At 43.2% G+C, this 72,089-nt stretch overlaps 1 protein-coding gene across 1 annotated transcript; it reads right to left on the bottom strand.

The window, feature by feature from the left end:
- Nucleotides 1-33,625: 33,625 nt before the first annotated feature.
- LOC130360790 (protein spinster homolog 1-like) lies at nucleotides 33,626-37,335 on the bottom strand. The gene is made up of 2 exons (XM_056563357.1): nucleotides 37,202-37,335; nucleotides 33,626-35,173 (listed from the first exon to the last, which is right to left on the bottom strand). The coding sequence occupies exon 2, from the start codon at nucleotides 35,146-35,148 to the stop codon at nucleotides 33,637-33,639; it is 1,512 nt and encodes a 503-aa protein (XP_056419332.1). The 5' UTR covers nucleotides 35,149-35,173; nucleotides 37,202-37,335; the 3' UTR covers nucleotides 33,626-33,636.
- Nucleotides 37,336-72,089: the final 34,754 nt, after the last annotated feature.

Here is a 72,089-nt window from a genome sequence, read left to right as displayed (position 1 = left end):
TGCACACCTCACTTTCTAAATCATAGTGTTCATCAATAAGAGAGTTATGAGAGCCCACCATTTCTGCCATTTTCTCCTCTATATGACCAACTCTATTTTCTAATGCTATCACTGAGGACTGTAGTGGCTTCAGGGCCATTGAGAAGTTACTCTGTATGGAGGAGTTTAGCAACTGCAGCATTTGCTTAAGAGTGTTTTCAGTCACTGTAGCTTCAGAGGTGGATAGCGAAGCGAAAATATCGGGGTGGTCCTGAATTATACCAGCTTCTGCTGGCTTGGATAGAGCCTCTCCAGATAAGGACATGCGAGGCCTTTGTTTTGCTGGACTGCCCGCTGTGGAGGAGGCCGGTGACACCGGAGCCGAAGTAAAGACAGGCTGTTCCCCTTCTATATCCAGGGCCCCTTCCGCCACCCCATCCGGACCCTCTGGTAAGGTTGCTGCATACCTCAGTCCCGGTGAAGGCAGTGAGCTGCTCCGGGCTCGAGGTTCCTCATGTTCCGCCTCCCGTGGTGACTGTGATGTCCGTTGCTGCGCCTGGTGCGAAGCGAAGCCCTGCTGTGTAGTGGCGGCAGCGCCATCTTGGAACGCCGCGGTCTGGGGGGAGCTGTAGAAGTCTGTTAACTTCTTCGTTCTGCCGTGGTTTCTGCCCCTTCTTCTGGATGCCATCTCGTGCCCGAGAGTTTCCCCCCGCTTATGGGTGGAAGTTCAGAGGGTTAGCTGGTCTCTGTGCGCCGTCTGTCGCTTATAGAATATCGCTGGCTCTGGAGCTGTGCAGCTATGCGTCCATACCAGTCGGCTGCCAAGCCACGCCCCCCATACTAATCAATTCAGGGGCAAATGTTAATATACAAATCATACACAAATCAAAAACTCTTATCTACGATATATAATGTGATAAATAATAACTAAACAATTCATAATACTCAATACCTATTGTATATCCCATAATAAATAATCCATAATTCAATAGTAATAAATAATAAAATAAAATAAAATAATCGTATACATATACTTATAAATACATATATCACCAAAACATAATAAATCCATATTATAGTGACCATATCGTCACAAACTATCCGTAAATCAAACTGTGACAACACCCAATAAAATCCAGTATATATCAATAAGTTAATAACATAAATACCCTATAAATGGATCAACAATGCCCCCTCATAAATTACCTAATCCATCCATCCCTATCAATAATTGATTTTATAATATGTACACAAAATCCATATTCTATTAATTAACCTAGTATCCAATACCGTCTATCCCCAGACAAAAACAACAACTATGGAGTGCTCAATATCAATACATATATATATATATATAAGGTGCTTGGAAAAAGTCCATAATCCTATACCCATCACATCAATTAGGGTGCCCTTAAGAGGACCAAGTCCATATCAATAAATTACTAAAGGGATAACCAACCCTCCCCCCCCCACCCCCTTTCCCCCCCTCCCCGCGCCCCCCCCCACCCCACACCAAGTTATCTTAGAATATAGAGAGTAAAATGGAAAATTCTAAAAACTTGATTTAAAGCGTACCTGTCAGCAACAATTTTTTTTATATAATGTAGATAATACCATTATATGTATATTTGTAATATAAATTTGTTAAAAAAGGTGTATAGTTTTGTCCCTGCAGCCACTGCCTGTGTGTCTCTGTGGGTCGGCCAACTACAGAAAGGTGTGGGTGGACAAGCAAAGCTCTGAGCACTGAGAGCAAGCAGAGCTCTGTACACTGAGAACAAGCAGGGCTCTGTACACTGAGGACAAGCAGGGCTCTGAGCACTGAGAACAAGCAGAGCTCTGTACACTGAGAACAAGCAGGGCTCTGTACACTGAGGACAAGCAAGGCTCTGTGCACTGAGAACAAACAGGGCTCTGTAAACTGAGGACAAGCAGGGCTCTGTACACTGAGGACAAGCAGGGCTCTGTGCACTGAGAACAAGCAGGGCTCTGTACACTGAGGACAAGCAGGGCTCTGTGCACTGAGGACAAGCAGGGCTCTGTACACTGAGGACAAGCTGGGCTCTGTACACTGAGGGCAAGCAGGGCTCTGTACACTGAGGACAAGCTGGGCTCTGTACACTGAGGGCAAGCAGGGCTCTGTACACTGAGGACAAGCTGGGCTCTGTACACTGAGGACAAGCAGGGCTCTGTACACTGAGGACAAGCTGGGCTCTGTACACTGAGGGCAAGCAGGGCTCTGTACACTGAGGACAAGCTGGGCTCTGTACACTGAGGGCAAGCAGGGCTCTGTACACTGAGGACAAGCTGGGCTCTGTACACTGAGGACAAGCAGGGATCTGTACACTGAGGACAAGCAGGGCTCTGTACACTGAGGACAAGCAGGGCTCTGTGCAGTGAGGACAAGCAGGGTGATTGACAAGCCAGGAGCCTGCACAGAGTCATGCTTGTCCTGCCCTCACTTTCTGTGTTTGGTCTCCTCAGCAATAGCTGCAGGAACAGCATTTTTTTCACCCAAAAATATACACATTTTTTAACCATTGTATATCACAAATATACATATAATGGTATTATTTACACTATATAAAAAGTTTTTGCCAATGAAAGGACACATTCCTTTTATTCCTCTTGTGTTTATGGGTTTACATATATAACTGTTTGGCAAGGAGTGTGACAAATGAAAACAAAATTTACTACAAAGCGCACAGTGTGCTCCTACTTTTTGGGCTGCTTTTTAGTTCCAGTCTGACTCTGATGAAAGATAACAGATCTAGTGCAGGAAGACAGAAAGAGGGAGCACAGTTAACTTAATGCGGCTGGTGTCATCTCAAGTTCCAGAAATCTGAGACTTGACTGTAAAGCATCTTTAGTCACCAAAAAATAAAATAAAAATACAACACAGGATGGAAACTAGTTGCCATGCAAAAACTCAAATTCAACACCAAAAATTTTATAAATATGTGTACATTAAAATAGAAAAGTACCATGCACATAAATAGAAAATGCACCATGAAAAATACTAAACTACTCATGGTGTAACAATCGCATAGAAAAAAAAAAATACACAAGTATAGTAAACAATCATATAATAAAAGAACACTAAAAAATGGATAATAGGAACCTGTAAGCAGCAGCATTACAGACAATAAAACATAGACGGGAAGATAGAATGGCAAGGCGGGAAGGGAAGTAGGCGGGATGACCCTTAATCACATGCAGGATGCAGCCTATCAGAAGCCAGTGACCCTTGTGATGTCACAGCCCTATATAATTGGCAGCCATATTGTGGCCAGTCACTTCATTACAATACACTGCAGAAGGATCATAGGACGCAGAGCCTGTGTGTGTAATACAGCAGAGAAAGGCGCATTCCAGCAGCGTTTAACATCCTCCTAGTCACATCCCATCATTAACCTCCCAGCAGCGTTTAACATCCTCCTAGTCACACCCCATCATTAACCTCCCAGTCACTTTCTTCGGCATAGTATTACAGAGAGGGGCGGAGAGCTGTGTGTTGTCTCATACATTTCAACAAGCTGCATCAACTTCATAAACCTTAGCAGAGGAGGCAGGAATAATATTTCAGCGCAATTCAGTGTCTTTGTTCCCCTAAAAATCATCTGCTGGTTATACTAGTCTGTAGACGGTATAATACACAGCAGCCCATTCCTAATAGTCTTTGACAGAGTGCAATTTTTTGTTTAGTACACAGCTTTTTTTGGCTGCAGCCCCGTTGTGTACTGCTGGCGTTTTACAAAAATAAGTTTTTTTAAATCCCTTAAGGACCAAGCCCATTTTCACCTTAAGGACCAGAGCGTTTTTTGCACATCTGACCATTGCCACTTTAAGCATTAATAACTCTGGGATGCTTTTACTTTTCATTCTTATTCCGAGATAGTTTTTTTGTGACATATTCTACTTTATGTTAGTTGTAAATTTTCGTCGATACTTGCATTATTTCTTGGTGAAAAATTCAAAAATTTGATGCAAAAAAATTTAATTTAGCATTTTTCTAACTTTGAAGCTCTCTGCTTGTAAGGAAAATAGACATTCCAAAGAAATTATATATTGATTCACATACACAATATGTCTTCTTTATGTTTGCATCATAAAGTTGAAATGTTTTTACTTTTGTAAGACATCAGAGGGCTTCAAAGTTCAGCAGCAATTTTCAAATTTTTCACAAAATTTTCAAAATTGGAATTTTTTGCAGGGACGAGTTCAGGTTTGAAGAGGATTTGAAGGGCCTTCATATTAGAAATACCCAACAAATGACCCCATTATAAAAACTGCACCCCTCAAAGTATTCAAAATGACATTCAGTAAGTGTGTTAACCCTTTAGGTGTTTCACATAATAGCAGCAAAGTGAAGCAGAAAATTCTAAATCTTCATTTTTCACAATCGCATGTTCTTGTAGACCCAGTTTTTGAAATTTTACAAGGCATAATAGGAGAAAAAGCCCCCCAAATTGTGTAACCGTATTTTTCTCGAGTAAGGAAATACCTCATATGTTAATGTAAAGTGCTCTTTGGGTGCACTAGAGGCTCAGAAGCTAAGGAGCGACAATGGCATTTTGGAGAGTGAATTTTGCTGAAATTATTTTTGGGGGGCATGTCACATTTAGGAAGCCCCTATTTAGGAAGCCCCAAAACAGCAGAAAACCACCCACATGGCATACTATTTTGGAAACTACACCCCTCAAGGCACGTAAAAAAGGGTCCAGTGAGCCTTAACACCCCACAGGTGTTTGACGACTTTTTGTTAAAGTCGAATGTGTAAATGAAAAAAAAAGATTTTTTTAATCAAGTGCAGTTTTTTTCCTAAATTTACCATTTTTACAAAGGATAATGGGAGAAAATGCCCCCCAAAATTTGTAACCTCATCTCTTCTGAGTATGGAAATACCCCATGTTAGGATGTAAAATGCTTTGTGGGTGAACTACAATACTCAGAAGGGAAGGAGTCACATTTGGCTTTTGGAAAGCAAATTTTGCTGAAATGATTTTTGGGGGGCATGTCGCATTTAGGAAGCCCTTATTGTGCCAGAACAGCAAAAAAAATAAAAAATAAACACAGGTGTTTGACGACTTTATGCTAAAGTCAGATGTTTAAATGAAAAACAAAATGTTAACTAAAATGCTGTTTTTTCCAGAAATTTTACCTTTTTACAAGGGGTAATTGGAGAAAATGCCCCCTTAAATTTGGAACCCCATTCCTTCTGAGTATGGAAATACCCCATGTGTGGACGTCAAGTGCTCTGCTTGCGAACTACAATGCTCAGAAGAGGAGGAGCGCCACTGAGCTTTTGGAGAGAGAATTTGTTTGGAATAGAAGTCAAGGGCCATGTGCATTTACAAAGCACCCATGGTGCCAGAACAGTGGACCCCCCTCACATGTGACCCCATTTTGGAAACTACACCCCTCACGGAATGTATAAAGGGGTACAGTGAGCATTTACACCCCACTGGCATTTGACAGATCTTTGGAACAGTGGGCTGTGCAAATAAAAAATTCTGGCCTTCAATTCTGGACAAATTTTCTATCCAAAAGTCCAATGGCGCTCCTTCTCTTCTGAGCATTGTAGTTCGCCCGCAGAGCACTTTACATCTACATATGGGGTATGTTCTTACAAAGAAGAAATTGGGTTGCAAATTTTGAGGGGGCTTTTTTCATATTCTCCCTTGCGAAAATGAAAAATTTTGGGTAACACCAGCATTTTAGTGAAAAAATTTTTTCTTTCATTTTCCCATCCAAATTTTCAGAAAATTTGTCAAACACCTGTGGGGTGTTAAGGCTCACTATACCCCTTGTTACCTTCCGTGAGGGGTGAAGTTTCCAAAATGGGGTCACACGTGGGTATCTATTTTTTTGCGTTTATGTCAGAACCGCTGTAAAATCAGACCCCCCCTGTGCAAATCATCAATTTAGGCCTCAAATGTACATAGTGCGCTCTCACTCCTGAGCCCTGTTGTGCGTCCGCAGAGCATTTTACGCCCACATATAGGGTATTTCCATACTCAGGAGAAATTTCCTTACAAATTTTGGGGGTATTTTTTTCCTTTTAGCGCTTGTGAAAATAAAAAGTATGAGGCAACACCAGCATGTTAGTGTAAATTTTTTTTACACTAACAGGCTGGTGTAGACCCCAACTTTTCCTTTTCATAAGGGGTAAAAGGAGAAAAAGCCCCCCAAAATTTGTAACGCTATTTCTCCCGAGTACGGAAATACGCTACATGTGGCACTAAACTGTTGCCTTGAAATACGACAGGGCTCCGAAGTAAGAGACCGCCATGCGCATTTGAGGACAAAATTATTGATTGCATGGTGGTGGACATAAGGGTATTCTACTCCAGTGATTCACAAACAGGGTGCCTCTAGCTGTTGCTAAACTCCCAGCATATCTGGACAGTCAGTGGCTGTCCGGAAATGCTGGGAGTTGTTGTTTTCAACAGCTGGAGGCTCAGTTTTGGAAACACTGCCATACAATACGTTTTCCATTTTTATTGGGAGGGGGGGGGGGACAGTGTAAGGGGGTGTATATGTAGTGTTTTACCCTTTATTTTGTGTTAGTGTAGTGTAGTGTTTTTAGGGTACATTCACATTGGCAGAGGTTTACGGTGAGTTTCCCGCTAGAAGTTTGCACTGCAACGGAAAATTTGCCGCAGCTCAAACTTGAAGCAAGAAACTCACTGTAAACCTGCCCATGTGAATATACCCTGTACATTCACATGGAGGGGGGACAAACCTCCAGCTGTTGCAAAACTACAACTCCCAGCTTGTACTGACAGACCATGCATGCTGGGAGTTGTACTTTTGCAACAGCTGGAGGCACACTGGTTGGGAAACCTTTGGTTAGGTTCTGTTACCTAACTTAGTATTTTCCAACCAGTGTGCCTCCAGCTGTTGCAAAACTACAACTCCCAGCATGTACTGATCACCGAAGGGCATGCTGGGAGATGTAGTTATGCAACAGCTGGAGGTACGCAACTACAACTCCCAGCATGCCCACACAGCTGTTTGCTGTTTGGACATGCTGAGATTTGCAGTTTTGCAACATCTGGAGGGCTACAGTTTGGAGACCACTCCACAGTGATCTCCAAACGGTGGCCCTCCAGATGTTGCAAAACTACAAATCCCAGCATGCCCAGACAGCAAACTGCTGTGTGGGCATGCTGGGAGTTATAGTTTTGCAAGATCTAGAGGGCCACAGTTTAGAGACCCCTGCACAGTGATCTCCAAACTGTAGCCCTCCAGCTGTTGCAAAACTACAAATCCCAGCATGCCCAAACAGCAAACACCTGTCTGGGCATGCTGGGAGCTCTAGTTTTGCAACATCTGGAGGGCTACAGTTTAGAGACCACTGTATAGTGGTCTCAAACTGTAGCCCTCCAGATGTTGCTAGGCAACTACTCACCGGCTTCCGTAGGATCCATGGAGCCTACCGTACATCATCGCCGCTGCCGAGGATCGCCGCCGAGGATCGCCGCCGAGGGTAACTGACCTCCGGTGCCGGTCACCGACGGTTCCTCTGCCTGGACAACAGTGGGTGGGCAGAGCGGGGGAACGTAACGTTAACCCCCCCCCCCACCCCTGTTCTGCTATTGGTCGATCGCTTCTGATCGACCAATAGCAGGGATAGGAAGGGTGGCAACGCTGATCCCCCTTATGTTCTCGGTCACCGCGTCACCAGAGACCTGTATGACCCGGAATCGCCACAAATCGCCGATGTGAATTCACCGTCGATTTGCGGCAATCGCCGATATGGGGGGGGGGGGTCTCATGACCCCCTTTGGCATATGCACGGGATGCCTGCTGATAGATATCAGCAGTCATCGCGGTTCGGTCCCTGCCCAATGGGGACCGAAATTCCCACGGGTACGCCTTTGGTCCTTAAGTAGCAGGGAGCAAAGGCGTACCTGTACGACCTTGATGCTTAAGGGGTTAAGGGTACTGTAGCGCATTTTTCTGCCCTCATAAGTGCATACCACAGACGTACAACTGAGTAGTGTACTATTTTGTACACGTTAATCTGTCAAGGGCCTTCAAACTGTGAAAGGACAGCCAAAAGTAATCACCGGCTGGGGTTTTACAAAAAAACAGAGTTTATGGGTGTATTGTAGTGCATTTTTCTGTCCTCATAAGTGCATACCGCATACGTACATCTAAGTAGTGTACTATTTTGTGCCTGTTAACCTGTCAAGGGCCTACATACTGTGAAAGGAAAGACAAAAGTAATCACCGTCTGGTGTTGTACTCAGATAATTTTTTAAGTGTACTGTTGAGCATTTTTCTGCCCTCATCAGTGCATACCGCATACGTACATTTAAGTAGTGTACTATTTTGCACCTGTTAATCTGTCAAGGGCCTACATACTGTGAAAGGACAGCCAAAGTGCACACCTGCTGCTGTTCTAGACAAATACTGTTTTAAGCCTAGTGAAGCGTATTGTACTCCCCTCATATACGCACTAAGTATGTCAGGCAGAGAAGTGCTAGGACGTGCACAGAGGCGTAGCAGAGGCCTAAATTCTTCAGGCATAGGTTGCAGCAGACTAGGGGCGAGTGGCAGCAGGAGTCGCAGCGAGAGGTCTGAGCTCTCGTTATCAGCTAGCGGTCGTGTCTCGACCAGCAACCCATCTGTCGTCGTCGATTGGTTAACACGGTCATCCACTCCCTCACAAGTGACATCTGACACCCCCAGTCAACAGTCAGTGGGTTCCTCAGACACAACCCTCAGCTGGCATGGCCCGGGAGCAGTCCCTGTCCTTCCATTTCCTCTGTCCTATGCTGTTCCTTCCCCTACAGAAGTATCTTATGCTGTGGGTTCAGCTCCACTATTCACTGAGGACGATCCAATAGAGGACAGTCAGCAGTTACTTCCCAGCCAAGAAGTGAAGGAGACATGCGCCACTTCCTCCGTTAGGCGGGCAAGTAGTGATGAGGAGAGTGACATGGGAGGCAGTGTTGCCAGGGTTCAGGGTCCTGAAGCAGACACTGTTGAGGAACCTGAGGAGGACATCAGTGACGTGCAAACACTTGTTTATGATGATGAAGCCGATCGCAATTGGGAGCCAGGTGCAGAAGGGGCTTCATCATCATCAGGAGAAGAGAATTGCAGGTTGCCCGTGAGGCAGCAGCTGAGCCAGCAAGGCGGTAGCATGGTTGGCAGTCAGCGTGGTGGCAGAAGTTGAAATTCTGGAGCCAAACATGCCCGGAGGAGCTTCCCGGGAGGTAGTGGAACAGGGGTTCCTGGAAATGGCGGCAGTAACAGTCAATTAGTGTGGACTGTTGGTGGGAAGATCAGCTACTCAGTGGTATGGCAGTTTTTCATCAAGCATCCGGAGGAGGTTCACATAGCCACATGCAAGATATGTCTTGCAGAAGGTGAAGCATGGCCAGGGTCCCAATGTTAGCACCACGGTCCTGCGTCAACATATGCTTCGCCACCATAATGCGGCCTTGGAGAACCGTGGCTCCAATGTAGTGGTCCAGCCTGCTGCATCATCCAGTGGCACGCCGCTCCCTCTTTCAACCAGCCAAGGCTCCACCACCTCAGCCGAAGGGAGCTGTGTGTCATAGCCTCCTTCTGTTGCTTCAGATGCTCCTGCTCCTCCTACTTTTAGTCAACCATTCCGTGGCGAAGCCATGTCCAAGAGACAACAGTATGCGCCCACTCATCCAAGGGCGCAGAAGTTGAATGTGCTCCTGTCCAAGTTGCTGGTGCTGCAGTCCCTCCCTTTTCAAGTGATGGACTCTGCACCTTTCAGAGAACTGATGGCATGTGCTGAGCTGAGGAGAGAGCGCAAAGACGTGATTTCTTTGCGAAAAAGGCAGTACCAGCCCTGCACAATTTTGTGGAAGAGAAGGTGGGCCACTTCTTAAGCCTGTCGATGTGTACCAAAGTGCACGGCAGCGCTGACGTCTGGAACTGTAACTACGGTCAGGGACAATACATGTCCTTTACGGTTCACTGGGTGAATGTGGTTCCTGCACAGCCACAACCCCAACTTGGACAGCTCACGCCGCTTCCTTCTCCACGCTCTGAGCCCGTTGGTCCTGTGACAGTGTGTGACTCTGCCTCCTCATCCTCCACCGTGTCCACAGCCTCCACTGCCCAGACAAGTCTCAGTGGCCCTTCAGGATACCATGTGTGCAGGGCACGGCGGGTCACGCTGTTCTTCATATGGTTTACCTTGGTGAAAAGAGTCACACAGGCCTCACTTCATGAAAACTGGAAATGGGAACCATGGTGACTGACAACAGGAAGAACATATGGCATGAGCTGCGACTGGGAGGACTGAGCCATGCGCCCTGCCTGGCACACATGTTCAATCTGGTTGTGAAGCAGTTCCTAAAGTGTTCCCCCCATTTGCAAGACATCCTAACAATGGGAAGGAAACTTTGCATGCACTTCAGCCACTCGTACACCACAAAACACATCCTACTTGAGCTGCAGCGTCAGAACAGTATCCCACAACATAGTCTGATTTGTGACGTTACTACACGTTGGAATTCCACCCTCCATATGTTGGATTGACTGTGCGAACAGAGAAAAGCCATTACCGATTTCTTGATGATCCAAGTGGATAGAGGTACTCCCCTGTGTTACTTTAATGTGAGCCAGTAGAAGCTCATACGTGACACCTGCCGTATGCTCAGGCCCTTTAAGGAAGCCACATTATTAGTAAATCGCAAGGATTACGGGATGAACGACGTAATTCCACTGCTTCATTTTTTACCACACGTGTTGGAAACGATGGCTGGTCAGGGCACTGGAGACGTAGCGCCTACATCTCACGGCCACATGAGCCCTGTGGGGGCTGAAATGGAGGTGGAGGAAGGGGAGGGGCACAGTGGAGCACAGTTTAGGTTTCTCCAAATGAGTGTTTTTTCTAGTAATCTGACAGAAGAGGAGCAGGAGCAGCCAGAGGAGCTAGAGGGTTATGAGGAAGGCGAGACAGAGGACCCAGACACACCGTGGCAGTATGTAGTGGAGATGGAGGCAGAGAGTCCCTCCGAGTCACTTGCACAAATGGCACGACGCATGCTCACCTGCTTGCGTAGTGACAGCCAGCCGAATTGTCACAATTCGGCAGCGGGATGACATCTGGATCTCCACCTTATTGGACCCTCGCTACCGCCACAAAAAAGGGGCCTTTTTTACACCCACTGAGAGGGAGGACGAAATGACCTACTACAGAGGCATCCTATGTAATCAGATGGCCGATGCGATCGGTGCCATCATCCATACTCTCGCAGGTCTGAATCAGGGGGCACCCTGCACTCACCTTCCACTGCCATGACTGCTGGGGAAGTGTGGGGTGGCAGGAGCAATACCAGCTCCATCAGCAGCAGCCTGAGTCTACAGTCCCTGATGAGTAGCATTCTTCACCCGCATAGTGAAGCAACTCATCAGTAGCAGGTAGACCTGGAGCAGGATCTGAACCAGCAGGTGGTGGCATACCTTGACCTGCCCATGCTAACACATCATGAAGATCCGCTGGACTTCTGGCCAGCCAAACTTGATTTGTGGCCGCAACTAGCAGAGTTTTCCCTGGAAAAGCTGTCCTGCCCGGCCAGTAGTGTGCCATCAGAGCGGGTGCTTAGTGTCGCGCGGGCCATAGTCACCCCAAGAACTCGTCTGTCCACGAAAAATTTGGAGAGACTGACCTCTGTGAAGATGAATCAGGCATGGATAAGCCAGGATTTCCTGTAGATTGACCATGGTGCCACACCAACACTTCACAAATATGGATAGTGCCAAACAGATTTAAGGCGCTGCTCCCCATTTACAAACATTCCTCTGCATCAGACCTTCTTTCACCCACTTTCACCACTTTCGAGTATTGGTATTGCCACCCACCGAACCACTTTGTCACCGGGTCACTTTCAGGACTCCTGATGCTGCTGCTGCTACCTCCAGGCTGTCTCATTCAGCCACTATAAGGCCTCTTCTTATGCTTAAGCCAACTCCAGGCTGTTTCATTCAGCCACTAAATGGTCTCCTCATCCTTCAGCCACCTCCAGGCTGTGCCATTCATTCAATATATGGTTTACTGATGCTTTAGCCAGCTCCAGTCTGTGTCATTCAGCAACTATATGGTTTAGTGATGCTGCTTGGCCTAGGACATTACCTATATATGTTTATGGTAGCACTAGCTATCATACATCTTCAATGGAAATTTCAAAATTCATCTTTTATTCTTAGAGATTGTGAGGCCCTGTTGTCTCTTCATCTGACGCCAACTCCAGGCTGTGCCATTCAGACACTATATGGTCTCCTCCTACTGATGCCACCTCCAGGCTCTGTTATTGTGCTGCCATGTGACTCCTAGTTAGATTAGGTCCTTTGTACCCACACGCCGGGGCCCGGGACACTAAAACTTGGGAGTTAACAGTTCAATTTCAAAACCCTCAATTTCAATTTAAAAATCTTAAATTTCTATGTAAAATTATTTAATTTCAATGGTCTCCTCATGCTTCTGCCAACTCCAGGCTGTTCCATTCAGACACTATATGGTGTCCTTATGCGTCAGCCACTTCCAAGTTGTGCCATTCAGGCAATATATGGTTTACTGATGCTGCTGGGCCTGGGTCTGGGAATAAAAAAAAATTTATGGTAGCATTAGCTACCCAAAATATTTGGTTTTAATTAGGAAACATGTGGGTATCCTTGAGTTACTTTCCCAGCATTATTGCCATGTTGATGCCAGACCAGTAATAAAAGGAATATTGCCAAAGACTAGCAGAAACAGGGAACTGTGGATACTGACCACCGGCTGCTGGAATTGACTTACTATCCCAGGTGGTAGATTGACCATTTTGAAGTTCCTCAGTTCCAGTAGGCTTTAAGTCGTTCATTCTTTGTTGTGGTTCTTCAGTTGCAGAATGTTCCTCCGATGAGCTAATGTCACTGGAACACACAATACTCATATTGTCATCTAATGAAGGATCCTTTTCTTCAGAGAACATATGTATGATTTTATTATTTTGAATGTCAGGTGGTATTCTGACAATTTCAGTTTATAAAGGAATTATGGAATCTGGGACACAGGTTAAAATAAGCGTACTGTAGCACATTTGTCTGCCCTCATCAGTGTATACCACATTCCTACATCAAAGTAGTGTACTATTTTGTACCTGTTAATCTGTCAAGGGTCTATATACTGTGAAAGGATGGCAAATGGTACACACTTGCTGCTGTTCTAGACAAATGCTGTTTTAAGTGAAGTGAAGCGTATTGTACTACCCTCAGATACGCAATAAGTGTGTCCGGCAGAGTAGTGAAATCTCAATTTCAAAATCCTTAATTTCCATTTCAAAATCTTAAATTTAAATGTAAAAATCATAAATTTCAATGATCTCCTCGTGCTTCAGCCAACTACAGGCTTTGTCACTCAAGCAATATATGGGTTACTGACCCTGCTTGGCCTGGGTCTGGGAATAAAAATTTGGGTATGATAGCACTAGCAACCCAAAATCTTCGGTTTAAATTTCAAAATTCATCTTTTAATCTTAAGGATTGTGAAGTCCTAGTGTCTACTCATGCTGCTGCCAACTCATGGCTGTGCCATTCAGACACTATATGGTCTCCTCATGCCTCAGCCAACTACAGGCTCTGTCACTCAGGCTATATATTGTTTACTGATGCTGCTGGGCCTGGGTTTGCGAATAAAATTTTGGTATGATAGCACTAGCTACCCAAAATCTTCGATTTAATTTTCAGAATTCATCATTTAATCTTAGGGATTGTGAAGTCCTAGTGTCTACTCATGCTGCTGCCCACTCCTGGCTGTGCCATTCAGACACTATATGGTCTCTCATGCCTCAGCCAACTACAGGCTGTGTCACTCAGGCTATATATGGTTTATTGATGCTGGTGGACCTGGGTTTGCGAATAAAAATGGTGGCATGGTAGCACTAGCTACCCAAAATCTTTGGTTTAAATTTTAGAATTCATCTTTTATTCTTAGGGATTGTGAAGTCCTAGTGTCTACTCATGCTGCTGCCAACTCCTGGCTGTGCCATTCAGATACTATATGGTCTCCTCATGCCTCAGCCAACTACAGGCTGTGTCACTCAGGCTATATATGGTTTATTGATGCTGCTGGGCCTGTTTCTGGGAATAAAACTTTTGCTATGGTAGCACTAGCTACCCAAAATCTTCGATTTAATTTTCAGAATTCATCATTTAATCTTAGGGATTGTGAAGTCCTAGTGTCTACTCATGCTGCTGCCCACTCCTGGCTGTGCCATTCAGACACTATATGGTCTCTCATGCCTCAGCCAACTACAGGCTGTGTCACTCAGGCTATATATGGTTTATTGATGCTGGTGGACCTGGGTTTGCGAATAAAAATGGTGGCATGGTAGCACTAGCTACCCAAAATCTTTGGTTTAAATTTTAGAATTCATCTTTTATTCTTAGGGATTGTGAAGTCCTAGTGTCTACTCATGCTGCTGCCAACTCCTGGCTGTGCCATTCAGATACTATATGGTCTCCTCATGCCTCAGCCAACTACAGGCTGTGTCACTCAGGCTATATATGGTTTATTGATGCTGCTGGGCCTGTTTCTGGGAATAAAACTTTTGCTATGGTAGCACTAGCTACCCAAAATCTTCGGTTTCAATTTTGGAATTCATCTTTTAAGCTTAGGGATTGTGAAGTCCTAGTGTCTACTCATGCTGCTGCCAAGTCCTGGCTGTGCCATTCAGATACTATATGGTCTCCTCATGCCTCAGCCAACTACAGGCTGTGTTACTCAGGCTATATATGGTTTATTGATGCTGGTGGACCTGGGTTTGCAAATAAAAATGGTGGCACGGTAGCACTAGCTACCCAAAATCTTTGGTTTAAATTTTAGAATTCATCTTTTATTCTTAGGGATTGTGAAGTCCTAGTGTCTACTCATGTTGCTGCCCACTCCTGGCTGTGCCTTTCAGACACTATATGGTTTCCTCATACTTCAGCCAACTACAGGCTGTGTCATTCAGCCAATATATGGTTTACTGATGCTGCTGGGCCTTGGTATGGGCCTAACATCTTTTTATGGTAGCACTAGCTACCATAAATCTTCAATTAAAATTTCAAAATTCATCTTTAAATCCAGGATGTCTCATTCTGCCACTATATGGTCTCCTTATGCTGCCAACACCTCCACGCTGTGTCATTCAGCCACTATATGGTCTCCTCATGCTTCAGCCTCATCCAAGCTGAGTCATTCAGCCACTATATGGTCTCCTCATGCGGCCAACTACTCCATGGGGTGTCATTTAGCCCCTATATGGTCTCCTCATGCGGCCAACACCTCAACGCTGTGTCATTCAGCCACTATATGTTCTCCTCATATTGATGCCACCTCCAGGCTCTGTCATTGTGCCGCTCTGTGGCAGTGATTCTAAAAGTGAAGCCTGTAATCTGCATGTCATACTGAATAACAGCATTATTTCACTACCCCAGCACACTCCATATGCCTGTTAGAACACAACAAAGTGTTCTACACTCCTATTGAGGCTCTCTGTAAGCCAGAAATAGCCATTTTTAATATAGATTCACCACAAATAAATTCGGATCAAACCAAATTTTTAAAAAAAATTTGGCGAATCAAACTAATCGAATTTTTCAAAAGTTTGCTCATCTCTATACATAAATACAGTTGGGAAAAAATTATTTAGTGCAAGTTCTCCCACTTATAAACATGAGAGAGGCCTGTAATTTTCATTATCGGTTTCCCTCAACTATGAGAGACATAATGAGAAAAAAAATCCATACAATTACCTTGTCTGATTTTTAAAGAATTTATTTGCAAATTATGGTAGAAAATAAGTATTTTGTCAATAACAAAAGTTCATCTCAATACTGTATACCCTTTGATGGCAATGACACAGGTCAAACATTTTCTGTTAGTCTTCACAAGGTTTTCACACACTGTTGCTGGTAATATGGCCTATTCCTCCATGCAGATCTCCTCTAGAGCAGTGATGTTTTTGTGCTGACGCTGGGCAACACATACTTTCAGTGGCTAGGCCTTGAATTACTTCTTACAAAGCCACTCCTTCATTGCCTGGGCGCTGTATTTGGGATCATTTTCTTGCTGAAAGACACAGCCACATTTCATCTTCAATGCCCTTGCTGATGGAAGGAGGTTTTCACTCAAAATCTCACAATACATGGCCCCCTTTATTCTTTACTTTACACAGATCAGTCATCCTGGTCCCTTGGCAGAAAAACATCCCCAAAACATGATGTTTCCACCCCCATGATTCACAGTAGGTATGGTGTTCTTTGGATGGAACTCAGCATTCTTTCTCCTCCAAACACGACAAGTTGAGTTTTTACCAAAATGTTCTATTTTGGTTTAATCTGACCATATGACATTCTCCCAATCCTCTTCTGGATCATTCAAATGCTCTCTAGCAAACTTCAGACGGGCCCGGACATGTACTGGCTTAAGCAGGGGTGCCACTGCATGATTTGAGTCTCTGACGGTGTAGTGTGTTACTGATGGTAGCTTTTGTTACTTTGGTCCCAGCTCTCTGCAGGTCATTCACTAGGTCCCCCTTGTCTGGTTCTGGGATTTTTGCTCACTGTTCTTGTGATCATTGTGACACCATGGGGTGAAATCTTGTGTGGAGTCCCAGATCGAGGGAGATTATCAGTGGTCTTGTATGTCTTCCATTTTCTAATAATTGCTCCCACAGTTGATTTCTTCACACCAAGCTGCTTGCCTATTGCAGATTCAGTCTTCCTAGCCTGGTTTAGGTCTGAAATTTTGTTTCTGGTGTCCTTCGACAGCTCTTTGATCTTGGCCATAGTGGAGTTTGGAGTATCATTGTTTGAGGTTGTGGACAGGTATCTTTTATACTGATAACAAGTTCAAACAGAGGAGACTCTTAAAGAAGAATTGCCAGCATGTGCGGCCGGAGCGCAGATCATAACAACTACTACTATACATTTCAATTTTTCTGTATATCATTGACATATTAAATAGAAGTCAACATATTTCATAGTGATCGAGTTAAAGAATGTTCTTTCTCCATGTTGTTAAGTGTTAACTGCAGTTTATTTGTCACATACAGTATGATTCATTTTTCGGTGGACTAAGCATTTAAGGCATGGCAAAGGGCCAGCTAAAAATCTCTCAGGACTGACCATCTTCCTCAAAAGCTTCTATTAAAAAAAGATAGAGCAATAGCATCTGTTCACTTATTTGCCTTGGAACCAAATTAGTTAAATGTCAATTAAGCTTTGACGTACAATAGAAATTGGCAGACTGACCAGTGAGAAGCTATCCACAGGTACGCAGAGAAGTTTACACTGAACTCATTAGATCTCGGCTTTTTATTCCCAGGAACTGGTGAAAACATCCACAATTCATTTACTCATTACTATAAATTGGCAAATATGATAGGCAGTTTAGAGGTTAAAAATAGATTTTTTTTCCATAAGCAAGTTAAGGTAATGATGAGAGTCAGTATAAGGCTAAGTTTCCACTAGTTTGTTTGTTTTTTGGTGTTTTCCACTTTGTGTTTTTCAGTTTTTTTTTTTTTTTTTTTTTTTTTTTTATCCTTTTGGCGTTTTTCACTCTTTGTTGGCGTTTTTCAGCTCCTTTGCAGTTTTGCAAAGTCGCAGCATGTTGAGCCTAAGGTGTTTTTTTTTCCCTGAAAGCGTGGCGTTTTTCTCCCATAGAAGTCTATGGGAGTAAAAATAACGCCAAGAAAAACGCCATGTGGGTTTCAACTTTGGCTTTTTGCAGGCTGTTTTTATTCTTTTTTGGGCTTTAGTAGTATTACTACTACTCCCAGAATGAAACACACTGTTCCATGATGGGAGTAGTAGTACCTGTACTAATTGGAAAAACAAAACAACGTAGTCTCAAGGTGATAACAGGTGCTCAACCCCAAGTGCAATTGTGCACTCATACAATGGGGTAGAGGACCCGCACCTATGGACAAAAGTGGGGTTTCAATCCTGTGGTAAATATATACAATGATATTAGCTAATCCTCAAAACTGATGTAAAAATGAGACATTAGCCAGTATATCCTTATATGAAGGACATACCTTAGCCCGTACACCACGCCAAGGTTTCTCATGTGATGCGGGACCTAACCACTAACCTTTTTTGCCTGGCCAGATGCATAGAACCAGGAACCAGATATACAGCAGCCTAAGGTCCAACTTGCAGACTGCTCCCCAGTCGCCTCCAGTGTGAACTCAGCACACATACAATGGGAGGGGGGAGACAGGTTACAAGCCCCACCCTTGCTGGTTTATATATAGCAGGCCTCACAGGTGAAACCCCCAACGCTGTACTAATTGACAGATCACCCCGGGTTCCGTTGCGATCCTCCTGTATAATTTATAGATGTGGCCGACTGCTCTGCTATGGTCCCCTGCACTGCTGTATATATACACCTATTCATATTTCCCGAAGAGAGCTGTGATTGGCCGGATGGTTCCAGCCAATCACAACTCTCTGTGGGAAATATGAATAGGTGTATATATACGTCAGTACAGGGGACCATAGAAGAGTGCCCGCAGAAGAGCAGCCGCATCTATACATTATACAGAAGGAGCACAGCATCTCCGCATCTCTCTGCATCTCTGCAATAGATAGGACAATCGCATCGGGTATCAGGAGTGACATCCGTTGTGATCTTTCCTTAACTGCAGGTACTACAGCTCCGAGCATGGAGCACACTCTGCTCCATGCTGGGAACTGTAGTACCTGCATTAATAGACAGATCACAACAGGTATCAGCAGTTACCCTTGCTGCAATCTGTCTATTAATGCAGGTAATACAGCTCCCAGCATGGAGCAGAGTGTGCTCCATGTTGGGAGTAGTAGTCCCTGCAATTAAGGACAGTTCACAGCGGATGTCACTCCGGACACCTGATGCGATTGTCCTATCTATTGCAGAGAAGCGGAGCGGCTTTCTCCTGCGCTTGCATCTCTGCTCTATACTCCGGCCGCCTACTCACTAATTCATATTTCCCACTGAGAGCGGGATATTGGCTGCAACCATCCGGCCAATCCCCACTCTGGGCGGAAAATATAAATGAGTGATGTTCTATTCACATCACTGGCCGGAGTATAGTGCAGAGATGCGAGCGTTGTATAGAGCCGCTCCACATCTCTGCTATATAATGGACGATCGCATCGAGTGTCAGGAGTGACACCGGGATGATATGTCTATTAGTACAGGTACTACTACTCCCATCATGGAACAGTGTGGGAGTAGTAGTACTACCTAAAAAATTTATCACACATACACTTTATAAAAAATTAATAACAATTTTGTTATAAAAAATAAAATTTTTGGTAAAAACATTTTTTCCCATCCCCACTGCATCCCTTTTTTTTTTTTCTTTCTTTGGTACCCAACAAATTTTGAAAAAAAACTCCAAAGGGGCCAAAAATGCAACTTCCATTCAAATGCAAAAAACACACAAAAAAACGCCAGAAAAAAAGTAGGAAATTGCACTGGCATTCTTTCAGGCGCTTTTTCTGGCGGTTTTTTTTCAGTGAAAAAAACACTGCAAGAAAATCTAGTGTAAACCTAGCCTAAGGCTATGTTCACATCAGAGTTCTATAGCTCCATAACGGATCTCCGTTACAACTGTTGATAACGGGGCTGGGATGGATGGAGGTTGTGACAGAGGACATCCATGGAACCTGACACTATACATATAATTCCATGTGTTGCCCAATTATTTGTACTTTTATGATGTATGTTTCATGTCAATGCTTAACCCCTTAGGGACTCAGCCGATTTTCACCTTAAGGACTCAGCCTTTTTTTGCAAATCTGACCACTGTCACTTTATGCAGTCAAAGTCAAACACGAGCCAGAATCCTGATGGCGTTTCGCCAGCGTGTGTTTGACTTTTAATCGCAGGAGTCTTGGTCAGCAAAATCATGTACCATTAGTTAGTACCTCAGTGGCCATACAATTAGAACTAAACTAAAACCCCCTCCCCCTAAAAAAAGTATAGAATGTAACTTTTATTGTTATGCTTCTAAAATGGATAATGAGGAAGGAAGGTGGGATCTATGATCCGAAAAAATGCGGTGCTGAGAAGCGCTCCTTTTCAGTGTAGAAATGTAGAATGATCATCCACAAAGTCGAGTATCTCATGAAGCAGAGAGATATTTATTCATACAAGTAATTCCAAGGGATAACGCGTTTCAAGGGGCAGAGACCCCCTCTTCGTCAGATCCAAGGGGGTCTCCGTCTCGCCCCTCGAAACGCGTTATCCCTTGGAATTACTTGTATGAATAAATATCTCTCTGCTTCATGAGATACTCGACTTTGTGGATGCTCATTCTACATTTCTACACTGAAAAGGAGCGCTTCTCAGCACCGCATTTTTTCGGATCATAGATCCCACCTTCCTTCCTCATTATCCATTTCAGAAACATAACAATAAAAGTTACATTCTATATTTTTTTTAGGGGGGGGTTCTAGTATAGGGTACCCCTTTGGGGATTTTTCCCTAAATTTCATGTTATAATTAGTTATTGCCCTGTAACCCCCTGGGGTTTGTTGTTATACGCAGATCACTTTACACTCACATATGGGGTATTTCCATAGCAAATTTTGGGGGTCTTTTTTCCTTTTTCCTCTTGTTACAATGAAAAGTATGAGGCAACACCAGCATGTTAGTGTAAAAAAAAAAAAAAATTTACACTAACATGCGGGTGTAGACCCTAACTTTACCTTTTCATAAGGGGTAAAAGGAGAAAAAGACCCTCAAAATATTTAGCACAATTTTTCCTGAGTACGGAAATATCCCATTTCTGGCCCTAAACTGTTGCCTTGCAATATGACAGGGCTACGGAGTGAGAGAGCGCCATGGGCATTTGAGGCCTAAATTAGGGATTTGCATAGGGACGGACCCGCTTTCCTCCTCCACCAAAAATACTGTACAGCAGTGTTCCCCAAACAGGGGGCCCCCAGCTGTTGCTAAACTCCCTGCATGCCTGGACAGTGAATGGCTGTCCGGCAATACTGGGAGTTATTTTGCAACAGCTGGAGGCTCCGTTTTGGAAACAGTGTCGTAAGAGACGTTTTTCATTTTTATTTAGGGGGCAGTGTTAGGATGTGTTTATGTAGTGTTTTTTTAACCCTTTATTTTGTGTAGCTGCCACAGCTCAAACTTAGCCCGGGTTACTCACTGTGAAGCCCCGCCCATGTGAGTGTACCCTGTACATTCACTTGGGGGGGGGGGGGGGGGGGGGGGGCAAACCTTCAGCTGTTGCAAAACTACAACAAAATAACTATACAGTGGTTTCCAAACTGTAGCCCTCCAGATGTTGCAAAACTACAAGGCAGCAGTGAAGATCACTGACTAGATCTTCACTGCTGCCTCTGTCTCCACCGCCACCTGCAATCTGCTGCCGGTTTACCCGATCAGCCTGGAAAAGCCGTGATTTGCCGATCAGCAGGCAATGTCTTGGGATGGCTGCTGATAGTTATCAGCAGTCATCCCGTTCCAATCACTGCAGCCGGGGATGCGGTGATCTGGGAAAGCTAAATGTAAGTACCGCTTAAAGTACCACGATAATGAATCAGATAAATAAACATGTTCTTTTTTTCTATTTGGTTTCCATTTTCTGATTTTAAATTTGTTTGTTTTATTTAAAGAACATTATGCAAATAGCCATCTTGCCAGAGCTTTTTTAACAGCATTTTGAGATAAGCCATAGACAGAATAGTCTGGAGCAGATCCTCTTCATGGGAATGACAGAGGTTTCTAGGCATGCTCTGTGATCTGTGCAGAAGTCATTCCATGGGGAGGGGTATGTAAGCTTTGAGCATCCTGAAGCTCCTGCCTTATGTATATACTGGTGTTACCTTTCACTGGACTCCTGTCTGTGATCAGAAGGAGGACAGCTTCAGTTTAGGATTACACCTAGTGGCCAGACTGAAAACTAAAAGATTTTAGGATTATTTTTAAATATTGATTGTAAAATGTTAAAAGTGAAAATACATAATCAAACAAGTGTAATTTGCAAAACATAAAAACCTGATTCAACAATAGGTCATTTTCTGATGACATATTTCTTTTAGGTACTCAATTACTAAGATCTGAAGTTTTCTTTTCTATGGGACCCTAAAGATGCTAATTTTGTCTGTGTGAACATGCCTTAACAGGTAACATCTAATAAAAAAAAATATTCAGCATACAGCGCTCCCATAGACTCCTCTGTACTCGGCAGAAATACAACAGGAATAAGCTGATTGGCCAAAGAAGATACACGTCAGGGGTGGACATATCGCCTGTGCAGCCGGTTCAGCTGCACAGGGGCCCAGCGTGAGAGGGGGCCCGCTGCCCTCTCCAGGTCCGGCCCCAGAGGCGAGCATTAGGCCACATACCACCGCATACTCCCCGACCACAGCAAGTTTGACAGCACCCGGATAGACGCTGCGTTCAACCACCCCTGCAGCCAGTGTCGTCTCTGGGGGGGGGAGGGGGGCCAGAGGGGGCCACGGCCCCCCCTACATCATGATCGCCCCCCCCCCCCTTGTGCCCCCCCTAGCAGCAGTAGGTCACTAGCAGCTCTCATGGCCACCAGTAAGGAGCCCGAGCCCCCGCTGCACCCGACGCCCCCCGGAGCCATCTACTCCGGCATCCTTTTTTTAAATAAATCTTCAGCCTGCAGCCCTGTCACCACGCAGGGGCCGCGCTATGCAGACTGGGAAGAGCAGACAGGAAGCTCCTCCCCCTCTCTCACTCCCCTGTATGCTGGACCTTGTGAAGCAGGCCCGCTGTGTGTATACAGGCCCGGACACCACCAGTATGGAAGACTTACCTGCCCAGTGCCCACTGCTCATGCTGCCCTTTTAAAGTAAGTAACTTGCTTGGGGGAGAGGGGGAAAGTTGCAGGAGACAGTGGGAGGTAGTTCAGTGTTTCCCAACCAGGGGGCCTCCAGCTGTTGCTAAACTACAACTCCCAGCATTCCTTTGGCTTTATGAGCATACTGGGAGTTGTAGTTTTGCAACAGCTGGAGGCCCCCAGGTTAGGAAACACTGATCTATCTATCTATCTATCTATTATATATCTCCTATCTATCTATCTATCTATCTCATATCTATCCATCCATCCATCTATCTATATCCATCTATTTATGCATTTATCTATCTTTCTCATATCTATCTATCTATCTTCATATCTATCTATCTATCTATCTATCTCATATCTATCTCTCTATCTATCTATCTATCTCATATCTATCTATCTCATATCTATCTCTCTATCTATCTATCTATCTATCTATCTTTCTCATATCTATCTATCTATCTATCCTCATATCTATCTCATATCTATCTATCTCATATCTATCTCATATCTATCTATCTCTCTATCTCATATCTATCTATCTATCTATCTATCTAGAAGGAGAGGAAAGCAGCACTCCGAAAGATAAGGTGCGTGGGTGCCTCCTGTTGTAAACCTTGGTAAGAGGTCCAAATAAGTGTATATCCAAAAAAGAAGCAGGGGCACTCCCGTTGATTCAGTGCAAAGTGATGTCTTTTATTCACTCCACCGTGAGCTACGTTTCGACAGCCTCTCGCTGTCTTTGTCAAGCAACAAATGGTTATTCACAGTGGGTTTTTATAGTCACGCAGGACCGCCCATCAATAAAGCATGATTGACATGTAAACAAAACGAAATCGTGGTGGTGCACAGTGATCAAGCAAAAGAAACATGTTATACAACAATGTATATACAGGCGTGAGCAATAATCCATCCGGTTATTGCAGTAAAATCATTGTTATATGAAGTACAGTGCATTAAAAGTCTCTCTTTCGCAAAAGTGGGCGGAGGATCCGGTCACTCACCCAGCAGATGGCTTCCTGTGCGAGCGGCGGGCATCACGCGCCTTTCCCCGACTTGCGAGACGAACTCGTGGGAGAGCCGGAAGTGACGAGTAACAACAAACCAGCATGGACGGTCACGTGCGAAGTCTCTGAGGCAACCACTGGCGTCACTCCCTGGGGAGATCGGACGCCATCTTTAAGAAGGGAAAAGGTTTTGACAATGATGTGGCAATCTCCTGGTAGGTATTTCTTGCTCGGGGACCGCACAGGGAGTCCCGGGTACCGGAGTACCCCTGTGTAGTCCTGGGTGGGGTTGTCCCTGGTCAGCCGCCATAGGTAGCCAGCCTGGGTCGTCCTAGAGCTATCCGTCACTGGAGAAGTGCCAGAATTGGAGCGAAGACGTGAGGTAGAGAGTGGTTAGGGAGACTGTTGTGATGTCCAGTGGAATGCTGATGTTGCGGATTATTGCTCACGCCTGTATATACATTGTTGTATTACATGTTTCTTTTGCTTGATCACTGTGCACCACCACGATTTTGTTTTGTTTACATGTCAATCATGCTTTATTGATGGGCGGTCCTGCGTGACTATAAAAACCCACTGTGAATAACCATTTGTTGCTTGACAAAGACAGCGAGAGGCTGACGAAACGTAGCTCACGGTGGAGTGAATAAAAGACATCACTTTGCACTGAATCAACGGGAGTGCCCCTGTATCTATCTATCTATCTTTCTCATATCTATCTATCCTCATATCTATCTCATATCTATCTATCTATCTATCTATCTATCTATCTCATATCTATCTCATATCTATCTATCTATCTCATATCTATCTCATATCTATCTATCTATCTATCTATCTCATATCTATCTCATATCTATCTATCTATCTATCTCATATCTATCTCATATCTATCTATCTATCTCATATCTATCTATCTATCTATCTATCTAACTCAGATAGATGAGAGATAGATAAATAGATATGAGAGATAGATAGGTAGATGGATGATATATAGATAGATAGATACATAAATATATATATATATATATATATATATATATATATATATATATATATGAGATAGATAGAAAGATAGATAAATAGATGATATATAGATAGAGAGATGATATATAGAAAGATACATAAATAGATGGATAGATAGATGATAGACAGATCGATAGATAGATGATAGATACATAGATATGATATAGATAGATAGATGATAGATAGATATGATATAGACAGATAGATAGATAGATAGATAGATTAGATAGATAGATAGATAGATAGATAGGAGATAGATGGATATGATATAGATAAATTTATATGATATAGATAGATAGATCAGTGTATCCCAACCAGGGGGCCTCCAGCTGTTGCAAAACTACAACTCCCAGCATTCCTTTGGCTTTATGAGCATACTGGCAGTTGTAGTTTTGCAACAGCTGGAGGCCCCCCTAGTTGGGAAACACTGCTCTATATCAATCATCTATCTATTATCTATCTATCTATCAAAAAAAAAAAATCAAGAGACCAGCAGCACACAGAAAAATTAGTGCAAAAAAGGTGGAGATTTATTGCATTATCCCAGTGTACAAAAGAAGCGACGTTTCAGCGACCTCTCGTTGCCGTTCTCAAGGAGCTTGTACACTGGGATAATGCAATAAATCTCCACCTTTTTTGCACTAATTTTTCTGTGTGCTGCTGGTCTCTTGCTTTTTTCTAGTACAAGTGAACCTCTCACCAAGGTCCACACCCAGCGTGCACCATTGCATTGGTTTTCTTCATTTTGTTGTGCTGCTCTTCTGGAGTTTTTTTTTTTTTAATCTATCTATCCATCTATCTATCTATCTATCTACTACAAAAACCAGATTGGAGCAGCACGTCCTATTGTACCATAGTGCTGGTGCAAGCGGCGTAAAAAGCTTTGGTCAAAGCAAGTCAAACATCTAGTGACCCTATATCTTAAATGCACCTTTTGTAATTTATTTTCACTTATTGATGTATCACTAATTTGATTGATGTGTTTGTTCATTTACATATAAATACTCTGTATGGTCACTATTTTGTTGCTTGAAAAAAGCTGCACTGGCAGCTGAAACGTCGCTTGCTTGTATTACCATGGAATAAACCACTGTTTTTTTTGCACTTGAACTATTTTTGTGTGCTGCGGCATTCTTCCTATCTATCTATCTATCTAATCTATCTATCTAATAAATTGTCCAGCACCATTGATCCAAACTATTGTAAAAACCTGGCTTGCAGGTGCAAGCTGCTGGGCTAAATATACAGCAACAGGAAAATACAGCAGCACACTGCTAGCACAAAGATATAGATGAAACATGAGTATATAGATAAAACATAAGTATATAGATAGAACATGAAAAGCTATACAGCTGTAATGCAATAAATGAAGATATGAAACTATGAAAATATGAGGTACTTAGCTTTGTAAGGTAACCTCATTCTGGGACGGACCTTACCGTGGTGGGACGGTCCACGCTATTTGGCGCCAAATTTGCAAGCTAAGTACCTCATATTTTCATAGTTTTATATCTTCATTTATTGCATTACAGCTGTATAGCTTTTCATGTTCTATCTATATACTCATGTTTTATCTATATACTCATGTTTCATCTATATCTTTGAGCTAGCAGTGTGCTGCTGTATTTTCCTGTTGCTATCTATATATCTATCTCATATCTATCTATCTCATATCTATCTATCTCATATCTATCTATCTATATCATATCATATCTATCTATCTATCTATCTATCTATCTATCCAGCTATCTATATCCATCTATTTATGTATCTATCTATCTTTCTATTTATCTATCTATCTCATATCTATCTCAGATAGATGAGAAATAGATCAAAGATAGATAGATATGAGAGATAGATAGATAGATAGATACAAAGCAAGGAAGTTGTCCCACAGCACTCCAAAATGGTGGATAACAAAGTGTTTATTGCCTCATGGTAGGATACAACGTTTCGACCGTCACCACGGTCTTTTTCAAGCATGCAATGTGACACACACATCCCATTTTTATATGGGTTACATGTAAATTACAATCAGTGAACAATAAAGCAGAATAAGTGAAATACATAACAGCGTTGATGCAAAAAATATATGAAAAAACATATCACAGTGAGTACTGTATCTAACGCAAAGATAATAAAGTGACAACATTGCTGTACATTATATACATAAGTGTCCCATGTCGTGTACAATGTTAAAGACATAATTACAGTGCAGGTGTATGGTTAAAAGCAATGAAGGGGAAATCCTAATGATCAAACACTCACCCATCTGGAGTCGGTGGCGGCCATTACCTGCCGCCGTGTGTGCACACGGCTGTACAGGATTCCGCAGGCTAGACCGGAGCACACCCAATCACAGGGAGGCGTATGGCGCTGCTATGCAACGCCGCTGTGTGGCACGGTCCGCGCACACTCACTGTGCTTCCGGATACCGTGTGCGCCATGTTGCTTGAGGGCAGATAGTGCCCGAAATCGGCGCATGCGCGTCTGGAGGAGATGAGGATGTGACGGCCATGTAGGTGTCGGGCATTAGATCCGATGCATCTGTGAATGTTAATGCTGGACGGGGAGCTGTATATGTGTAGGGATCTGATGATTGGGTGAAAGGTGTGTCATAATATGAGTAGATACAGAATGTAAAAAATGTTGAACATGTGTATTAATAAAAAAAATAGATAGATAGATAGATGATATATAGATATATAGATAGTTAAAGTATGACGGCAGCACACCAAAGTAGTGAATCAATAAAGTGTTATTTTATTCCAGGGATATAGAGACAACGTTTCAGCGGTCTCTCACCGCCATTTTCAAGTGAATACAAGTGATACACAGGGGTTTAAATACACACTCCCCTCAATCAGTGACATCATCAGACATTAACATAATTGGTGACATCATATATGTAAACAAAATAAAAATAATATATAGTGGTAAATCTATTCATAATCAATGTACATCATGTGTGTTCCTGTGAATATTATATTCAAACCGCATGATCAGCAGAGCCGATCGCATGTGTATTATAAATGGTGTAAAATAATAGTGTACATAGTGTCAGTGCACAGGTGCAAAGTATAAAAACAATAAAACACATGGTATCAGCAAAACATCTAACCTCGTGGTGAAGTACGCCATCCTCCGCACCTCCGGAAGCCCGGCTAACACTGCCGGCGTTAGCTTCCGGGTATGGAGAGATCATAGCCAATCACAGTGTGGCGTCATCGTTGCTTAGTGACCAATGTATCAACATAGAATCTGCATATCGCGCCGCACAGCAATGCGAGCCGTGACTTAATGCGCATGTCAATTGATGTTATGGAGTCACAGGGCGCCATATTAGACCAGGGCTGCCCTCAATCAAGTCACATAGGATAACCATTAATTAATGAATGATAATAATGTTCAAATATTGTAGACAATATATATAGGACATCTCAGGTATAACCCCACATTTATTCCAATGTCTCACACATATCAAAATACAGTCACGGAGTCCTGACACAGCAATCCCCTGTTTTGGGTGTTATCTAGGTAAGGTGAGTGGGATTATATCATAAGTCCCGTTCACTCATATGGTTCATCGGTCCATTTGTGATACTAGAAGTACCCCATGGATCCCCGAACTGACACCCCAGACACCCCATTTTTACGGGGAAAGTGTCATAAGGCTCCTAAAACATGCATTAACATTCATCGGGGTATGAAACCAGAGCATATGTCCAATATCTTTCATAATTTTTAATTAAATAGATGATACAAATTGATCAAAATATACATGACTCCACAAAGTGTTACCATTCAAACACCCTTAAAAAAAAAATTTTTAAGAATTTTTAGAAAAAATACATAAATGTAAGGAGAAAAATTTGCGGATCCAGGATGGACTTGAGGTTTGTTTTGCATTTCTTTCGACACCATGTAAATGACTTGCAAATCTATAAGATAAATAAAACACAAAATTAGTAATGAGCATATATATCACTTGTACATATAGTCGCCTGGACATTGCCGTATCCTGTGGCTATATCCGTGATTACACCTTTTTGGGAGAATGCGCACAATTTATATCATTTATGGGGAATATACCCCGTGACTATATTTATAACTACACCTTGTAGGAAAATGTATACAATTTATATCATTTTTGGAGGTACAATGAATTCTACATTCAAGCCATTTGGCTTCAATGAGCCTAACTCAAAAATCCATTTCAATTCTCTTTTTTGTAACAGGTTGATCCTATCACCTCCTCTTTTGAGGGGAGGGATGTGATCCACAACCATACATTTGAGGTCGCGTTCCGAGTGTCCAGCTTCAAAGAAGTGTTTCGACACTGGGAGGTCGACTCTGTTTTTCCTAATAGTGTAACGGTGCTGGTTTAGTCTCGTCTTGAAGTCACATTTGGTTTCACCTATATAAATTAGATTGCAAGGGCACCACAAAATGTATATCACGTGATCACTGTCACATGTGAGATAATGTTTTATAGGGGATGCTATACCTGTTTTCGGATGTACAAACTCGCTGCCCTTGTGTATGTATTTGCAGTTTACACATCTTCTACAGGGAAAGCAACCCCTAGATTTCACTGAAAAATATTTTTGTGTACTTATACCATGTTTAGCTATGTCTGCCTTCACCAAATGGTCTTTAAGGTTTCTGGCTCTACGATATGACATCAGCGGGAATTCTTGCAATTCAGGAATGTTGGGAAAGTTATCCTTGATGAGGTACCACTATTTCCTTATTTTCTGAGCTATTGCCCCTGACGTCTCATTATAAATTGTAATAAATGGTAAACGTCCCGTCTGGTCCTTTTTGTGGATTGGTTCCCTAATCCCTTGTTTCTCTTCATATAATCTGCGTTTTTGCCTGTTGACAATTTCGATCGGGTAACCCCTAGCAATGAATTGTTTTGTCATTTTATCTATAGCCTTATTACATTTGTCATCTGTGTCAACAATTCTGTCAGCCCGCAAAAATTGGCTACATGGTAAAGACTTCACCATTGCCCTGGGATGGCAAGAATTGAATTTTAATAGAGTATTACAGTCTGTCGGCTTACAATAAAGATCAGTCGACAGACCGCCATTCTCTATTGTTACTTCTGTATCAAGAAACTGTATTCTGTGGCTAGAGTAGGATAAAGTAAATTGAAGATCACTATCAATCTTATTAAGATAAGTTTGAAAATCAAGTAGTTCTCTCTCTGAGCCAACCCAAATCAGAAAAATATCATCTATGTAGCGCCACCACCCCCAGGAGATTCCTGGAGTGGTGGGCTACATAGACATGGCTTTCCTCAAAATCTGCCATTACTATGTTAGCATACGTGGGCGCCATGTTACTACCCATGGCGGTCCCACGCAGCTGTACATAGTATTTCTCGTTAAAGAGAAAATAATTGTTTTGTAAAACAAACATAAGTAGTTCAAGTATAAAAGTGATCTGCTGTAAATCAAAGTTGGCTGAAAGAAGGCATCTTCTCACTGCTTCTACTCCTCTCTGATGTTGAATAGATGTATAAAGGCTCACTATATGAAAACTCGCAATTATGGCATCATTAGGTATTGTCATAGATATATATATAGATATGGGATAGATAGAAAGATAGATTAATAGATGATAGATAGATGATAGATATGATATAGATAGATAGATAGATAGGAGATAGATGGATAGATAGATGATTGATAGATAGATAGATAGATAGATAGATAGATAGATAGATAGAGCAGTGTTTCCCAACCAGGGGGCCTCCAGCTGTTGCAAAACTACAACTCCCAGTATGCTCATAAAGCCAAAGACATGCTGGGAGTTGTCGTTTTGGAATAGCTAGAGGCCCCCTGGTTGGGATACACTGATCTATCTATCTATCTATCTCATATCTATCTATCTCATATCTATTATCTATCTATCTATATATCATCTATCTATCTATCTACAAAACTAAAGATCCAGCGGCACTCCCAGATAAGGTGCAAAAACAAAGTGTTTTATTCCCCCATGTATGTGTGACGTTTCGATAGCATCCCGCCATCTTCATCATACGTACAGTTGTACATTCTGTAGTCTCTGTGACATCACTGTGCTTCATAATAAACTGTGACATCACTGTGCTTCATAATAAACTGTGACATCACTGTGCTTCATAATAAACTGTGACATCACTTTGCTTCATAATAAACTGTGACATCACTGTGCTTCATAATAAACTGTGACATCACTGTGCTTCATAATAAACTGTGACATCACTGCGCTTCATAATAAACTGTGACATCACTGCGCTTCATAATAAACTGTGACATCACTGCGCTTCATAATAAACTGACATCACTGTGCTTCATAATAAACTGTGACATCACTGTGCTTCATAATAAACTGTGACATCACTGTGCTTCATCCTGTAATTTGATGTCACAATGACATCACTGTATAGTTACCCTCTACTGTGACAACACTGCGTTTATTAACCCTGTAGTGGCAAAACTGTTTATTGTTCCTGTACAGAGACATTACTGTTTATATTAACTCTGAACTATGATGTCATTGTGCATATTTACCCTGTATTGTCACTCGCAGTGCAAGGTAAATATGTACAGTGGCATTAGGGTATACAGGTTTAATATATACAGTGATGTCAGAGTGCAGTGTAAGTATCAACAGTGATGTTGCAGTATAGAGAAAACACACAGTGATGTTATAGTTCAGAGATAATATATACAGTGATGTCACAGTACAGGGATAATACACACAGTGATGTCACAGTACAGGGATAATACACACAGTGATGTCACAGTACAGGGATAATATCGACAGTGATGTCACAGTACAGGGATAATATACACAGTGATGTCACAGTACAGGGATAATACACAGTGATGTCACAGTACAGGGATAATACACACAGTGATGTCACAGTACAGAGATAATACACACAGTGATGTCACAGTACAGAGATAATACACACAGTGATGTCACAGTACAGAGATAATACACACAGTGATGTCACAGTACAGGGATAATACACAGTGATGTCACAGAACAGAGATAATACACACATCGATGTCACAGTACAGGAATAATACACAGTGATGTCACAGTACAGAGATAATACACACAGTGATGTCACAGTACAGGGAGGGATAATATACACAGTGATGTCATAGTACAGGGATAATACACAGTGATGTCACAGTACAGGGATAATACACAGTGACGTCACAGTACAGGGATAATACACAGTGATGTCGCAGTACAGAGATAATACACACAGTGATGTCACAGTACAGGAATAATACACAGTGATGTCACAGTACAGGGATAATACACAGTGATGTCACAGTATAACCATCTCACAGCCGGAACACCATGTAATTTCAGCAGAAAATAAAGCAGGGCCTCATGTTCAAGTTTCGCCTAAGGCCTCACAAAGTCTAGAGCCGCCTCTGGTCAGCCCTACCATGGGACCCGGTGGGACCATAAGTCCCAGGTGGCAATTTTCAGGGGCGGCATTTTGCTGTCCCCTTTTTTTTTGTGCCTAGTAGGTTCATGGTAGGGTAGGCGCCGCCGCTGCTCACTGTTCTAAAGCAGCTGCGGGGTATAATAGCGCAGCGGGCACTTTAGACAGTGAGTCTGCCTCCGGCCAACCGGGGTCTGACGAGGGACGTCGCACAAGTGACGTACTTCTGCAGACCCGCTCAGGAGGACGTCAGTTACGTCACTCGTCAGGCCGCTGCCGGAGAGGAGAAGCACTGTGCAGGGCAGGTAAGTGTGTCTCTGTGTGTGTCTGTGTCTGTCTGTGTGTTTGGGGGGGCTATGGCTACCTAATGTGAGGAATCTATGCTACCTAATGTGTGGAAACTATGTTACCTAATGTGGGGAATCTGTGCTACCTAATGTGGGGAAACTAGGCTACCTAATGTGGGGAAAGTATGCTACCTAATGTGGGGAAGCTATGCTACCTAATGTGGGGAAACTATGTTACCTAATGTGGGGAATCTGTGCTACCTAATGTGGGCAAACTATGCTACCTAATGTGGGGAAACTATGTTACCTAATGTGGGGAAACTATGTTACCTGATGTGGGGAATCTGTGCTACCTAATGTGGGGAAACTATGCTACCTAATGTGGGGAAACTATGTTACTTAATGTGGGGAATCTGTGCTACCTAATGTGGGGAAACTATGCTACCTAATGTGGGGAAACTATGTTACCTAATGTGGGGAATCTGTGCTATCTATTGTGGGGAAACTATGCTACCTAATGTGGGGAAACTATGCTACCTAATGTGGGCAAACTATGCTACCTAATGTGGGGAAACTGCTACCTAATGTAGGGAATCTATGCTACCTAATGTGGGGAAACTATGCTACCTAATGTGAGGAAACTATGCTACCTAATGTGGGGAATCTATGCTACCTAATGTTGTGAATCTATGCTACCTAATGTTGGGAATCTATGCTACCTAATGTGTGGGGCTTGAATGAGCTGCGGCATATGGGAGGCCTTAATAAATAATTAGAAACTTATACAGCAAGTGACATATGGGGTTCCACCTGAGTAAGTGACACATGGAGGGGGGGTGCTGAACAATTGATGTTTTGGGGGGGGGGGGCACAGGCACATTCTTTGCACAAGGGCCCTCTGCTGTCTGTGTCCGCCCCTGGGTAGAGAATAAGGGGTAAAGTGGAACATAGAAGAAATGCAGTTATTTTTTTCTTAATTTTTTTTTAATGAAGTAAACGAGATAAAGGTAAGCAATGACTTTTCTTCAGTCTGAAGTGTGGTCCTCATCGGCAGGAAGCAGTGAGGAGGAGGATGACGGAGGTTCTGATTCCATCTCTGCTTCTTTTTCGTCCCTCTCTATATATAGGGCCGTGGCCATGAAGAAGGCCCCTCCGATGACTGCCATTATGGTGCAGGTCATGAGGGCATACTCCAGGCTGCGGTATTTCAGAAGAGGGGATTTGGCATATCCTCGTTCGTAGGTGTCAGATATCAGGCCGATGAGGTACGGGCTGCCGGCGTCACCTAGGAGGTGATAGATTGTCATCTGCACGGCCAGGGCTGAAGATCTCCTCCACGGAGTTACTACTTTTAGTATAATGTCAGATATAAGGGTGAAATTTACTGACAGAAGCGTCTCTCCGATGAAGATGAAGATGTTGGTGGCAACGAGGCTGATGTTGCCAAAAGTCAATGCCAACAGAAGAAAAGGGGCGGAGAGCATCATCGCGCATCCACACACAAGCGGGTCCGCCCGTGGGTTGGATTTGTGATATCTTTTACTTATCTCCGTCCCTGCTACAACTCCCAGAATGCCGGAAACGACTGTAACCACACCAAATATTAGGATGTCGTGATAGTCACACGGTTCAGCACGGCAAGGGTCCTTCTCTTGTAGGAGTGTTCGTGCGTGGGTCAGGTATGACGGACCCCATACACCTATGGCTCCCACTATGAAGGATACAGCCGTCGATCCCATGGTGGTTAACATGAAGCTTCGATTTTTAAATAGTTTTTTCAGATCTGTCGCCCATTTGGCAAACTTCTGAGATTTGTTGTTCTTCTTCCCGTTTGTAGTCGTTCTTGGAAGCTCTTTTGTGACCAAAATCATCAAAGCCACAGCTATGAGGCCCAGGCCAGGGGTGACCCGAAACGCCCAGTGCCAATCACCCCTTGCTGCATCAGTCACTTTGGGCCCGATGATGTATCCTAGTCCGCAGCCTACAGGTATGACGGAGTAAAACACGTTCAGCATGCGGGTCCGCTGGTCACTTGTAAAAAGGTCTGCAATGATGGAGGGGGCGATGGTGCAGAAAGTCGCCTCTCCGGCTCCAACCAGTCCACTCGTCAGCAGGAAGAGCAGGAAGTACCCGTCAGGGATGAATGACAGGGTAAGTGTCATGCTCAGCCAAACAATGACTCCTGCGCAAACAGTATATTTCTTATTACAGTGGTCGCCCAAATATCCGGCAATTGGTGCGACCAGCACGTAGCTTCCAATGAACAATGTATTCAATAAGCCGGACAGACTAGCATTGGTGTCATATGCTTTCTGTATATAAGGCAGCACCCCCGCCACGCTGGAGCGATTTGCATAGATGAGCAAATTAACAAAGGCGAGGATCACTACAGTGATGATGGAACGTGCGGTGGACATCACGCTTAGAGATGGCAGGTTCTGCCTCTCAGGGATATCGCCCTTTTCTACATCCATATCACTATGGTCCTCCATTGCTTCTTCCTCCTCCTTCAGCAATGGGTCTTGTGGAGAGGCCATGGTCACAGGTCAGAGCCTGAAAACACTAGAGAGAGAGAGATAAGTGAACACATTAGACAACATGTCATCATTCCTGTCATTATACAATAGATCCTTCATACAGAGCAGAAATGTCCAGCACAGAACCACAAGATAACACTAAGACCATCGCAGCCTCAGAAGAAGACGCTTCTCTAAAAGTGTTTTAAATGGAAGGTCTTCCCTGAGGTTACCAATGTCTGATAACCCTGAACCTGTCCGGTCCTAGTAATATCTGATAACCCTGCACCTGTCCGGTCCAAGTAATATCTGATAACCCTGAACCTGTCCGGTCCTAGTAATATCTGATAACCCTGCACCTGTCCAGTCCTAGTAATATCTGATAACCCTGCACCTGTCCGGTCCTAGTAATATCTGATAACCCTGAACCTGTCCAGTCCTAGTAATATCTGATAACCCTGCACCTGTCCGGTCCTAGTAATATCTGATAACCCTGAACCTGTCCAGCCCTAGTAATATCTGATAACCCTGAACCTGTCCGGTCCTAGTAATATCTGATAACCCTGAACCTGTCCGGTCCTAGTAATATCTGATAACCCTGAACCTGTCCAGTACTAGTAATATCTGATAACCCTGAACCTGTCCGGTCCTAGTAATATCTGATAACCCTGAACCTGTCCAGCCCTAGTAATATCTGATAACCCTGAACCTGTCCAGCCCTAGTAATATCTGATAACCCTGAACCTGTCCGGTCCTAGTAATATCTGATAACCCTGAACCTGTCCAGTCCTAGTAATATCTGATAACCCTGAACCTGTCCGGTCCTAGTAATATCTGATAACCCTGAACCTGTCCGGTCCTAGTAATATCTGATAACCCTGAACCTGTCCGGTCCTAGTAATATCTGATAACCCTGAACCTGTCCGGTCCTAGTAATATCTGATAACCCTGAACCTGTCCGGTCCTAGTAATATCTGATAACCCTAAACCTGTCCGGTCCTAGTAATATCTGATAACCCTGAACCTGTCCAGTCCTAGTAATATCTGATAACCCTGAACCTGTGCGGTCCTAGTAATATCTGATAACCCTGAACCTGTCTGGTCCTAGTAATATCTGATAACCCTGAACCTGTCCGGTCCTAGTAATATCTGATAACCCTGAACCTGTCCGGTCCTAGTAATATCTGATAACCCTGATTCTGTCCGATCCTAGTAATATCTGATAACCCTGAACCTGTCCGATCCTAGTAATATCTGATAACCCTGAACCTGTCCGGTCCTAGTAATATCTGATAACCCTGAACCTGTCCGGTCCTAGTAATATCTGATAACCCTGAACCTGTCCGGTCCTAGTAATATCTGATAACCCTGAACCTGTCCGGTCCTAGTAATATCTGATAACCCTGAACCTGTCCGGTCCTAGTAATATCTGATAAACCTGAACCTCTCCGGTCATAGTAATATCTGATAACCCTGAATCTGTCCCAGTAATGGTGGATTATAAGGGCTTGGCTGTATGATCAATGGGCCATGTGAACTTCATACTGTAGATACAATTGGGCTATCCTGCTATATACATTTACTAATAATGAACCTACCCCATCTCATTGGGATCTATCCGTCCCCTATATGACTTTCTGCCACTAGTTGATTTGAAAATTTTCCCTTTCGGAGTACCCGGGGTATTTCTATTGTTAATACACACAGAATTCTATTATATACTTATTTAATTTCTGCCCTAATCTTTCTGTCATTCTTTTACTACACCACCAAATCTTTCTCATAGACTTATATCTTTTAGAACTTCATGAATTAGGACTCTTTTTCTTGGGGGCTTTTTTGGGCATAATTGCATTTTAGCAGTTTTGTAAGAAAAAGCTCTGGTCATGATACTATCTGTGCATTTTATTATGTTTAATGCCTAAGCCAAGTATTGTCACAATGCTATGAGGAATATATCTTTTGTTATTTCTTTTGGAAATTCATTTGCTAAAAAAAAAAGCAACAGCAATAAAAAAAAAACTGTCAAACAAAAAGCCCTGTGTATGTATGAATAGAAGAGGCTGAGACTTACCTTGTGGTTCTCTCTTCAGACAAGGAACGGTCAAAATCTTGAATTCTCTATCGCAAATAGAAACTCTCTAACAAACACTTTGCACCACAGGTTGTGAATGCAAAACACACTGAAGAGACTGCAGCCGGCGCGCACATCCTTGTACAGCTTACGGTGACATCATCACAAGCACTGTGACATCACAGGGTTCTAAACCATCTTCAGGTATGTGTATATCTGTATAGTAAATGTGAGTAGCTGTATTAGTCCAGTCATGCAGATTGTAATACCTTTTTTATTGGACTAACAGAATTTTGTAGAGAAAAACTTTTGGGATTCCTCCCTGATAATTTATAAAGTCCTTTGATCATTAGTCCTTGACTATTGGACTTGATAAAGGGAGGAATCCTGAAAGCTTGTCTCTACAAAACTCTGTTAGTCCAATAAAAAAGGTATTACAAGAGACTGCAACATATTTTTTGATTTGTGTGTATATATATATATATATATATATATATATATATATATATATAGTTCCAAGCGTGATTAGGTGCCTCCAGCTAGGGTCCGTGTCCAGGATCCTGCATACGAATTTCCAAGGAAAATGCTGTGGCACTCAAGGTATGGTGAAAAAATGAAAACTATTTATTCATCCCAAATGTGCAAAGAGCAAGTGGCTTGATAATGATGGTGTGAGACCATTGAAACGTTGCTCTTTGCACATTTGGGATGAATAAATAGTTTTCATTTTTTCACCATACCACAGCATTTTCCTTGGAACTACGTATGCAGGATCCTGGACACGGATCCTAGCTGGAGGCACCTACTCACGCTTTAGGAGTGCTGCTTTCTTCTTTGACATATATATATATATATATATATATATATATATATATATATATTAATATACACCTAGAAATACATCAAGTACATAAAAACATCTTTTAGAAAAATATTTCTCCAGGCCTGCCGAGTATATCCCCGTACTTCACAGTGTCTTCTTAGTTTATATATTTTAATCTTTTGACCTTATAACCCCACTAGGACCAAGGGCATCCTGGGACTTAAAGGGGTATTCCAGGCCAAAACTTTTTTTTTTATATATCAACTGGCTCCAGAAAGTTAAACAGATTTGTAAATTACTTCTATTAAAAAATCTTAATCCTTTCAGTACTTATGACCTTCTGAAGTTAAGGTTGTTTTTTTCTGTCTAAGTCCTCTCTGATGACACCTGTCTCGGGCAACGCCCAGTTTAGAAGCAAATCCCCATAGCAAACCTCTTCTAAACTGGGCGTTTCCCGAGACAGGTGTCATCAGAGAGCACTTAGACAGAAAATAACAACCTCAACTTCAGAAGCTCATAAGTACTGAAAGGGTTAAGATTTTTTAATAGAAGTAATTTACAAATCTGGAGCCAGTCGATATATATAAAAAAGTTTTTGCCTGGAATACCCCTTTAAGATTGAACCGATTATTATTGATATATGTCATGAATGCATCAACGGTCAGATGGTCGGACAACCAAATGATGACCACATCGTCTACATACCTCCCATACCATGCGAGGCATGTGGAAAATGGATTGGTGTCAGAAAAAATAAACTGCTCCTCCCACCAAAAAACAAAAAGGTTAGCCCGAGCTGGTGATGACTTTGCTCCCATTGAAGCACCCGTGCGCTGCAAATAAAAATTGTTACCAAACATAAAATAATTGTGTTTTAACACAAAATCTACCACCTCAATAATGTAATGTCTCAAATCCACAGAATAGTTAGAAAATCTCATCAGTATATCCGAGATAGCTGATAATGCCAGGTTTTTCGGAATACTGGAATGGAGCGATTCAATGTCGCAAGTAAGCCACGACAGAGAATCACTCCATGTGAATTTAGTTCTTCTGACCAGGAGTTTACTGAAAATTCAGATTGTTCAGATACCACGGACACTAGCGGGGACTCAGAACCGCAATATGTGAACACTCACAAGAATCGCAATGCGAGAAGACAGTCAAAAAACGAGGAAGGCTCGGTGGCAGAAAACATAGGAAGAAGAGCTTCGGAGCGTAACAAGGACAAACGGAAAAAGTAATAAAAGAGGATTTTCAAGTCATTAACATTTCTGCACAAATCATTACAGATGAAGAAACCTCGGTCCTGTGGAAAGGACTGGGTTTCTCTCCTACACATCATTTTGATGTTTATCGGACAATTTTGGATATAAATAAATTTGTGAGAACTTTAACAGTTAAGAAACATTTTTTTGTGGAAAATGCTGATGAACCATCGGACCCACCTCAACTTTCTATAAACCCTGATTTACCACTAATGCATACGTTAGCAGAACAAATTGCGTTTAGAGATCTCTGTCTCCTTGAAAATAGTGGGATATCAATTTGTGATGAAGTGAATACTGCACATACCTTCTCCACTAAAAACCTAAATTTTTACCCCATACAGACCAGACCAGCAATTTTTGATTGGTTCCAGGACCTTATTATGAAAGATTTGGTTACTCTACAATCAAAAGTAATGTCCAATACAACTTGTCCTAATTTGAATAAAAGGGAGCCATAAAGAAATGAAAGAAAAACTAAAATTTGACAATCCGATCCGCCGATAAAGGCGGCTCGGTAGTATGTATGGACACGGGACTGTATATCAATTTAAATGAAAATCTACTATCTGATGATAAAACTTACCTTAAACTTTATGGGGATCCCACTGAACCTTTTAAAAAAGAACTGTTGACTCTGTTGGAAGAGGGGAAAGCCAGATCTATTTTGACCCAAAAAGAAGTGGATTATATTTTCGTGCCTGCTCCAATTATTCCTATCTTCCACTCGCTACCCAAGCTGCATAAGGACCGATTCCCTCCGCCGATGCGTCCAATCGTGGCGGGGATCGGATCCCTTAACGAGCACCTATGCGAGTGGTTGGACTCAGTACTGCAACCTCTGGTTATGCAATGCCCAAGTTATATCAAGGACACTAAGCACTTGCTATAAAATCATGGATGAATTCACATGGAGTGATTCTCTGTCGTGGCTTACTTGCGACATTGAATCGCTCTATTCCAGTATTCCGCAAAACCTGGCATTATCAGCTATCTCGGATATACTGATGAGATTTTCTAAATATTCTGTGGATTTGAGACATTACATTATTGAGGTGGTAGATTTTGTGTTAAAACACAATTATTTTATGTTTGGTAACAATTTTTATTTGCAGTGCACGGGTGCTTCAATGGGAGCAAAGTCATCACCAGCTCGGGCTAAGCTTTTAGTTTTTTGGTGGGAGGAGCAGTTAATTTTTTCTGACACCAATCCATTTTCCACATGCCTCGCATGGTATGGGAGGTATGTATCCGATGTGTTCATCATTTGGTCGTCTGACCATCTGACCGTTGATGCATTCATGACATATATCAATAATAATCGGTTCAATCTTACGTTTACCCACACATGGTGTAAAAGTGAAACCCCCTTTTTGGATGTCATATTACGTGGCAACCCTGATACAAATAAAATTGAGGTTGATCCTTACAGAAAAAAGATATCAGGCAATACCATCCGAAGGGCTAATTCATGCCATTCCAAACAAACGGTAAGAGCCATACCAGTAGGTGAACTTATACAAATTAAGCGGAACAGTTCTTCCGCCGAGGTGTACCGCAGGGAAGCTGATGCAGCATGCACACGCCTGGCGGCTCGAGGTTACCCTGGATGGCTCTTGAAAAAAGCTCGGTCGAGAGTGGATCCTATGGATCGAAAATCCCTTTTTACAAGTAAGCAACCAACTGAATCACAAGATTGTCCTATATTTGTCACCACGTACAGTCCAGAATTTAATGACATCAAACGCATTGTAATTAAACACTTACCTTTGCTATCAACAGATCCCACGGTAGGGGAGATTATAAAGTCAGGTGTGAGATTTGCAGCGAGGCGGGCACCTACTCTATCCAATCTCCTTGTTCCCAGTATGGTGGACACGGCTAGTGTTACCACCCAGTGGATTAGCACCAAGGGCTTCCACAAGTGCGGTAAATTGCGGTGTGTGGTATGTCCCTTTGCCGAAAAATGCCAGAAAATAGAAGGTACGGTGGATGGCAAATGCCATGTCATTCACAACTTTATAAACTGTGATAGCACTTTTGTTTTACATAAAATCATGTGCACACAATGTCACTTAACATATGTGGGTTACACCAAAAGGTCCCGTAAAAAAATGCATGCAAGAGTACATTAGACATGCTGCTGGCCCTTTAAGCTCGAACATTTCTAACATATCTAAACATTTTCTAATATGTCATAATTCAGACACCACTTCCCTCAGGTTCTCAGGCATTGAGAAGGTGAAGCTAAATAAAAGGGGAGGTGACCATATTCGATCCCTCCACAATAGGGAAATCATGTGGATTTATCTTTTGAATTGCATTCAACCCCATGGTCTAAATAGCAAAACAGATTTAATATTACATTACTGATATGTCTCCGAATAATTTATCTGTGTTTGGTCCCATGTTTTTGTTTTAATCACGTGCACATGTGATGTGGACCTGTCCCTCCCCTTCCTGTGGGAATGGGGAAAATGCCCTGGAGTATATAAGGGTGCCTCATTTGAGGATCTACAGGCTATGAGTAAGGATCGATAGATCAGAAACGCGTCAGCCATGCTTGGGACCCCCCTCTGGGTGCAATATTTCATATTTATGATATGTTCACGGTTTGTCTGCCACCGTGAAGGCTTTTAAGGAAGAACCCTGAATAAAGACGGACGTTTTACTTCTACTTGCTGGCTTTTTTAGTATTTTATTTTAGTTTTATCCACTGTGCCAGGGATGAAAATTATTCCAAAAGAAACTAACTCAACTGTCTATGCTCCCCCGTTGCTCCAATATTGGTGTCCCGTTCTCTGTTCGCCGCCTTCTGCTTTTACTGCAGGTCAGTGAACCACCGTGCGCTCAGTGTCATCATTGTTTCAGCACCAGTTTTACAAATCAGTGTGCCTCCAGTGTTACACCAGTGTTTACAAATAAGTGTGCCTCCAGCTGTTGCAAAACTATAACTTCCAGCATGCCTTGACAGCTAGAGACTGTCCGGGAATGCTGGGAGTTGTAGTTTTGGACCACCTGGAGAGACACTGTTTTGAAAACACTGCCTTAGTCAGTATTTTCCAACCTGGGGACTTCCAGCTGTTGCAAAACTGCAACTCCCAGCATTCCCCTGACAGTCTTTAGCTGTCCAGGCATGCTGGGAGTTATAGTTCTGCAACAGCTGGAGACACTCAGGTTTGGTAGGTAGGTCCTTAGTCCATTGTTTTCCAACCTGGGTGCCTCCAGCTGTTGAAAAACTCTAACTCCCAGCTTAAGACTGTCCGGGCATGCTGGGAGTTGTAGTTTTGCAACAGCTGGAGGCCCCCAGGTTGGGAAACACTAACTACGGCAGTGTTTTCGAAACATTGTCTCTCCATCTGTTGCAAAACTACAACTCCCAGCATGCTCAGACAGTCTTAAGCTGGAAGTTAGAGTTTTGCAGCAGAAGGTGGCATTTTGGTGGGTAGTTGGGCCCTTAGTCCAGTGTTTCCCAACCTGAGTGCCTCCAGCTGTTGCAAAACTACAACTCACAGCATGCCCAAACAGCCAAAGCCTGTTTGGAAAACACTGGACTAAGGGCCTACCTACCAAATGTAACATGGCCACCCACCTACCAACCAAACATATTACCTACCTAGCAAATGCTTTTCCTGCCTACCTAACAAATGTATACCGTATATACTCGAGTAAAAGCCGAGTTTTTCAGCACAATTTTTCGTGTTGAAAACACCCCCCTCGGCTTATACTAGAGTGAACTCTCCGCCCTCAGTGGTCTTCGACCTGCGGACCTCCAGAGGTTTCAAAACTGCAACTCCCAGCAAGCCCGGGCAGCCATCGGTTGTCCGGGCTTGCTGGGAGTTGTAGTTTTGAAACCTCTGGAGGTCCGCAGGTTGAAGACCACTGCGACCTTCGACATCAACCAGCCCCTCTCACCCCCTTTAGTTCTGTACTCATCTCCGCTCGGCGCTGGTCCGGTGCTGCAGGACTGTCCGGTGGGGAGGTCGTCCGGTGGGATAGTGGTTCCGGGCTGCCATCTTCATCGGGGGGGCCTCTTCTCTGCGCTTCGGGCCCCGAATAGTCACGTTGACGACGACGCAGAGGTACGTTCACTACCAACGTCCCTCTGCGTCATTGTCAAGGCAACGCCTCTATTCCGGGCCCGAAGCGCGGAGAAGAGGCCCCCCCCCGGTAAAGATGGCAGCCCGGAACCACTATCCCACCGGACGACCTCCCCACCGGACAGTCCTGCAGCACCGGACCAGCGCCGAGCGGAGCTGAGTACACAACTAAAGGGGGTGAGAGGGGGCTGGATGATGTCGAAGGCCGCAGTGGTCTTCAACCTGCGGACCTCGAGAGGTTTCGAAAACTACAACTCCCAGCAAGCCCGGACAGCCGATGGCTGCCCGGGCTTGCTGGTAGTTGTAGTTTTGAAACATCTGGAGGTCCGCAGGTTGAAGACCACTGTATCAGACATTGACAAGCGGTGATGATGATGATATGTGGTGATGATGACAAGGGGATGATGAAAGGGGGGGTGGAATTATGACAAGGGAATGATGAAGGGGGGGGTGTGGGATGATGACAGGGGGATGATGAAGGGGGGGTGTGGGATGATGAAGGGGGGATGATGACAGGCGGTGATGATGAAGGGGGGATGATGAAGGGGAATGATGACAGGGTGATGATGACAGGGTGATGATGATGATGAGGGTGTTAATGACGGGGGTCTGGATGATGACAGGGGGGATGATGTATTTCCCACCCTAGGCTTATACTCGAGTCAATAACTTTTCCTGGGATTTTGGGGTGAAATTAGGGGCCTCGGCTTATATTCGGGTCGGCTTATACTCGAGTATATACGGTAACCTACCTACCTAGCGGCAAACCTTTTACTTGCCTTCCTACCAACTGAACTTACTACCTGCCTAAATAACTTGCAATCTTACTACTTGCCTACCTACTTAGAGAATGTTCTACTTACCTAATTTACTACTTGCAAACGTACTACCTGGGTGGGGGGGCGGGGGCCCAGGCATATTCTTTGCACAGGGGCCCTCTGTTGTCTGTGTCCGCCCCTGATACACGTGACAATAATGCCGCACATCCGAAAAACCAATCGGCAAACTCTGAATGCATTTTCATTATTCTCAGCCGACATGTAACGAAAATATTCAAAGGCATTCTTTATTAGACAGTTTTCCTTTTTCATCATTGAAGTCTTCTGCATAATTAGTATTTTGGTCATTTGGTCCCTTTTATTCATATTTTATGTCCCGTATTTTCGGATGGATCTGAATGTACGAAAACTATGAAAATTAACCCAAATGGTTAATTTGTTACCAAACAAATTGCACATGTTCATGGACTGTTATTTTTATACACTCCAGCACTGAGGTAGATTGGAAAGGTGATCTTCCTCCTCCCTTCATCCGCTCACAAAGAATACCTCATACTACTATTAAAGGGGTTATCCAGGAAAAACTTTTTTATATATCCCAACTGGCTCCAGAAAGTTAAGCAGATTTGTAAATTACTTCTATTAAAAAATCTTAATCCTTTCAGTACTTATGAGCTTCTGAAGTTAAGGTTGTTCTTTTCTATCTAAGTGCTCTCTGATGACACCTGTCTCGGGAACCACCCAGTTTAGAAGCAAATCCCCATTGCAAACCTCTTCTAAACTGGGGGGTTCCCGAGACACGTGTCACCAGAGAGCACTTAGACAGAAAAGAACAACCTTAACTTCAGAAGCTCATAAGTACTGAAAGGATTAAGATTTTTTAATAGAAGTAATTTACAAATCTGTTTAACTTTCTGGAGCCAGTTGATATATATATAAAAAGTTTTTCCCTGAATAACCCCTTTAACCAGTGATTACAAAATATTGTGCCAAGACATGGCCGCACATCCACATACATCCTTTATTCGTTGATCTATTGCTTCTTAGCAAAATTTACAAAAACGAATTGTATAAGCCCATTTACCAACTTTATGGGACCTCCTTTATTTGGGTCCCTAACCTAAAAGATGTATCACTGTGTGGTGACTGGTGCACAGGGGTGTGCAGCCCATTAGACCCACTGCTGCCAGACTAAGCCTCCAGCTTATGAAATATTGCAGAACATGACTTCAGCTTCATATGGGAGAAGTCACAGCGTCAAGTATCCTTTAGTACATGAAATGACATTTTGACAATCTGATGGGTACTAAAAAGGATTAGTTTTTACCCAACAGAAAGTAAAAAAATAATACTGCTGTTTGTACATGACCATGTTCTAGTGATGAAGATATGAGGAAAGCATAGCTGCATTTAACAACCAGACTTCATTACGATGTTAGTTGTATTACAAAACAAAGATCTGGGGAAAGCTGACATATAGCATAACATAGTTTGGGAGACAGAGTGAGACAGATTTTACCATATATATAATGCTTGGCAACAGGTTATATATATGGTAAAAGCTTTATCCTCACCATTTCTGGGAGAATTTCCCCCCCCCAGGGATGGGGAGGATATGAAGTTATTAAGTCCCCCTGTAAGTAGTCCCCTGGGCAGGGAGTTATAGATACTGAGTCCTATCGCTCTGGCCGTAGTCCTGCCCCTTTGGCTTGAATGATGGCCCGCATCATCGCACTGTTCCATCCGCTTAGGGAGCAGAGCGATGCCTCAGGCCATCATAACTCCTCGCCCAGAGGACTACTTATGGGGCGGCCAGGGGGAACTTTATAACTTCATATCCTCACCATCCCTGGGGGAAAAATAGGACAAAGATTTAACTACAGTGACCCCCCCGACCTACGATGGCCCCGACATACGATAATTGCACAAACGGCTATCCGGCAGCGCAGACTGCTTCAGCTGTAGCTGTTTACGGTGCCCCGTAAGCTCCTGTGATGGTCACTCACCTGTCCGCGGCGCTCCAGGACTTCATCTTCGGGATCCCCTGCATCGCCGTCGCTCGCCATCGTCGTCATCACGTCGCCGTGCACACCGTCCCGTCATCCAATAGGAGCGGCGTGCGTAGTGACGTAATGGCGGCAATGAGGAACGACGATCCCAGGCAACATAGACATTCCGGAGCGGCGGAGACACCCCGGGGACGCGGCAGCAGCGATGGACGGCGACATCTAGGGCAGCGGTGACGGCAGGGATAGGTGAGTACAACGTCCTATATTTAACATTGCACGGATCCCTCAACATACAATGGTTTCAACAAACAATGGTTCATTTGGAACGGATTACCATCATAAGTTGAGGGATCACTGTATATATAACGCATTGTCAAGCGTTATATTTGGAAAAATCTGCTGCTTGGTTCCCTTCAAGTGACATATTGTTGTATGAGGTTGTTTTCACTTTCAGTTTTTTGGGCAAAAACTACCAAACTGGCGCATGACGTTTTTCTGCAAAGAAAGCGCTGTGGCCAAATGTTGGCAGGGAGTCAAAAGGGAAATATAAAATGTAAGACCCACTGGGGTTTTGCATTTTTTCCCCTGATCTTGCATTTTGCTGCAATTTGGGACTAACTGGCAGTTTTCCTAAATTGCAGCATGCTGAGACTATGGCGTTTTAAGCAAATATGCCATCGTTTCAGCATTCTAGAAGGTAAGTAGTGATACATAGCATCACTACTTACCTCTGCCATACAGTATCCAATAAAGATAAGCTTTACTTACCTCCCAGGTGCCTGTTCCGCCTGTTCCAACTTAGCCCTGCCTCTAATTGTGATGTTACTAGAGGTGGAGCTGCAGCCAGGATTCAAGGTGGTAAGCATGGCTCTATTCCCATTGTATGTTTTTAGCATGGGAACCGCACACATTTTTTTCCATAAATAAACTGTTTGGGGTTCCCCATATTTTCATTCTCAACCAAATACCAATCAAGCAGCAACAGCCTGGGGTTACCAGGGTGGGCGAGGATCATAGATATTGGCCTTCCCCAGCCTAAATAACATCAGCCTGTAACCGCCTAGGTCCGGGAGTGCCAAATCCCCCTAGGAAACTTCTCCTGCTCTGGGCAGTTCTTGACATGCACAGAGGTGTCAGCAGAGAGCATTGTGAAAAAACAACACAACTTCCTGTGAAGCATACAGTAGCTGTTAAGTACTGGAAGGGTTGCAATTTTTACATATAAATAATTTACATGTCTGTATAACTTTCTGGCACCAGTTGATTCCAATCTTTTTTTTCCTATTAGAGTAGTGTTGCTCGCGAATATTCGCAATTCGAATATTATTCACGAATATCGCATATTCGCGAATTCGCGAATTTCGCGAATATAGCGCTATATATTCGTAATTACGAATATTCGTAATTTTTATTTTTTTTTTTCTTCACAGTACACATCACAGTGATCACCCCTCTCTGCTTCCAGCTTGTGTGGTGTAAAGAAGGCTGTAATACTACTGTGTGAGACTGGCGTGCTAAAATTCGCATATGCGAAAATTCGCATATGCTAATTTTCGCATATGCGAATTTTCACGTATGTTAAACTTGCATATGCTAATATTCACATATGTTAATTTTCGCATATGTGAATATTCGCATATGCGAACATAACACGAGAATATAGCGAATATGCGAATATTCGCGAATATAAGACGAATATTCGTCCATATATTCGCGAATATTCGCGAATTCGAATATGGCCTATGCCGCTCAACACTATATTAGAGTACCCGTTTAAGGCTTGAAGTGGCACAAGCCCTGGATAGCAGAATATCTGAAACACCTCTTTCAGGATTAAAGCTATTATACCCTATGTGACTTAACAGGTCACGCTTCTTTCAAGCCAGTTTGTGTTCATCCATTAGAGACTTCAATAGATTAGGCAGATTTCATAAAATGTGTCAGCATATGTACAGTAAAGCTTTTAAAATCCATAAATACCCTGCTTCGGTGAACATGTTAAGTAAGCCTTATGAGGTACAAAGTAAATGCAGTTAAAACATACATCATGGTTATTCATAAGGTAATTTGCTCACACTTGATTGCTGTAGATGGGTGCCCCCTGCCTGCTTGGACACATACTAGTCCTGCTGTGTCCATGCGTCATCACCTATGTCATGGACACACTTCCTTGATTGACAGCTGTGAGTGCAGGGCTCAGAGCTGGAGAAAAAATCCTCCCACTGTCAGCTTGTGTCCCGCTGCTGTCTGTGAGGACAAGCTGGGAGTTGTAGTTTTGCTAATGCTAGGGGAGATGTGAGCAGACAGCATACTGAGGGAGGGGCAGAGACCTGCATAGTGAGGCCACACCCCCTCCCTTTGAGAGGAATTCAGAATAGTGAGCTAAATTAAAAGAGTAATGAAAAAATAAAGGTGCTAGACACATACAAATTAGATGTATATGGTCAGTGTTAGGTACTGAATGATATCTATAAAAAAATTTTTTTTTTTGTTGGATCTGACGGGTACACTTTAAAAAAATATATATCTATGTATATAAAACTCAATGGCCCTGGTTTACTAAAATCCAAGTGTTCTTTCTGGAGTGTTTTAGATTTCACTCCTCTTTTTCTGGTAGCTGATTTACTAATGTGTCGCACGCGTCGGTTAATTTTTTGTTGCATGTTTTTTTTGTGTTGCATGGAAAAATGTGTCGCACATACTCAGAGTTAACCCCTTAACGACAAAGGACGTATATTTACGTCCTTGACCGGCTCCCGCTATATAATGTGAGGTCACGCGGTGACCCCCTGTCATATCGGGTCGGTCCCGGCATGTCACCCATGCCGGGATCCTGGGCTAATAACACGCGGCAGCGATCGCGGTGCCGCGTGCTATTAACCCTTCAGACTAAAACGAAAGTGAAAGCTTCCCGGCTGCTCAGTGGGGCTGATCGGGACCACCGCAGTGAAAATGCGGTGTCCTGATCAGCTAGGACGCGAGCGGAGGTCCTCTTACCTTCCACTGGTGCGTCCGTTTGGCGATTGATTGCTCCAAGCCTGAGATGCAGGCTTGAGCAATCGACTGCCGATAACACTGATCAATGCAAAGCTATTGCTTTGCAGTGCTCAGTGTATAAGATCCTATGGGAGCTACAACACTGCAAAAAAGTGTAAGAAAGTGTAAGAATGTGATTTAACCATTTCCCAAATAAAAGTCCAAATCACCCCCCTTTTCCCATTAAAAAAAAAACCATGTAAATAAAAATAAACATATGTGTTATTGCTGCGTGCGTTATTGTCCAAACTATAAAAATATATAATTAATTAAACAGCATGGTCAATGGCGTACACGCAAAAAAATTCCAAAGCCCAAAATAACGTATTTTTGGTCACTTTTTATATAAAGAAAAAATTAATAAAAAGCGATCAAAAAGTCCGATCAATACAAAAATGGTACCGCTAAAAACTTCTGATGACGGCGCAAAATATTAGCCCTAATACTGCCCCATATACTGTAAAATAAAAAAGCTAGAGGGTCAGAAGATGACAATTTTAAACGTATAATTTTTCCTGCATGTGTGGTGTCCCGGTACCGGATTGCATCCGTTACCTTGTGGTGAGGTCCCCAAAGTCAGAGTCCCTAGCTACCGGTGGGGTCCTCATCAATAGTTAGCCCCTTGTCACCCCTGTAATAGTTAAAATTATTCAAATTAAATGTGTAAATATGTAAATAAAGTGTACTTACCTTACCTAGTGTCGCAGGACCTGTGGGTCAAGTGATGCGTTCCAAAACGCAATGGTTTTATGGTTGAAGGACCTTTGGAGGAAGTCAGGTGATCGCCCACCATGCATTGTAACGGTGAGTGACAGCTGACATGGACCAATCCAAAACGGCCCTGCCCCTGCCCATATAAGGGAGCGGCGGCCATTAATCTCTCTTTCCTCGTGGGCTGCTGATAGAGGAGGATCTGCGCAGCTGTCGTCAGCAGTGACTAGGCCCAAGCCTTGCGGCAATGGCCATCTTACAAAACTGTGAGTTACCTCAATTCCTGTTAAGTCTGCAAGATCACCGGACCTAAACAGACCCCTAAATCCGGACGGATCTCTGCATCAATCCTAATTCTATTAGTCCTTTGGATAAGCTAATGGTCCGCAGCATCTGTCAATCACTGCCGTACTACATAGAGACTGTATTGCTAAGACTGTTGCTGTTAATTGGATGTACCGCAAGTACCTCAGTAAAGTTTATACAAGTTCAAGTTCATCCCTATTGTGGACCTTCATTCATTTAAGCACGCACCTATCGTTTCTGTGAAGGGTGGCGATAGGCCGAAGATTCACCTCAGCGTATTAACCCTCACCATGGCTTCACGAGTGACAGGGGTTAAGTTAACCCCTCATATACCGAAGCAACACCCCAACTACACTACACCCCCAAGGCCCTACCACACATGCAGTTATGATTGTTTCCAGAAGTACGACAAAATCAAACCTATATAAGTAGGGTATCATTTTAATCGTATGGACCTACAGAATAAAGATAAGGTGTCATTTTTCCGAAAAATGTACTGCGTAGAAACGGAAGCCCCCAAAAGTTACAAAATGGCGTTTTTTCTTCAATTTCTTCGCACAATGATTTTTTTTCCGTTTTGACGTAGATTTTTGGGTAAAATGACTGATGTCACTGCAAAGTAGAATTGGTGGTGCATATGGATTTTTAGGTGCAAAATTGAAAGGGTTATGATTTTCAACCTCTTAACCTCTTCAGGACCCATGACGTATGCATACGTCATCACACCCTGGGTCTTAAGGACCCATGACGTATGCATACGTCATGTCTTTTCCTGGTCTCCGCCGCTCACCCGGCGGAGATCGGAAGCGGATCCCTGCTGAAATCCTTCAGCAGGGATCCAGGGCAAATGCCGAGGGGGGCCTTGCGATCTGCGGCGATACCGGGCTGATCGGGTCTCTGGGACCCGACCGCCCGGTAATTTCGCATGATCCCGGCTGTCACAGACAGCCAGGACCATGCTGAAGACTAGGAGCGAGGTGGCAAGCCTGCCACCTCCTCCTATACCCTGCGATTCTTCGGTTAGTTAACCGACCAATCGCAGGGGGGGGGGGGTGGTTACTTCCTCCCGTCCTGCCCGGCCCCTGGATGTCCGGAGAGGACGTGAGGAAGACCGGGGGACGCGGCGGGGGGGGGGGGGGAGTGCTGGGGATCGGTCCCGGGACTTACCTTGTCCCTGAAGACCCGGATCCCAGCGAGGAAGATGGCGGCGGCGGCGGCGACAGGTGAGTAGATCTTCAGCCGCGGTCGGGCCCTTTACAGCAATGCACGTCGCCGTAAAGCGACATGCATTGCTGTATTGGGACCCTATATACTACAACTCCCAGCATGCCCAGACAGCCCTTGGCATCTGGGCATGCTGGGAGTTGCAGTTTTGCAACATCTGGAGGTCCACAGTTTGGAGACCACTGTGCCCTTCCAGATGTTGCAAAACTACACATTCTCAGCATGCCCTTACTGTCCAGGCATGCTGGGAGTTGTAGTTCTGTAACATATGGCCCTTCAGATGTTGCAGAACTACAACTCCCAGCATGCCTGGACAGTTTTGGCATACTGGGAGTTGTAGTTTTGCAACATCTGGAAGGGCACAGATTTGGAACTACTGTATTAGTGGTCTGCAAACTGTAGTCCTCCAGATGTTGCAAACTACAACTCCAAGCATGCTGGGAGTTGTAGTTCGGCAACATCTGGCTCTAAAGATGTTGCCGAACTACTACTCCCAGCATGCCTGAGAATGTTTGGGAGTTGTGGTTTTGCAACAACTGGAGGCACACTGGTTGGGAAACATTGTCTGTTTCCTAACTCAGTGTTTCCCAACCCGTGTGCCTCCAGCTGTTGCAAAACTATAACTACCAGCATGCACTGATAGACTGTGCATGCTAGGAGTTGTAGTTTTGCAACAGCTGGAGGTCCCCCCCTTGTGAATGTACAGGGTACATTCACATGGGCAGGGGGCTTACAGTGAGTATCAGGCTGCAAGTTTGCGATGCAGCAAATTTTGCGCGGCAGCTCAAACTCGCAGCGAGAAAATCGCTGTAATTTAGCAACAGCTGGAGGCACCCTGTTTGGGAATCACTGGCTCAGAATACCCCTATGTCCACCCCTATGCAATCCCTAATTTAGTCCTCAAATGCGCATAGAGCTCTCTCTCACTTCGGAGCCCTGTCGTATTTCAAGGAAACAGTTTAGGGCCACATATGGGGTATTTCTGTACTCGGGTGTAATTGCACTACAAATTTTGGGGGGCTTTTTCTCCTTTTACCCCTTATGAAAAGGAAAGGTTGGGGGCTACACCAGCTTGTTAGTGTAAAAAAATAAAAAATTTTACACTAACATGCTGGTGTTGCCCCATACTTTTTATTTTCACAAGCGTTAAAAGGAAAAAAAGACCCACAAAATTTGTAACGCAATTTCTCCTGAGTACGGAAATACCCCATATGTGTAAAATGCTCTGCGGGCGCATAACAAGGTTCAGGAGTGAGAGTGCACTATGTACATTTGAGGCCTAAATTGTTGATTTGCACAGGGGTGGCTGATTTTACAGCGGTTCTGACATAAACGCAAAAAAAGAAATACCCACATGTGACCCCATTTTGGAAACTGCACCTCTCACGGAACGTAACAAGGGGTATAGTAAGCCTTAACACCCCACAGGTGTTTAATGAAAACTCTTGAAAGTTGGATGGCAAAAAAAAAAAAACTTTTTTCACTAAAAAATCCAAAATTTGTAATTTTCACAAGGGAAAATAGGAAAAAAAAGCTCCCCCCCCAAAAAAAATTTGCAAACCCATTTCTTCTGAGTAAGAACATACCCCATGTGTGGATGTAAAGTGCTCTGCGGGTGAACTACAATGCTCAGAAGAGAAGGAGCACCATTGGGCTTTTGAAGAGAAAATGTGTCCAGAATTGAAGGCCACGCGTGTTTACAAAGCCCCCATAGTGCCAGAACAATGGACCCCATTTTGACCCCATTTTGGAAACTACACCCCTCATGTAATGTAATAAGGGGTACAGTGAGCATTTACGCCCCACAGGTGTCTGAGAAATTTTTGGAACAGTGGTGCGTGAAAATGAAAAATGTAATTTTTCATTTGCACAGCCCATTGTTCCAAAGATCTGTCAAACGCCAGTGGGGTGTAAATACTCACTGCACCCCTTATTAAATTCAGTGAGGGGTGTAGTTTCCAAAATAGGGTCACTTGTGTGGGGTCCACTGTTCTGGCAGCACAGGGGGACTTTGTAAACGCACATTGCCCCTGACTTCCATTCCAAACAATTTTTTCCCCCAAAAGCTCAAGGGCGCTCTTTCTCTTATGAGCATTGTAGTGCGCCATCAAAGCACTTGACATCCACACATGGGGTATTTCCATACTCAGAAGAGATGGGGTTACAAATTTTGGAAGGCATTTTGTCCTATTATCCCTTGTAAAAAAAATTAATTTGAGGGAAAACAAGCATTTTAGTGAAAAATAAATAAATCATATACACATCCAACTTTAACGAAAAGTCGTCAATCACCTGTGGGGTGAGCCCTCTACTGCGCCCGCCGAACACTTGACATACACATATGAGGTATTTTCTTACTCAAAAGAAATTGGGTTACACATTTACCCCTTGTAAAAATTCAATAACTGGGTCTACAAGAACATGCGAGTGTAAAAAATGAAGATTTTGAATTTTCTCCTTCAATTTGCTGTTATTCCTGTGAAACAACAACCTTTTGAATGTCATTTTGAATACTTTGAGGGGTGCAGTTTTTATAATGGGGTCATTTGTGGGGTATTTCTAATATGAAGGCCCTTCAAATCCACTTCAAAACAGAACTGGTCCCTGAAAAATTTTGAATATGAAAATTTTGTGGAAAATTGCTGCTATACTTTGAAGCCCTCTGATGTCTTCCAAAAGTAAAAACATGTCAACTTTATGATGGAAACATAAAGTAGACATATTGTATATGTGAATCAATTTATAATTTATTTGGAATATTTATTTTCCTTATAAGCAGAGAGCTTCAAAGTTTAAAAAAAAATTCAATATTTTCTATTTTTTCATCCAATTTTGGAATTTTTCCACCAAGAAATGATGCAAGAATCGACAAAATTTTACCACTAACATAAAGTAGAATATGTCACGAAAAAACTTTCTCGGAATCAGAATGAAAGATAAAAGCAGCCCAGAGTTATTAATGCTGGTCAAATGTGCAAAAAATAGCCGGGTCCTACAGTGAAAATTGGCTGGGTCCTTAAGGGGTTAAATAGAAGTAATTTACAAATCTGTCTAACTTTCTGGCACCAGTTAATTAAAAAAAAAAAAGTTTTTCCAGCGGAGTACCCCTTTAAGTGCTGGGGGAGGGGGGTGGTCGGGTCAGGGTTTTTGTTTAACCCCTTAAGGGCATAGGGCGTATCCATACTCCCCCGTTTCCAAGTCCTCAAGGACCGAGGGCGTATGGATACATAATGGACATAATGACCCCCCTGGGCGATATGCCGGGATGCCTGCTGAACGATTTCAGCAGGCATCCGGCACCGGCTCCCCTCCGGCTAGCGGCGTGGAGCCGGGGCCGGATGCCTGCTGAAATAGTTCAGCAGGCATCCCGGCATATCGCCCAGGGGGGTCATTATGTCCCCCCATGTCGGCGATTGCCGCAGATCGCTGGACAATTCAGTCCAGCGATCTGCGGCGGATTCCGGGTCAATCGGGTCTCCAGTGACCCGATGACCCGGAATTACTGGCTGATCGGGGCCGTCAGAGACGGCCCCGAACAGCCATTGCCAGCAGGGGTGAGGGGTGAGATCGCCCTGATTCGTCGTCCGGTTTCCCGGCCGACCAATCAGGGCGCCTGCTGCGGGTGTCACTCCCGCAACCCGCTCCGCCCCTCTTCCGGAGGACGTGAGCGGGTGCGGGCAGAAGACCCCGGGTGCTGGGGACCCCGATCCCCGGCGTCCCTGTTGGGATCGGGGCCCCAGGAGCGACGGCGGCGACGAGGGACTGACCTGTATGGCGGCATCATGGAGCAGCAGCAGGAGGTGAGTGACAGCCTCCTGCTGTTGCTTAGCAACAGCTTCCAGCATGCAAAAAGGGCATGCTGGGAGCTGTAGTTATGCAACAGCAGGAGGCAGACCACCACAACTCCCAGAATGGAAAAGTGTAACTTCAGCTGTTGTATAACTACAACTCCCAGCTTGCACAATCAGCTAAAGTGCATGCTGGGAGTTGTAGTGGTGCATCTGGTGGTTGCATAACTACAACTCCCAGCATGCCCGTTGGCTGTCGGTGACTGCTGAGAATTGTAGTTTTGCAACAGCTGAAGGCACACTGAGTTAAGTAGCAAACCAGTGTGTCTCCAGCTGTTGCATAACTACAATCCCCAGCATCCCCCGCCAAAGTAGTATGCCTCCGGCTGTTGCAAAACTACAAGACCCAGCATGCCCTTCCGCTGTCCGTACATGCTGGGGGTTGTAGCTTTTGCAACAGCTGAAGGCACACTGGTTGCAAAACACTGAGTTTGTTACCAAACTCAGTGTTTCACAACCTGTGTGTCTCCAGCTGTTGCAAAACTACAACTCCCAGCATGCACTGATAGACCGTACATGCTGGGAGTTGTAGTTTTGCAACAGCTGGATGTTTCCCCCCCCCCCCCCCCAATGTGAACGTACAGGGTACACTCACATGGGCGGAGGATTACAGTAAGTATCCGGCTGCAAGTTTGAGCTGCGGCAAATTTTCTGCCACAGCTCAAGCTGCCAGCGAGAAACTACTGTGAACCCCCGCCCATGTGACTGTACCCTAAAAACACTACACTACACTAACACAAAATAAAATAAAAAGTAAAAAACACTACATATACACATACCCCTACACAGCCCCCCTCCCCTCCCCAATAAAAATGAAAAACATTTGGTACGTCACTGTTTCCAAAACGGAGCCTCCAGCGGATGCAAAACTACAACTCCCAGCATGCACTGATAGACCGTACATGCTGGGAGTTGTAGTTTTGCAACAGTTGGATGTCCCCCCCCAATGTGAACGTACAGGGTGCACTCACATGGGCGAAGGTTTACAGTAAGTATCCGGCTGCAAGTTTGAGCTGCCGCAAATTTTCTGCCGCAGCTCAAGCTGCCAGCGAGAAACTACTGTGAACCCCCGCCCATGTGACTGTACCCTAAAAACACTACACTAACACAAAATAAAATAAAAAGTAAAAAACACTACATATACACATACCCCTACACAGCCCCCCTCCCCTCCCCAATAAAAATGAAAAACGTCTGGTACGCCACTGTTTCCAGAACGGAGCCTCCAGCTGTTGCAAAACAACTACTCCCAGTATTGCCAGATAGCCACTGACTGTCTAGGCATGCTGGGAGTTTTACTACAGCTGGAGGCACCCTGTTTGGGAATCACTGGCGTAGAATACCCCTATGTCTACCCCTATGCAAGTCCCTAATTTAGGCCTCAAATGCGCATGGCACTCTCACTTTGGAGCCCTGTCGTATTTGAAGGCAACAGTTTAGGGCCACATATGGGGTATCGCCGTACTCGGGAGAAATTGTGTTACAAATTTTGGGGGGTATTTTCTGCTATTACCCTTTTTAAAAATGTAAAATTTTTGGGAAAACAAGCATTTCAGGTAAAAAAAAATTTTTTTTTTTACATATACAAAAGTCATGAAACACCTGTGGGGTATAAAGGTTCAATAAACCCCTTGTTACGTTCCCCGAGGGGTCTAGTTTCCAAAATGGTATGCCATGTGGGTATTTTTTGCTGTTCTGGCACCATAGGGGCTTCCTAAATGGGGCATGCCCCCAGAGCAAAATTTGCTTTCAAAAAGCCAAATGTGACTCCTTCTCTTCTGAGACCTGTAGTGCGCCAGCAGAGCAATTTTCATCCCCATATGGGGTGTTTTCTGAATCGGAAGAAATTGGGTTTCAAATTTTGGGGGGGTATTTTCTGCTATTACCATTTTTACAAATTTTTGGGAAACCAAGCATTTTAGGTAAAAAATTTTTTTTTTTTTTACATATGCAAAAGTCGTGAATCACCTGTAGGGTATTAAGGTTCACTTTACCCCTTGTTACGTTCCCTGAGGGGTCTAGTTTCCAAAATGTATGCCATGTGTTTTTTTTTGCTGTCCTGGCACCATAGGGGCTTCCTAAAGGTGACATGCCCCCCAAAAACCATTTGTCACTCCTTCCCTTCTGAGCCCTCTACGGCACCCACTGAACAATTAACATAGACATATGAGGTATGTGCTTACTCGAGAAAAATTGGGTTTCAAATACAAGTAAAAATTTTCTCCTTTTTACCCCTTGCAAAAATTAAAAAATTGGGTCTACAAGAACATGCAAGTGTAAAAAATGAAGATTTCGAATTTTCTCCTTCACTTTGCTGCTATTCCTGTGAAACACCTAAAGGGTTAATACACTTACTGAATGTCATTTTGAATACTTTGGGGGGTGCAGTTTTTATAATGGCGTCTTTTATGGGGTATTTCTAATATGAAGACTCTTCAAATCCACTTCAAAACTGAACTGGTCCCTGAAAAATAGTGAGTTTGAAAATTTTGTGAAAAATTGGAAAAATGCTGCTGAACTTTGAAGCCCTCTGGTGTCTTCCAAAAGTAAAAACTCATAAATTTTATGATGCAAACACAAAGTAGACATATTGTATATGTGAACCCAAAAAAAAATTATTTAGAATATCCATTTTCCTTACAAGCAGAGAGCTTCAAAGTTAGAAAAATGCTAAATTTTAATTTTTTTCATCAAATTTGGGGATTTTTCACCAAGAAAGGATGCAAGTTACCATAAAATTTTACCACTAAGTTAAAGTAGAATATGTCACAAAAAAACAATCTCGGAATCAGAATGATAACTAAAAGCATTCCAGAGTTATTAATGTTTAAAGTGACAGTGGTCAGATGTTCAAAAAATGCTCTGGTCCTTAAGGTGAAAAAAGGACTCGGTCCTTAAGGGGTTAAAGTCCCATACAAGTCTATGGGAAATATATGTTACTGCATAACTTCCAAATGGCTGGAGATATTTTGATAATACTTGGTCACATGTTATTTATATGTCAACTTAAAATATAGCATACTTAATTTAACCCTTAACTACCCCCATTTGTGAGGGTCGGGGTTTTTGTTTAAAGCGCGAGCTGCCAGCGACTTCGTCTTTACCCCCTCAGAATCAGCGTCCATGCGGCCAGGAACATACCGTCCTACAGACAGCAAGTTCTGGATGGATAGTTCTGAAGGCACCGTATGGAAGGAAGGTGAATATGTTCTGAATTCTCACTGCATTTTTTGTAATGAATGAAAATTTAGATAAAAATGAACTTTTAAGTGCAATTCCCGGTTATATGTCTTTTTCTTTGCTATTTGTAGTTTTGCAACATCTGGAGGGCCACAGTTTGGAGATCACTGTGCGGTATTCTCTAAACTGTACCTCTCCAAATCTTGCATAACCATAACTCCCAGCATGCATTAACAGCAAACGTCTGTCTCTGCATGCTGGGAGTTGTAGTTGAGTGCCTCCAGCTGTTGCATAACTACATCTCCTAGCATGCCCTTCGGCGATCAATACATGCTGGATGTTGTAGTTTAGCAATAGCTGAAGGCACACTGGTTGAAAAATACTGAGTTAGGTGACCGAACCTAACTGAAGGTTTTCCAACCTGTGTGCCTCCAGCTGTTGCAAAAGTACAACTCCCAGCATGCACGGTCTGTCAGTGCATGCTGGGAGTTGTAGTTTTGCAACAGCTGGAGGTTCCCCCCCCCCCCCCCCCATGTGAATGTACAGGGTACAATCACACGGATGGGGGTTTACAGTGAGTTTCCTTCTTCAAGTTTGAGCTGTAGCAAATTTTCCTCCTCAGCTCAAACTCCTAGCAGGAAACTTACCGTAAACCCCACCCGTGTAACTGTACCCTAAAAACACACGTGCAATGTACCCCCCCCCCCCCCCCGAAATAAAAAATAAACGTCTTGTACTGCAGTGTTTCCAAAATGGAGCCCCCAGCTGTTGCAAAACAACAACTCTCAACATTGCCAGACAGCCACTGACTGTGTAGGCATGCTGGGAACAGCTGGAGGCATCTTGTTTGGGAATCACTGGCGTAGAATATTTTTGGTAGCGGAGGCAACTACAACGCTTGCATCCGAGCCCACCCCTATGCAAATTCCTATTAAGGACTCAAATGCGCATGGCGCTCTCTCACTTCGGAGCCCTGTTGTATTTCAAGGAAACAATTTAGGGCCACAATTGGGGTATATCCGTACTCGGAAGCAACTGCATTAGAAATTTCGGGGGGGATTTTTCTCCTTTTACCCGTATGAAAAGGAAACTTTGGGGTCTACACCAGCCTGTTGCCCCATACTTTTCATTTTCACAAGAGGGCGCAGCACACTATGTACATTTGAGGCCTAAATTGGGGATTTGCACAGGGGTGGCTGATTTTACAGAGGTTCTGACATAAACGCAAAAAAATAAATATCTACATGTGACCCCATTTTGGAAACTACACCCCTCATGGAACTAAACAAAGGGTATAGTGAACCTTACCCACAGATGTTTGAAGAATTTTAGTTAAAGTTGGATGGGAAATGAAAATGTTCTCAAAAATGCGGGTGTTACCCTAAACTTTTCATTTTCACAAGGGAAAATAAGAAAAAAGCCCCCCAAAATCTGGAACCCAATATGTGGATGTAAAGGGCTCTGCGGGAACACTGCAATGCTCAGAAGAGAATGAGCGCCATTGGGCTTTTGGAGAGAAAATTTGTTTGGAATTGAAGGCCATGTGTTTTTACAAACCCCCAATGGTGCCCACTGGCATCCCAGAGTTATTAATACATAAAGTGACAGTGGTCAGAATTGCGAAAAAAGCTGAAAATGGGCTGAGTCCCTAAGGGGCTAAAGGGGTACTCTGGTGAAAAACTAATATTTTTAAATCAACTGGTGCCAGAAAGTTTAAGAGATTTGTAAATTACTTCTATTTAAAAACTGGAAGTTGATAAGTACTGGAAGGGTTAGTATTTTTTTAATTGAAGTATTTTAAAAAATCTGTTTAACTTTCTGGCACCAGCTGATTTTAAAAAAAAAATAGTTTTTCACCGGAGTACCCCTTTAAGGAAGTATCATCTGTGATGTCAGCATGCTCCTGGAGCATCACCCATACACCAAGCCTGCTGCCTGAATAGGGAGGATAATGATCAAACAGAACACTGGATTGTCCTGTGTTAAGTACTATTTTCATCAGTGTCACCTGCACTACAAACACGTACCAACAGGTAAGTGCAGAGGACACTAATAGCTGATTCAATTAAAATCTGTTTGGCGATTGACTGCTCATTTTGATGAGGTTTTGGTCATGTGAACAATGCCCTTACATTGTTTATATAAAAAAGGTCACTTATTTGTACTTCTTTATACTGCATCAGTTTTTATGTTTATATGTATAATGAACAATTTCCAGTGAATTAAATCTGACCCTTTATTACATTCAGTCTCTATATAGTAATTATGGAACATTCCCCTTAGCAGATAGCCATTGTCTTGCGTTTATACAGTCTGGTTTATTCTTTGATGACAATCCAACATTTGCTTTCGTAATGAGCAAGTAATGACCTTCACTGTCTATGATTCCAGAATTTTATCTTTCTAATCAAATCTCACATTTTCTCAGAACCTTGCGAAATACAATTACAATGAAGGAAACGTATCTGGTTCATAAGAGTTCAGAATATTTATGATTATCAACAACTTCCTAATGCAGATGTTTCCTTCCTTACCTTTCCTCATGGCTTAAAGGGTAACAGACAGCCTGTTCATCTACATTATACCAGATATACTGGGTTATAGTGCGGGTATAGAGCATTAAAAAGAATGGTCCCTTACTTTAATTGGTTGTGTCGTTGCTGAGTTATGCCCATTTTTTGGAGCCATTGCTATTGCCCTGCTGTGCGCAAAGAGAAGGGGAACTGGCTTGCCGAGCTCCCCTCCCTCCTCAATATTCAGCACCTGGCCTGTCCCCATGATGAATATGCAAATGTATTTGCTCTAGCGTGACTAGGACATGCATAGGCCCGGATGCTATTTGGGTGTAGCGAGGCATCGGCACATGTACTCTGCTCAGAGAGCAAAGAGCTCACCCCCAGCAGGCTCTCACATCCTAGTGATGTAAGAGTGAAGACATTTAAATATTCATCACGGACGCAGGCCAGGCACTGAATATTGAGAAGGCAGGGGAGCTCAGGGAGCCGACTCCCTGCCTCCATTGCACACAGCAGCACAATAGCAATGGATTTAAACACAGGCATAACCCAGCATAACTCAGTTTCCCTTTAACATAACCCAATATGTGTGTCACAAAATGACTAGCTTACCATAAAAAAAAACATGATTTTGCGATATTCTGTTGGAAGATTTTTATACTATATGGGGGAATTTACCATTCTTTTGGCATCAGTCATTTAAAGTGTTACTCTCATGCAGCTGTCCCAAATTGCTGCTGCTGCCAGGGCCCCTCTCAGCCTTAGCGGTTTTTATGCAGAAAAAATGGTGCACTGGGCAATAATTCCAGCCTTTACGTTTCCAATGGAGATTTGAACTTAGGTTTTCCTTGATTGCAGCTTCCTTTATAAAAAAAAATAAACATAGTAGAGTCATGATGTTGTTATCCTCAGCTTCTATAGCAAGGCAGTGGTGGTCTTGGAGGTGTGTTTGGGGTTGGAATACTGCCCTGTGGCTAAATTTCCAAAGAGAGGAAATGTTACTATGCCTTAGTATGTCCTAGATGTTCCACTATTTCTCCAGTTGTCACAGCACATGTTGGCATTCATGGTTCCCTCAATGAACTGTATGTAGCTCCCCAGTGCCAGCAGCACTCATGCAGGCTCAAACCATGACACTCCCCCCACCATGCTTGACTGTATGCAAGACTTGCTAGTCTTTGTACTCCTCACCTGGTTGCTGCCACACACGCTTGACAAGTTCTGAACAAAATACGTTTATTTTGGTCTCATCGGACCACAGGGCATGGTTCCAGTGATCCATGTCCTAAGTATGCTTGTCCTCAGCAAACTGTTTGTGGAATTTTATTTGATGCAGTGTGTACCGTATCGTCTGAGCACTGACAGGCTCCACCCCCCCTCAACCTCTGCAGCAATGCTGGCAGCTCTTATTTATTTCCTAAATGCAACTTCTGGACATGAGGCTAAGCATGTGCACTCAACTTCTTTAGTCGACCATGCTCTGTTCTGAGTGGAACCTGTCCTGTGAAACCACTGTATGTCCTTGCCCATATTTTGAAATATTTTGCTTTTATAGCTTAGGCCATCTTTGTGTAGACCAACAACTCAATTTTTTCAGATCCTCAGAGCGTTCTTTGTCATGAGGTGCCATGTTGAACTTTTGACATTTATATGTTACTTTACTTTGTTCTAACTTTTGTTGTCAAAATTTAGACATTGATGGCTTTGCTTTGAGTTATTTTGATGGGACACAACATTACACACTGTTATACAGTGTTGTCACATGAATAGATATAATACAATATTTACAAAACGGTAAGGGTGTACTCACTTATGTGAGATACTATGTATATATATATATATATATATATATATATATATATATATATATATATTATTATAGTGACTTAAAACTAGAGATCATTGTCTGTGGTGTGTTGGATACTAACACATTGCACCAGAAAGACTGACTTTGGGACTGAATGTTTTGCGGTGAAAAGCTAACAAGTTTATGCTTATATAAAAACTGCCTGCTTGAATAGGCCCATTCTACAATATACACATATATATATATATATATATATATATATATGTATATATATTTTTTATATATACGGTATATATATATATTTTTTTTTTTGGTGGGGGGGGGGATGCTCAAGCTGTTAATGTTAATTGCAATTATTCTACGGTATTACTTTTGGAGTGTATGTAGCTGGATATATATTGCATTAATTTCCAAAAATTTTAATGTAGCATAATAAAGAAAATAGAGAAGCTAGTGGTTCATGGTAACACAAAACTTGTTGAAATCTATTGCTTTATAAAACTCAATCATTCAGGTACTGAGCAATACTTTCAAGACATTTCTAGCATGTCTGTTCAAATGAAGTTTCTTTCAATATCTCCTTAGTTGAACGTTCACACCTCTTCATTTAATAAAGTCCTAGTGATACAGCTGGGACACCTTCACTCACCATCTTATCTAGAGAGCTGTACAGTTGCCAAACAGCTGTAAGACCAAGGCATTCCACGACTTAATACAAAAATCTAGTTCAGCTATAGCAATATGGATGGTGTGTAATGTTTTTCTTGCAGTAATTTTACCTATTGTACAACTTTATGATACAACTTAAATTATTCCCATACAATTCATAGAAATATTTAGCCAAGATTAACATAGCTCCCTGGATATTGGATTCTTGTAGGTGGTGCCAGAAAAGGAAAATCTAATTTTAGGATATAGTCACACAGGAGGGAAATGCTGCAGAAAATTGCTTCCACACCAAAACAACAAAAACAACAACAATAACAATGTACATTATTTAATATTTAAAGTGTACCTGTCATATCTGTCATATCACAGAAAAAAATAACTTGTATGTGTTACTCAATAGGTCATGCAGATGCTTTAGATATCTTTTTTATTGTGTCTAGCTTCCGTATTTCAGGCTTAAAAAAAGAGAGACCCAAGTAAGAAGTGAGATATAACATAGAATTTAAAACTAACATGTTTACATGTTTCATCCCACATAGTGATGTCTTCAGGGGCTTTGGGGCAATGACACTGAGATGCTAGTTTTTTTTTTAAACCTCTCTGAGTGTTGGGAGAAGTGCTCTCCCTGAGACTAAGTCTGAAATCATGCGCAGTCAAGATTCTTTCCAGCACTTTCACAGTAATGATCCTCTCTGACGCCTGTGCAGTCCATCAGCGACACATTTTTACATGTGGACGCTGGACTTTAGTGCACGCATCAGGACATAGCTGCGCAATACTAGTCTTTATATCCTTGATCTGGAGATGTAGATGCTGTTGATTGACTAGAGGGTACTTCAGTTAATAGTGGCTATTGGTCCTTTAGATCACATGACCAATGATGTGGGTAAATTTGTATATGTTTTAGCCTGTAATTGTGTGTAAAACGCCCAATCTGTTGTTTCTGAGTGTCATTTCCCAATAGCCGCTGAAGACGTCACTTTATGTTATGAAACATGTTGAAGAGGGCTTTATTCTAAGTTTAACATCCGAACTATCCTTGTTTTGTCAGTTCAGATATGATATGATGTATGCCTATAGAGCAACAATGACTTAAGATAGTATATGTAATGTAGGGGGTGATGGGTTTTTAACCCATTTTGGCTCTGAGTGTATTAATTCAATAAAATTGTATTACTAGGTGTTGTTCTCAAAAGATTTGTCTAAAAGAGGAAACATTATTCAGTGGTAACTATTAAGAAAAATTAACAGGCAGAAAAGGAAAATCCAGCTTCCAAAGATGCAAGTGCAACAAATCTTAACGTTTACTTCATCCAATTAAAAATAAAGGAAAATAGTGAAGGTGGGTAATGACATGTCACTCTAAAATCAGAGTGAAACAATGATACGTTTCGGGCATAAGCTCTTAGTCATGACAGTGATATTACCGTACTGAAGGGTTTAAATACGCATTTGTAAATGACACAAACCTCATTTCAGATACACCCTCTGATCTCTGCAGCCAGAACTGACATCAAGTTCCTAATACAGGTGCAGCATAATTGTATTAATTATAAAGTAAAGTTTGCCTATAAAGTAAAGTTTGCCTATATAGATAGTTTTATAAACACAGTTATTACATTTGTCATTGGACCATACGCAATCTCTTTGACTGTATAACATCTGTATGGTTAACATGGACACTTCCTTTAGCTATGGTCCCTGAGTTTGTACTTCAAATAATAAATATATTTTAGAAAAAGTGGATTTAATAATTTTCTAGTTTAGCATTATTTAGGAAATATGTTAACTTTACAAAATTTACAGAGTCATTAGTAATATTGAAAACTACCTCTACCCATAATATGTAGCCTGTATTAAAAAGTGTTTTATTAAAATGTATTGGGCTTGATTGTTTTCTTGGGAATCATTATAAAGATCTAACAGATGCTTTTATGTGATAGTTGTAAACAGCTCTATGTGGTATTCCAGCCAAGGCATGCTTTCCAGAGTGGATGACTAATGTAACATGTTGACCTTCCTGATGTGGAGGGATGCCCAGGGAAATATTGGCTCAGTGACCCCTTTTGGTTCACTAGTGGTTAGGAAGGAAATGGACTTGTTTCCTTATGTTTTTTAAAAATTATTAAATATATGAATTAACTTACATTTTAATAAACCTATTATAAAACACATTTTCACATTGTTGTGATGTCAGTTTAACCAATGACTTTACATGGTGATATACATTGATGTTTGATAGTACTAGTCTTACATTATATGCTTGCTTCCTATTCAGTTTTTATTCTGCGTGTAAGTAACATCTTACTGTATATCTGACTGTTACTATTCCTGCACACATGTTTGTGATCACTTTTTGTATCACAATTGATCACCAGATTTGGTGGCCATATTGGATTGTGCAATATTCTGCAAACATAGTTTTCTCTAAAATTACTGGTTAGAACAGTAAAAAAATTAGCACACATGTCCACGATCACCTTCTCCACCATGAGGGTTCAAAGCAATTGTGCGCTATAACCTGGCTGTTTAGTTTGGCCATCTGGATTGCTGATTGCAGCTATATTCATTCTTTTTCTTTAAAGGAGAACTGTAGTGCAATATAACTTATCCACTATGCGAACGATAGGGGATAAGTTATAGATCGTGGGGGGTCCAACCACTGGGAACCCTCCCCCCGCCCCCTCCCCCCGTGATCTCCTGTATGGGGCAGAAAAAAACATGGCAGCCGCAGCCCCCCTTTTATCTCTATGGGTTGCGGCGGCCGACACGCCCCCTTCCAACATACTGCTGCGGATCCCTACAGGAGATCATGGTGGGTGTGGGGGGGGGGGGGGAGGCAGTGGTCCTTCCGATAGGGGATAAGTTATATTGCATTCTTTTGTTTTTTACAATCTTTAAAAGTGATGGTTATTATGCAGTATTATATATCACTTACATGTGAATAGTAGGGCGAAAAAATGGGGGGCTCACCAGTTGTGGTTGTGAGCTGTTAAACGAAAGCTGCTGCACTCCGACCGGATCTGGGATCTTGTGCAAGAGCCAGTAGAGATACGGGATAGGTAGCTGGTTGCTACAAAAAATGCCGTTTTTTTTGTGGAGGCGCTGCTATTTGTGTACAAAAGGACGGAGAGACTCAAGCCAGCACAGGTAAAACTTGTTTATTTTGCAAAAAAAGAGAGTGGACAATGCGTTTCGGCACATTTAAGGTGCCTTCCTCAGGTCCAAAGAGTACAATACCAACTTCTATATTAGTAGGCAGAGTAGCTGCTCATGATCCTGTGTGTGTTGGCGCTGACGTGGTCCTGACAGACGCGTTGTCCACTCTCTTTTTTTGCAAAATAAACAAGTTTTACCTGTGCTGGCTTGAGTCTCTCTGCCCTTTCGTACACAAATAGCAGCGCCTCCACTAAAAACCGGCATTTTTTGTAGAAACCAGCTACCTATCCCATATCACTTACATGGGGCCATTTCAACCAGCAGTGTTTTCACTTTTTTTTTTTAGCTACTTTATCTGTCCAAAAATCTGTACAAATATAGATGTATCTTTTCCCAATTTATCTCTAAACTCATATTCTCAGATGTACGTGAAATTATCAGCTTCTCACAACAAAGTGATTTGGTGTTACTAAGTGTATATACTGTGTTTGTCTATGTCTGAACACCTAGTGATTGTTGTGTAAATTAAGCTTTATCAGTATTCTGTATTCAGTATTGGAATCCTTTACTGAACTAAAGGAACGACAAGGTAGAACATACAGGTGAAACTCGAAAAAATTGAATATTGTGTAAAGTTAATTTCTTTCAGTAATGCAACTTAATTGGTGAAACTAATATATAAGAGAGACTCATTACATGAAAAGCAAGATAGTTCAAGCCGCGATTTCTCATAATTGTGATGATTATGGCTTACAGCTCATGAAAACCCAAAAGCCCCCCCCCAGTTGCTATGGGGAGCCATGTCATCTGCTGGTGTTCTTCCATTGTGCTTCATTAAGTGCAGGGTCAACAAATCCGTCTACCACGAGATTTTGGAGCACTTCATGCTTCCTTTCCTTTTAAGTTGCATTAAATTCTAATTTTGGTATCTGTATTTGACATTGTTTGTTATGCATCGCAAAAAAAAAAATATTTGTTCCATATGTTTTCATACGTTTGTATACATAAAAAGGAAAGATTCATTTTGTAGAGGATCAGTGTACATGTACATGGTTGTATGATTAAAGTAGGTTGTTATTTTTTGTCTTCTAAGCCATGTAATAGATCTGATATGTCTTTACCTGTCCTCCAATGACATTAGGGGATTAAGCTCCAGCACTCTCTGAACTTTGTTAAGACTATAAATAAAATGGATGTTGTTGAAAAACAATTTCTTTACACTATAATTGCAATATAATACTGTTTAATTGTAGGCCTATACAAAAATAAGAAAGTTTGTAGTGCAAATACTAAGATAACCAATTCAAAATCAAATTCTTTGCTAAATAGAAAAGTATAATAAGAAGTCTACTATACTGGCCATAACCAGAGACCTCTCCCAAAATTACGGTTTTTGGATCTAGATTTACTTTAACCCCTAAATAAGTCTCAATGAAACTACAAACTTCCCCCCCAAATTTTCTATTTTTTTGACATTCCCAAAACAAATGGAGTAAATTAGCTTGTACCCTTTTACGCTTTTATATTTAGCAAAGAATTTGATTTTGAAATATTGGTTTTCGGTAAAGGTGCCAAATTTGGAAAACTGGAAAAACTTGATGTGTTAAATAAGAAAATATGAAAAGTGTTGAGTAAAGAGTCAAGGAAGAGTTTAAAAACTTTTAAATACACATGAGGGTTATGGACTAAGGAGACCTAAAAGAAAGAATGTGCTTTAATGAGGAAATTTATTGCCCTAATTTTTATATTTATCTAACTTTTTTTTTTAAATTCTCGTGCCAAGCATAAGAGATGGGGAGGAAATGGGATATATATATATGTTACGCCGAGCGCTCCGGGTCCCCGTTCCTCCCCGGAGCGCTCGCCTCATCCTTGTTGCTGCAGCGCCCCGGTCAGATCCACTGACCGGGTGCGCTGCGGTTCCGCCTCCAGCCGGGATGCGATTCGCGATGCGGGTGGCGCCCGCTCGCGATGCGCACCCCGGTCCCCGTACCTGACTCGCTCTCCGTCGGTCCTGTCCCGGCGCGCGCGGCCCCGCTCCCTAGGGCGCGCGCGCGCCGGGTCTCTGCGATTTAAAGGGCCAGTGCACCAATGTTGGTGCCTGGCCCAATCTTCCCAATTAGCTTAATTGTCTCCCACCTGTTCCCTGGCTATATCTAGTCTCCTCCCTTGCACTCCCTTGCCGGATCTTGTTGCACTTGTGCCTAGTGAAAGCGTTCCCTTGTTTGTTCCTAGCCCGTGTTCCAGACCTCCTGCCGTTGCCCCTGACTACGAACCTTGCCGCCTGCCCCCGACCTTCTGCTACGTCCGACTTTGCTTCTGCCTACTCCCTTGTACCTCGCCTATCTTCAGCAGTCAGAGAGGTGAGCCGTTGCTAGTGGATACGACCTGGTCACTACCGCCGCAGCAAGACCATCCCGCTTTGCGGCGGGCTCTGGTGAAAACCTGTAGTGGCTTAGTACCGGTCCACTAGCGCGGTCCTCGCCATCCCTCTCTGACACAGAGGATCCACTACCTGCCAGCCGGCATCGTGACAGTAGATCCGGCCATGGATCCCGCTGAGGTCCCTCTGCCTTATATCTCGGATATCACCACGGTGATCGCCCAGCAATCCCGACAGATCGCCCATCTAACCCACCAGCTGTCGGAAATGTCCACCATTGCGCACCAACTTCAGTCGCAACTTCACCAGCAATCTTCTCCTCCGCCAGCTCCTGCACCTCCTCCGCAGCGAGTGGCCACTCCTAGCCTCCGCCTGTCCTTGCCGGACAAATTTGATGGGGACTCTAAGTATTGCCATGGCTTTCTTTCGCAATGTTCCCAGCACTTGGAGATGATGTCGGACCAGTTTCCTACTGAAAGGTCTAAGGTGGCTTTCGTGTTCTGCCTTCTGTCTGGAAAAGCCCTGTCATGGGCTGCACCGCTCTGGGACCGCAATGACCCCGTCACTGCCTCTGTACACTCCTTCTTCTCGGAAATTCGAAGTGTCTTTGAGGAACCTGCCCGAGCTTCTTCAGCCGAGATTGCCCTGCTGAACCTGGCCCAGGGTGTTTCTTCCGTTGGCGAGTACGCCATTCAGTTCCGTGCTCTTGCTTACGAGTTGTCCTGGAATAGTGAGGTTCTCTGCGCGACCTTTAAAAAAGGCCTATCCAGCAACATTAAAGATGTTCTGGCCGCACGAGAGACTCCTGCTGACCTACATGAACTCATTCATCTTGCCACTCGCATTGACATGCGTTCTTCCGGATGGCGTCTGGAGCTCCGCCTGGATATGGACTTTGTTCGCACGAAGCGTTTTTTCTCCCCGGCTCCTCTCTCCTCTGGTCCTCTGCAATCCGTTCCTGTGCTTCCCGCCGCGGAGGCTATGCAAGTTGACCGGTCTCGCTTGACACCTCAAGAGAGGACACGACGCCGCATGGAGAATCTTTGCCTGTACTATGCCGGTACCGAACACTTCCGGAAGGATTGTCCTATCCGTCCTCCCCGCCTGGAAAGACGTACGCTGACTCCGCACAAAGGTGACACAGTTCTTGATGTCAACTCTGCTTCTCCACGCCTTACTGTGCCTGTGCGGATATCTGCCTCTACCTTCTCCTTCTCTACTATGCTCTTCTTGGATTCCGGATCTGCAGGAAAATTTTTTTTGGCCTCTCTTATCAACAGGTTCTACGTTCCTGTGACCAGTCTCGCCAGACCCCTCTACATCTATTGTTTTTTCAATAAAAGATTGGACTGTCTCGTGCGTTTTCACACAGAACCCCTCCTAATGTGCATCGGACCTCATCACGGAAAAATTGAGTTTTTTTTCCTCCGGTTCTTTGGCCCCAAGAAGAGGGGGAGACCCAAGGGGGGGGGTACTGTTACGCCGAGCGCTCCGGGTCCCCGTTCCTCCCCGGAGCGCTCGCCTCATCCTTGTTGCTGCAGCGCCCCGGTCAGATCCACTGACCGGGTGCGCTGCGGTTCCGCCTCCAGCCGGGATGCGATTCGCGATGCGGGTGGCGCCCGCTCGCGATGCGCACCCCGGTCCCCGTACCTGACTCGCTCTCCGTCGGTCCTGTCCCGGCGCGCGCGGCCCCGCTCCCTAGGGCGCGCGCGCGCCGGGTCTCTGCGATTTAAAGGGCCAGTGCACCAATGTTGGTGCCTGGCCCAATCTTCCCAATTAGCTTAATTGTCTCCCACCTGTTCCCTGGCTATATCTAGTCTCCTCCCTTGCACTCCCTTGCCGGATCTTGTTGCACTTGTGCCTAGTGAAAGCGTTCCCTTGTTTGTTCCTAGCCCGTGTTCCAGACCTCCTGCCGTTGCCCCTGACTACGAACCTTGCCGCCTGCCCCCGACCTTCTGCTACGTCCGACTTTGCTTCTGCCTACTCCCTTGTACCTCGCCTATCTTCAGCAGTCAGAGAGGTGAGCCGTTGCTAGTGGATACGACCTGGTCACTACCGCCGCAGCAAGACCATCCCGCTTTGCGGCGGGCTCTGGTGAAAACCTGTAGTGGCTTAGTACCGGTCCACTAGCGCGGTCCTCGCCATCCCTCTCTGACACAGAGGATCCACTACCTGCCAGCCGGCATCGTGACAATATAATTTTTTGTACTGAATAAAAATTATAAAAAAAAGAAAAAAAAAGAAAATGATAACCAATTCACTCTAAAAGATGTATTTGTATAGGTATGTGTGTTACAAATATTGGGGAATCATTATCCTGCTATTTCATCTGTTTCTGTCTCACATTTGAATGAATCGTGTGGATCATATGACTATGCTACTTGCTAGTTTCTTTCTGTTCATCATCCATCTGATTCAAATTCAGACTGTATTCTTCATCATTAGTTTGTGCCATCATCTGTTCCTATTATTCATTTCTGTCATTTATTGGTAAATTCCTATTCATTACCTACTTGAATTGAAACATGCTTTCATATGTGTTGTTCTTTCAGCTGTCTGGTTGTTACAAAGTAAGAAGTGGCTCTTCTTGGGGCATCTGAGTTAGAAGAAGCTACTGTTAGGACCCAAGAAGGGCACTGCTAAAGGTGAAGTCTAGATCTTCCATCTTGTGACCACAGGCGTATGTAAACAGTCCTAGGATAAATCTATAGGCGGTACAATAAAAATAGTTAAAAAAATAAACAGATTGAGAAATAAATTATAACTGTCTAGTTCTTACATGATGATCTTAGACTACAGATTTTGAACCCCTTTAGGACATAGCGTTTTTCCATTTTTGCACTTTTGTTTTTTCCTCCTTACATTTTAAAAATCATAACCCTTTCAATTTTCCACCAAAAAATCCATATTATGACTTCTTTTTTGCACCACCAATTCTACTTTGCAGTGACATTAGTAATTTTACCCAAAAATCTGTGACCATTTAAAAAGGCGCAAATACACCCTGCTTGCGCCTTTTTTGCACCTTTTTTAGTCACAAAAAACAGTCAAGACAATGATAAATGTCGGC

The sequence above is a fragment of the Hyla sarda genome, chromosome 3 (genome assembly GCF_029499605.1).
Source record: "Hyla sarda isolate aHylSar1 chromosome 3, aHylSar1.hap1, whole genome shotgun sequence".
In the NCBI taxonomy this organism is placed as follows: Eukaryota; Metazoa; Chordata; class Amphibia; order Anura; family Hylidae; genus Hyla; species Hyla sarda.
Note: the sequence above shows the minus strand (reverse complement) of the source record. Positions and strands in the feature narration are given on the sequence as shown.

Excerpts from the sequence above, each read along its gene's own strand:
- LOC130360790 (XM_056563357.1), bottom strand. The coding sequence starts at position 35,148 with ATGGCCTCTCCACAAGACCCATTGCTGAAGGAGGAGGAAGAAGCAATG.